Source organism: Hypomesus transpacificus, chromosome 14 (assembly GCF_021917145.1).
Source record: "Hypomesus transpacificus isolate Combined female chromosome 14, fHypTra1, whole genome shotgun sequence".
Classification (NCBI taxonomy): Eukaryota; Metazoa; Chordata; class Actinopteri; order Osmeriformes; family Osmeridae; genus Hypomesus; species Hypomesus transpacificus.
This window is the reverse complement of record NC_061073.1, coordinates 11966720-12037648: the sequence shown is the minus strand read 5'-3', so window position 1 is coordinate 12037648 and position 70929 is coordinate 11966720. Positions and strand designations below refer to the sequence as shown.

Sequence of the window (70929 nt, the reverse complement as noted above, 5' to 3'; positions counted from 1 at the left end):
ATCATGTTTATCAAATCCGCGGACCGCGGCACACTGTCACTGTCCAAGACCAGGTTATGTTTGTGCTAAACGAAACTCTGAATAAAACGTTTACTTAATACATGCTTAATCATCAGTGGTAGTGGAGTCCACTAAACCCAGGATCGATCTCTCTTCCCTTTGCTCATGATGATACCGTGAAATAAACTGAGTTGACCGTCAAATAATGTATGAATCTGATTAGCACCCTCTAGTGGCAAAAAAAAGTAAAATAGCTGACGTAAAGCTGCTGTGTGACAGTGAGCATTATGCTTCATTACGTTGTTGCATGGTACTACATCAGAGAGGATGGAGTGGTTAATTGCTAAATAATGAAAGTAAAAGTGGGATTTATATGTATATCAGATATCATTGTATTATTTAATGTATAAGAATTCTGTAATGTGACTACTGTAAAGATGGCTTGTTTATGTGTGTGTGTGTGTGTGTGTGTGTGTGTGTGTGCTCTTCACAGAAAGACTTGATCCACACCATTGGGGAGAGTGCTGCTTTAGGTGCTGCTGGATTTGTGATCTGGGGAGACCTCAACCTCACCTCATCCAGAGTATGTTTCAAACCTCCACACAGCATCACTCCAAACGCTCTGTTTCCCAACTCCAGGTGTACTTTAGGTACACACCATACAGAGTAGGGTGCCTACCTCCGTACAGCATTCATGTTAATGTATACATCTAGCGGGGCACCCGTGTGGCTCACCAGACCACTGTGTGCGCCATGTAGGCTGGGGCTTCACTGCGGAGACATGGGTTCGAATCCAGCCAAGGCCGTTCACCGCATGTCCTCCCCTTTCTCCTCTCCAAACACCCTCTTTGTCAGAAATAAATAATAACGAGGTTCAACCCTGAAACCTCTAGATCTCCAATCAAATCCTCTACCACTGAGTTCTACCCATCATCACTTTACAGTATTATAGTGCCTTTCTGTTTCCTGATTCCTAACAATAACACACTGTCATTTTGTGTTATTTAGGATTGAATAATTCAACATTTGCACAGTAGGTTTAAAGTATGAGACTGTAATGCTTGGGTTGTCAAATGAAGTGTCCCCTTGAGGTCGTGTGGCTGAACATCTGCAACACAGCCATTTGTTTTGACACACTCACAATGTCAACACAGCTTTCAGCACCATAATACAAACAGAGCACATCTGTCAGTAAACGGGATGAAGATGGGATTCCTCAGATTCCGACACGCATTCCAAACATAGTGGATATCCGTCTCGTCTAATTGGGACAAGACAAACCCCACCTATTGATAGAACCAGTCAGACAACAGAGCACATCATGTGGTCAGAACGCTGGATATGCCCCCCTGAGATTTGACCTTGTCTGAACCCTTAACTGATGTCTGGCCTTTAGCTCTGCGAGTCTTGTGCTCTACAACCCCATTCACTCAAATCTGAACCAACTTCGAACTTGTCACAGATAGTTCATAAGCTGCCTCGTCCATGCCTCAATACCAGCCATCAACACTTTATTGGAAAGATAACGATTTGGATTTTCATCGATGCCACTGTCTTCTGCCCCCCCCCCCCCCCTCCCCCTCCCTCCAGCACAACTGCACCAAGGTGAAATCCTTCCTGAGCCATCGTCTGGGCCAGTACATCACCAACGTGACGCGCGCCGCAGAGCTCTGCAGCAACTTTCTGTGCCAGAGCAACGGGCGCTGCGTCAGGAGGGACCCCTACGCCCCCCACTACCTCCACCTGAGCGCCGACAGCTACCGCATCCAGCCCTCCGGAGACGGCGACTTCCTGGTTACGGGTTGGCACTCGCAGCGCGAGCTGCAGCTATTGGCCGAGAGGTTCCGCTGCCACTGCTACGAGGGCCACACCGGGGAGAGGTGTGACAGTCTGAACGAAGTGGTGGTGGAGGAAGGGGGGGCAGACCAGGAGGAGGAGGAGGAGGAGTGGAGAAAGGAGGAGGAGGAGGAGAACAAATGGACGGATGAAGAGGAAGGAAATGAGATCGGGGGAGAAGAGAAAGACAGAAAAATGGAGAGCTCGGCTCCACAAACTGATAATGCGTACGGACTGATGATGTTACTGCTCATGTTGAACTTCTCTATTCTGGGATTAGTGGTATTATGATGATGATGATGATGATGATGGCACTTTAGGTAGCATGCGGGGGGGTTGGTTTTGGATGAGGAAGGAGAGAAGTCCCTCTCCTTGTTATTACTGTCCCATGAGGGCCCTACATTGAACTATGAAGCTTGATAACGGTGCTTGGCACACATATGACATACACGCCAAATGGTTGTGTCAACACCAACGTTGTATACTGTACTATGAATGCATTCTGCATTTCTGATGAATGTGGCGATTAGTTCCTTTCGGGGTTCTCATGCTTGAGAAACACTTGAATACCACGTCTTGTAGCTTACTTTATACATCCACTTGTCTGACATAACTGACACTATAACTGATGTACGACCATATAGAAACTGTTGACACGATGACGAACAGGATGACATTTTGGCTTTTAGGTGAGAATCGACCCCTTAAACCAGAACCAGCATCTGCAACATAGCCAATATACCATAATCAACCAGAATGCTGTCTCTAGACTACTGGATTGAGGGGATGCATCAGACTCCAACAGGCACAGCCTACTCCAAGGTCTATGCAAGCCACTCGTGTAGAACAAAGTACTTGCCCAGCCAGTATGACACTGTACTCTCCATTTAACAACCACAAACAACCACATAGACTAACAATGAACAATAAGATGAAAGATGTATTTAAATCGTCCGGTCGGTGAGAAACTTCCTCTGGGTGGGACCTTTAGGAACGCTGTCACAGCCTAGTGGTTTGTTTTTCAAGAAACTTGCAGAGAGGAGGACAAGTAGGGGTGACGAGTCATTCTGTCACAGACAGGAGTTTGTTCATCAGGCCTTTAGTCAGAATGGCCTGATTTGACTTAGGGTGTTTCCTTCACCCCATTAAAATAGTAACTTTATCTATCGATTGTAAAAGTACTATCACTTTGATAGCACTTTAAGCACTGACAAAGAAGTGGTATACCACCCTCCAGTCTACCCTTAATTCTATGCAGTAAACAATTTTAGCAATATGTCTGTTTTTATAAGATGTTTACAAAACGGTGTACTCTTATGCTATGTATAAACTATAACTTTAAAACATATGACTAGTTTATGAGCCAATGGACCAATGTGAACATAGTATAACGTAGAGCCATTTGCTCCTTTCTCACAACCTTCAGCAACCTATTCCAACCCACCTGATTCAAACAAATGGTGTCGTCAGGCATCTGCTCAGCTTGGTAACGACCCATTCATTGGAACCAGGTGCATTGGAAAAAGGAAACATCTCAAACATGCAGGGTAGGAGGGTCCCAAGCACCAGGGTTGAGAAAGGCTGTTTAAAAAAGGTGTGATTGGTTGATGAAAAACAATTGAGAGCCAGTAAGGTGTGGACATTCAGTGGAAATGAAATGAGCTGCATGACTATATGAGACTGACAGCGCTGTGATCGTTTGTGTGATCACCTTGCTGATGGAAGGCTGCAATGGACCCTGTCAATTCTGCACCAGTGTTGCATTTTTCAGGTGCCAAATTTACCTTAGGGCTGTGATCTCTTTCATTTCAGCCATCATATTGTAATTGTGTTTGATGGGAGACGTGAGCGTATCTCGAATGAGATTGACGCACAATCCAATGTGTAGCGTTTCATTAGCTGACTTGTCATTCAGCGTTTGGAGAAGATTGCAAATAGGGGAACTACCTCTGTCGTTTGGCAATTTTCTCCTCTCCTTCAGACACTCTCTACAAACTCTCTTAAAGGCGAAGATGCTTTGTGAAGAACTTAAATCTTTACCAGGATCACGTCTTTACTTTAAGGGGAAATTATTAGGAAACTAAATTCTTCATAGAATATTGAAAACTGAATTTGTGAGTAATTCGATGAATTCTTGAAAGTTTCGATTAATGGTGACTTATTGGTCAAGGAAGCTTTAAATATAACCCCATCTGATCTCGTGCTGATTTCACTGTGCCTCACTCAATTCCCTGAAGTTGTTCTATACACATATATATATATATATGTTGACGTGGCAATTTTGTAGCAGAACCTTCTATCAAAGCCAAAGTGTATCTTCAAGCCAGGTAACCTTTCAAAATATTTTTGCATTTAAGACCATTAGGTTTCAGGGAGAGTATGTGAGCATAATTTAGGGCCATTTAAAGTTGGCAAATGACAATTTTGCGTCATTGCAAGATAAGAAAATAAATATTGACTGCACACCAAAGACATGCAAGATAACATATCGGAAAAACTTATTGGACATAGTGTGTTGAGTTTAATCTTATATTTTATTTTCCTACACATCTGTACCATGACCTATACTGACTGGGGAGATTGTAATAAGAACGGTTTTATTTGGTTTTGTACTTATGCAAGTGTGGAGCTGACATTCATAACCAATATACAAATATGACACTTGAACACTGTCTACCAAGGACATATCCTGGTTCATATGTCTTCAATAATGTGTTCCATTTCATCTCACTTCTGATTAGGCAGGTACTGGAACGTTTAAGATGGCAATAGTTTTGTCAAGATTGGGCACTTATGTTTAAGTGTATCAAAATTGTAAACCAAATACACAATTCCAATTCAGCATGTGAAAAGTGTTGCCTGGATGTAGTATGCACTGCTAATAAAGGTTGGAATCATTTTCAGTGCCGCAGGGTTACATTAATTTTTACATTTCTCAAAGCAATTAAGGTCAAATGTGTATTCAAAGTAGCTGTAGGTTTTAAGCGTTGCCTATATTTGTACTACACACACACACAGTCACACAAGCAAAAAATACTGATAGAGCCTCAGGTGTTAAGAAGGGCATTAGTTTTTCAGGGTACAGAAAATAGATAAGTAGACAACCTGTCACCTGAGTGCAGTACCTGCTGTACTGTTGCACATAGTGACAGCACAATGAAAGACCTAACTGTTCTCTCACCAAACTTTGTTTTACAGTTTCTCAGTCGTTTTGGTAAATTTCTGGAATCATCCTTAACATTTGCAAAACAGTAAGTGCATTTTCTCAAAACAATTAAAGTCTGTAAAGATAGCTCAAAATCCTTCTTTGTCTCTCAGTAAGTTCTTTTTTTAATCACAAACAAGGTAGTAGTCAAAATGCTTTGCCATGTTGTCAGTATTCTGTAAGTTGTTTTTGATCAACTATGGCCAAAGTTTGGATAATGATGACTGAAAATGCCCAGGGATGCACTTTTTCTACGTGGCATATAAAAAAATGTTATAGAGCAAAGTTACACATTGTTGTATGTGGGAGCTTGATTGCAAGAGATTATACATGATTCACGCTTGGGGCATGCTTTACTGCTTGTGCTGTAGTTTGTTCACAGACCATGTTACAATTTTACAGCACTGCATAGTACAAAGGAAACAATTAAAATGTTCTACCAAAAAATTGGTAGAAATGTTAGGAAGCACCCATGCAACATTGTACTGAAAGGGAAATTACAATTATGATAACTGGTTCAACCATTTTGCATGTAATGATGTATGCACTGGAATATTGGACTAATGCCTAGATGATTTTTTGGGGGTAAGACATGAGACATTGATAATGTAGAAAAAAGACCATTGTGCATAATCATTTGCATGAATGTACCAAAACTATTGCAATTTCTTCAAAACAATCAGTAATTGCTTTTGTGACGTGCACAAGTAATTAGATGTGGATGGTGAAGAAGTCGTTTTGAGAATTTCAATGGCAATCTGAGAAAGTGACTGAAATAAACTGTAAATGCTAGGTGTCCAGAAGTACTTTTTGCATAAGGCTCTGTCAATAATGCTTGTTCATGCACATTTTTCAACTTAAAAAATGTTCTACCTTTCACCTGCATGTCAAACATTAAATCACATCTCAGACAATAAGATACCTAGCGTAACGTTAAACGAAAAGTATTTTTCAGTGTTCTCCTTTCTTCCCGGACATGTATGCACATAATAACAGGTTTAGCTCCAAGGTCCCATAACACATGTCAAAAATTCAAACATAGACCAGACTTTGTGAAATAGCTCCACAATTACAGGTATGATCTATCGCTATACCTGCAATTTTCAGGTACCACAGACCACTATATGGGAGGACTTTATGTTGGCAGCCAGACAAAACAGAACCAAATGAGCCTTAATCGTCCTTGTTCTGCCTTTACTCTATCTGACAAGGGTTTTAAAACTGCCCAGTACCAGACATTCATGATACCACAAGGGAAAAAGCACTTGAGTGATATCACAGGGCATTACAAACATTTCCACGTTCAAGAAGTTCTTGAAACAACATTACATAAAAGTATTAGATTGCTGTAGCCAGGTACTTATAAAGCCATGCAAATAGCATGGAAATGCATTCCTACGACATTTTGCACAGGTAAGAACCAACCAGTCAGTCTTTCAGTGGTGTTTCTTTGTGAAGTGTGAAGTTTCCATCAACAGCTTTGGGAACATATTTATTCCGCAGCATTTTTTTCCAATGTGAAGATGGAGAGGTCTATCATTACGACACTCAAAGAATTTCCTTCCGTTTCTCTGTGCAATTGAGAGAATCCTTCAAACGATGAACTCTGCAATGAATGGTGACCTAGCTTTCCACTCTCGTATGTAATCCATATGTTTATTTGATCCATAGAAAAGTCAACATGGACCAGAACATAAAGGTGAGGAGATGTTCCAGGCAGCTGATCCCCACTCTCACAATTTATCTTCTGGGCTGCCTTGTTCCTGCCTTAACCTTGCTTACAACGGAACCTCCACTAATGGATGGCCACCCGTTTGTGGTCCTATGGAATGCTCCTACCAATGTGTGCAAGCAGCTGGAGATCCATCTGGACACCTCGGTCTTCCATGCAGTGACCACTCCGGCTGCCGTTCCTAGTCAGTTCCTCACCCTCTTCTATAAAGACCGGTTGGGACTCTATCCCCACGTTGACCCAGTCACCAAACAAGAGTACAACGGTGGAATTCCTCAAAAGGGCGACTTGACAGCCAGCCTGATGAAGGCCAGTGATGACATCGCCCACTTCATGCCCTCAGACTCCATCCCTGGCCTGGCCGTCATCGACTGGGAAGACTGGCGCCCGAAATGGGAGAGAAACTGGGGATCCAAGGATATCTACCGGCAGCTCTCCATCTCTTACGCTGAAGAGAAAGATCCCACTTTGCCTCAAAACCAAGTCATCCCAACTGCCAAGAAGCAGTTCCAAACCGCTGCTAGGAACTACATGCAGGAAACCATGATGCTTGGGAAAAATATCCGGCCTAGCCAGCTGTGGGGCTTCTACCTGTTCCCCGACTGCTACAACTACGGCTGGGAGAAGCCGGGTTACACAGGAACATGTCCGGTAAACACCCAGAAACTCAACGATCAACTGCTGTGGTTGTGGGAATCCAGCACAGCGCTCTACCCTTCCATCTACCTGCCCCTGTCGCTGAGCGACAGCCCCAACGCGGCATACTTTGTGCAGAATCGCATTCAGGAGGCGGTGAGGGTGGCGGCCCTGCCCCAGCGCCCGTACACTGTGCCCATCTATGTGTACTCACGCCCGCTCTACCGCGACCAGAACAAACAGTTCCTCAGTCAGGTGAAGGCTCACTTCAGATCGATTCAATTCGACTGCTCACGGTTACAGAACTAGTCACTGGGATTCATAAGCGGGATTAATACTTGCAACTGAATAAAATGCTTGTTGCTGGCAATTAGAGGGTATATTTGATACTGATACACAACTGCTTTGAAACACTGTTCAGAATCATCCTACAGTACTACAATTGTCTCAGTAGATTCATTCATTCCGTTTGCTCTCATTCAGCACATTGAACCTCTGCATGGCGTTAACTCTATAAGCGAAACCACTTGCATTTCCATCTCTCAGGAGGACTTGGTCAGAAGTGTAGGAGAAAGTGCAGCCCTTGGAGCCTCAGGAACAGTGATGTGGGGTGCCAGTGCAGACTACAATGGCAAGGTAAGCTCTAACATAAAATACACCTAATTAACCTTTCATCCTAGTTTTTCAATCTGTCTCTCTTTTGCTTCCATACAGAACACAATTCTCATGTTGAGTTCCTCAAGTTATATTTAGGACATCCTCTGGAATTACTTTCACGTTACAGTAGACAAGATTCCAGTAAAGACTGCAACACCCACAAATGCATGAGGATACAGTGTCACAATGATTATTGTTATGCTGATCATTTAACCGTTGACGCATGCTGCATCTATTTGTGGCTACTGTGTGTACACCCATCATAGCAATGTCCCTTCACTGTTCCACTGTTCAGGATACACTTAGTGTTAGGTATACACTAATTCTTATACAGGGATTCTTACTTTTCTAATACATAATAAGATCACTGCCAGGTCGAGCAAATAATTATGTGGAGAGATGGCCCTAACTATTCCATTGTTTTCCCTGTCAACTTCCCCCCTTCTACCCCACTGACGGCTTGTCTTATCTGTTTCTCATTTCAGGCAGAATGTGACACTCTTTCTACATACTTGACAAGCACCCTGAACCCCTACATCGCTAACGTGACTGCCGCCGCCAAGCTCTGCAGTGACGTCCTGTGCCAGGGCAATGGCCGCTGTGTCCGAAAGAACTATGATTCCACAGACTACCTTCACTTAAACCCTGACAACTTCCATATCCTGAAGTTGAAAGAGAAGTACATGGTTGTTGGCTTGCCCTCCTCTGCAGACCTCAATTTCTTGGCCGATAAATTCACCTGTCAATGCTACACTGGTCACACCTGCTCAGACAGACTATCTTATCCAAGCAAGCCTATAGCCATTCAGGTTTAGCGTACTGTACAGTATGTACACTACATCACCACAGCGATTGATTTGTAGAGTCAAGACATGTCCATGTGGTGTGAGAATGTACTGTATGTATACCTAAATTCAGAGTATAATTCCATGTAATTCACAATAAGATTATACATGATTTTTCTGGAATTCAGGACTTGAATATTTGAAATTATTATTTATATGTATATCATCAATCAAATCAGTTTGATTAAGAAGCAAACATTATTTTTGTGCAAAATAAAAATCCACATCAGTGTTATTTAATGGGTACTTCTAAGAATGTATACAGAAACACCTCACTCTCAGCACATTTAAATATGATCACATTGTTCAGAAGGAAACCATGTTAAGAAATGTATACAGGCAAAGCTGATTGAGGTGAGAGAACATTCCTTGTATGTAATAGTCAGCCAAGTTCTTAGTAATAGGCACCACCCAAAATACATTGTCATGAGTGTCCTCTTTCCTCACCTCCCCCATACATTTACAACCTGTGGAAATCCTAATGAAAGTACGCAGGGTGATTTATGCCGATCAAGACAAGTTTCCACAGGTGTTTGTGATCTAGAACTTGAGCTTGGCTCCGAGCTATTGCAGATCTTATTTAAAGGACAAGCTATTTCAACTGTCAGACGGGATGCAGTCCAGAGGGAGGGTTATGGCGAAGAGTTAACCATCTAAGGACAGAATTGACAGAACTTGTCGCGTGGACATTGAGGAATTTGGAATCTGCAAATCCAGTTGGTACAACAATTCTATCCTTTTTAAATGATAACTTGGTTATGTCTAGATTGTACATGAAGTGTTGTGATTGCTGCGATATTTCCATACACCTGTTTTGGCTGCAAACAAAAAAGCCAAGTACTGTATAACTGTATTAGTCTTATTTTATCAATCTTGGTGGGGATTGATAATGAGATGGTGCTGTTGGATGACGATGATGTCACAATACATGCTGTATTTACATTTGTCAATATCATATCAAAACAAAAACAAATAATGCTTTTTCAAAAAGAGACCAAAATGCTATCAGTCTAGCTAATTAAGTCAGATCTCCCTTGCTTGTGTTGCCATTCAGTTATTATCACCATCTAGACTTAATGGAGGATTATCTTAAAATATTCAATCAATACTATTATTGATTAAACTTTGCTTTGCTTTCCTCAAGGAACAAAGCACCGTGCTAAAATGAATCTGACTGGTGTTACAGTAGGTGGAATTCACTTCCTAAACTTACTCCTCCTAACAACTGTACTGCACACCACCAAGGCCCTTCCTAAAACAGACACACCTGTGGTTTCCGACTATCCCTTTCTATTCATGTGGAACGCCCCAACAGAACTCTGCGAGACCAGATTTAGCATGGGCCTCGACTTGTCCTACTTCCAGTTAGTGAGCAGTACTTTGAAGACTGCAACTAACCAAAGTATCTCCATATTCTACACTGACCGTTTTGGTATCTTCCCCCACATGGACGAAGACACCGGAGAAATGTATGACGAAGGACTTCCCCAACTCATCGATTTCAAGGAACACCGCAAGCTAGCTGAAGATGACATTGAATATTACATCCCTAAAGACCAACCAGGCCTTGCCATTCTGGACTTTGAGGATTGGCGGCCTCAATGGATTCGCAACTGGGGGAGCAAGGACATCTATCGGCAAATGTCAATCGAGGTTGTAAAAAAAAAGAATCCAATGGTGTCTGATGATGAAGCGGAAGACAGAGCCAAGATGGTGTTTGAGAAAGCAGCGAAGATATACTTCATCCAATCTCTCCGTCTCGGGATCAGACTCAGGCCTAACAGGCTTTGGGGGTACTTTCTGTACCCGGACTGCTACAACTACGACTACAAACAAGATATGGAACATTATTCCGGAAGGTGTCCCGATATTGAGAAGCAAAGGAACGACAAACTGATGTGGCTTTGGAAAGAGTCCACCGCTCTCTTTCCATCCATCTATCTAGAGCTGATACTCAGAGATTCCTATCAAGCACGTCTGTACGTTCGCCACCGCATCCAGGAAGCAATGAGGGTGTCCATGCTGCCCAACCAAAACTACTCCATCCCAGTCTACGCCTACATCCGTCCAGTCTACAAGGACAGTATCCATGACTACATGTCTGAGGTTGGTTAATACACATTTCCCGTTCTCAACTGGCCTGACAGACGTTTTGGCCATCGGTGAAAACAAAACACAGGCAGAGAGGCGTTGCTCCGTGTAATCTTACCTTCAGGTGTGGTAGCACTTTGTCCAGTAACAATTTGGTTTCCAGTACGACCTGGTGAAAACGGTTGGGGAGGCGGCTGCCCTCGGAGCTGCTGGCGTCGTCTCCTGGGGAGACATGAACGTCACAGAGTCAGAGGTAGCTCTCACTTGCCTGTAGTGTGACATGTACACACACACACACACACACACACACACACACAATCTCTGGATGGATCAATCTCTGGATGGATGAAAAAATATGATTCAATAGAAGATAAAATGACATAACTAATAAATGAATCTGTGATCCTATTTCCCCAAAGGTCTCCTGCCTAAACGCCAGGCGACACCTGGATACAATCATGAACCCCTACATCCTCAACATCTCCATGGCAACCCGACTGTGCAGTGAGGCTTTATGCCAGGCCAAGGGCCGTTGTGTGAGGAAGATTTGGGACAGAGATGATTACCTCCATCTTGACCCGCAGCGCTACCAGATCAAGAGGTACAAGAACGGTGAACTGGCTGTGAAGGGTGAAATGTCCCAAGAGGACGTTGACTGGTTTGCTGAGAAATTTGACTGTATGTGCTACTCTGAGGAACCTTGCCAGTTCCCAGTTACCTTGAATACAATCCCGAAGTTTAAGAACACACAGCCGAACCACAGTGTCAACTCCCACCTCTCAAATGTTCTCTTACTAGCCATGATTGGGTTATCCATGTGTTTTGCAGCAATGTAAAAATATATTTCCGACAAACACAATTTACATTTGATTTGCAGCGCACTGTGCTATATTGTCAATTGATGTTTGGGAAGCTTGGGATTTTTAGTTTTGTTGTAAGCTCATATTACCAAAATGCGGTACACAGGGATGTCATACTGGGAGACAACAAATATTTATTCTCAAGTTGAATAATATAAAAAACTGTCAAAATCCTCAGAATAGATTGATCTGGCTTGTATGGGTATTACAAATCTACAACACAAAAGGTACTGCTGGCGTTTACATGTCACATAATTGACAGTGTGGTAATATTCAGTCTGTCTGAGATAACAGCCTCTCAACTTGGCGAACAAATAAACGGGTATATAAGTGTACCCATAGGTAGAGTGAGATCTGATTCTGACAAAAAATTTGACTACTTTAAAAAGGTAGAATTGTGATGCAGTACACACATTTCACCTGTAGATGGGGCCAGCACTCCATCGCCCTGAACCATTTTACTCGATGGAGAATCACATGTGCCACACTTGAGTTGCAGTGCAGTGCATATATAAACCTTTAATATGGCACACTTTAAATAAGTTATATTTGTGCTCTTAGTGATATTTCAATGCACAACTGCAACAGCAAACATGTATTTTGGGTCATAGTTACTGTAGTCACCTAATGACATATTCAGAAAGATTTTCACTATGGTGTATAGAGTTAATCAGTGTTGTCAGAGGGATGTAACTTTAGAGTGAACCAATATCAAACCCACAAATATCTTTATTTCTCAGAATCTTTGATGTTCTGGTAATTTCTCTGAAAATACTCTGCTGAATAAACATGAACGACACACTGAGAAGTGAACTGTGGGAAACTGGAAGACTGATATGATGGGGGCTGACTGCCTGTGATTTGAGTGGGGTTACAGTACACTCCTCTCAAGGGGAGGTTGTCTTTCCAACCACAGAGTGACGTAAGGGACCCAGACTCTGGAGAGGAATACAAAAGACATCTGTAGCCAGATAGATAGTCTGCACAAACCATCCAACAATGACTCAGTGAAAACACATTCAAACATGCAGACAGCACTCTGTGTCCCTAGTAAGGCTAATGTTAGCATTCTTCATGCATGCATCTGCATGAATCTGACATTGAACTTCTTGCAGACTAAACAATTGTATTATTTATTTATCAGGGTTAGGGTTAACCCTACCAGGACACTTGAACATGTACTGCTATTAAACTGGGACTTACATTTCTATTTACTTATTATTCTAACCACTTTGCTCTTTGCACTGTAAAATTGACTTCAGATACAACTATATTTTAATAAAAGAGATTATGTACATGTTGTGTAATTTAGGTATTGTTGAACGCACCATATTTCAAATTACGGTCGTTACTTTGTCAAGTTCTAGGTTTGTTCAGAAATGTTATTTCCATCAACACGTCACACTTCAAAGGTTAAACTTTTCTTGTTTGGACACCCATTCTGTTATAGAGATTATTCTAAAGACCTTATTTAGAAGAGGTCTTGTGTGAAATGGCACTGGAATGTCAGGCTGACACCAGTAACTGGAGTGACACACACCTCTCCAGAGTGGGCTGGCATATTAAAGAGAGACAAGGGGAGAGAGACAGATGGATTACACTCAAACAAGCTGAAGAGCCACACTGTCAAGCCACTGTACTGCAGAAACACCCTTGTGCTTGTACATACGGCATATAGATAGAAATACACTATATTGCCAAAAGTATTCGCTCGTCTGCATTCACACGCATATGAAGGTGAGTGACATCCCATTCTTAAACCATAGGATTTAATATGGTGTTGGCCCACCCTTTGCAGCTAGAACAGCTTCAACTCTTCTAGGAAGGCTTTCCACAAGGTTTAGGAGTATGTTTATGGGAATTTTTCACCATTCTTCCAGAAGTGCATTTGTGAGGTCAGACAGATGTTGGACAAGAAGGCCTGGCTGGCTGTCTCCACTCTAATCCATCCCAAAGGTGTTCTATCGGGTTGAGGTCAGGGCTCTGTGCAGGCCAGTCAAGTTCTTCCACACCAAACTCGCTCCATGTCTTTTTGGCCCTTGTTTTGTGCACCCTAAATCAATGATTTGGATAGCTGAGTGACTACAGTAATATAGTGTATCTTGAAGTCTAAAAGCTAAATAATTCACCCGATTGATCCATTTTGTCTCTGAAGAGATGGACAAAAGCGAAATGTATTCGATCGCTTCAAATGATGGTGATTTGTTGATGTTGTGAAGTATCTGTGGCGTGGATCTGTAGGGACAGATGTGCCTCAAGTATGCATTCGTGTTAGTGTGTGTGTGTGTGTGAGAGAGAGCATATCCTTGAATTCTCCTTCTCAAGTGGTTGAATATGGAGGCACGCTTAATACTTTAGTGTGAGTATCTTCATGTCTGCGCCATCCTTGATGTGAAAGATCTTAGAGGACAGAATGTTTTTTTTCTCCTTTCCCTGCAGCACAAAGCTTCACTTTGATTTCGTCTTCTCCTTGGTCCCAGACAGTCTGAGGCACTGACTCAACCCTGCATCCTTCTTACTCTTGCCCCTCTGAAGACAAAACACTCTGTAGCACTGAGACCACGGATCTCAAATAAAGGCAGGACACATTTAAACAGTGATATCTAAAAGGAAGATGAAGGGAATGATGCATTGTGAGAATGTTGGAGCAGGGCCCTAAAGATCGAACAAGTAGACCAAAAATCAGGACGGGATCCCCAGAGCAGGAAGAAAGAAATCACAAATGATCTTCATTCCAAGCAGAGAACCCTCCCTTCTCCCAGACTTTTAAACTTCCGCGCTTAAAAACGTCAGAGCTAATCTTAATATTGAGTACCTTGACGGACTAATGGCAACTATAATCCATTCCAAGTCATCCGAAGAAAGCTAGCTTTAAAAGAGGACCAAGGATTTACAAAAGGATCTATTACCGGTATCTGTTGCGGACAGAATTCTTGATTTACAAAATAAAAATGGCCTTCTTGGCATCACACAATTCAGGGCAAAACTAGATGTTTCATTATAATGGATACTACAATAAAGCACAGTCAAACTGAAATGGAGAAAATACATGCAACACTTGAGGGAGGAAACATTCTAGTGTGTACATCTGCGTCATAAGGAAGAATTTGGAGGGAAGGGGTTTGGGCGAGGGGGAGGTGGGGGTTAGGGAGGTTTGTCAGCCTCTGGAATCAGATCCCCAGGGATATGATGGGTGTGGGGGGCAGGAGGGAGGTTAGCTGACCTAATAACGTACTTCCTGAACCCCCCCTTTCCTCTCCACCCATCTGTTGGGGAGTCTCAGAGACCGTATAGTGCCAACATACAATGCATACTGTGACTGACACGCACACGTGAAAGGATCAGATGGGCCCTTGTCATTTCCTATTCCTCACAACCTCCATTTCAACAGCCGGTTTACTCTAAGAAAGTATCATATCAAATAAGGATATCTTAGACTACAATAACATTTAACTAACCCAGCATATACATCAAGTTGGGACCATTTTGTATCTGGTATATAAAGCTTGACATAAAATAATCCATAAGTGTATGGTTCTTATTCCATGGTTTGTTCAACTTCTAATAGCAGAGATAAGGGTAAGCAGAGATAAGAGATTTACTTGCTTAATGCCAGCTCCAGGCTACTGATTACTTGAGCCATTTGTGTTGAATCAAGATGTGTCCCTTCAGCGCTTCCAACTGTTCCTATATAACACACTGTCAAGGCAGCACACAACTGAACATAAACTTGGCCTATTGTTGACTGAACTTCCGAACTGGGCAGGTGTATTTGTGGAAAGTCTAACAAACTGAGTTGAGCTGATCTGATCGTGACTGAAAGAAAAGAGTTTAGTTAAACTGAACTGCATGAAAATATTTGTCATTGAAACATTGACTATTGACCTACTTTCAGTGTGAGTCAATCTCAGCCAGTCATGCTCTCATAGGTCTCCAATGGAACTGATGTTCCATGTGTTTGTAAAGAGTACAACCGTTTCATAAAGGAACAGGAACTCAAACGGCAAAAAATCTAAAGTCACCTACAGGAACACCTAGGAGACCCATCATGTCACATAAAGACACTGTTGTTGGGGTTCGGCCTGTGGGCCTTACTCATTCTTCATTCATTCCAGCTGCAAGGGAACATGGGTAATTGTATTTCCACAAGGTCACCCCATGTTTCCAGTGCTCAAGAGAACACTGTCCAGCTAATATAATCAAGGGGCCATATGGAAGGAGATTACACTTCCATCAACAACAACACTGAGTGCAGTGCGGTCCGTGCAGCCCAACATGGGTGATGTAAAGCCGGTTGTTGTTTGAGTGTGTGTGTGTGTTTCAGTGTGTGTGTTTGAGTGTGTGTGTGTGTTTGAGTGTGTGTGTGTGTTTGAGTGTATGTGGGTTTGAGTGTAAGGTGTGTAATCACACAGTGAAGTCCAACCAATGAACGTCCTCAAATGTCGCCAAAGGGCTTTGCTGTTTTACCCCCAAAATAGAATGTATTTGATTTTAATTGTCATTTCCTTAGGGTTCCCAGTTTCCACCCTGGGTTATATAAGTCATGATGGTACTCCACTTCCACCTGACTTAATGGTCTGGATGTATTTACACAAAAATACATAGTAGAACAAATGAGTTTCTAATGAAAACTATTCAACTGCCTAAAAAGCCATCATAGTATTTGCAGAATTCGGACACCGTGCATACTAGCTGTTTACCACTCTGACTACTAGTGACTGCTGTGATTTGCAGGACAATACTTTTTTTTTGCTAGAAATTGTCTCAGATTCCCCTTTAATTGGACGTGAAGGTAAAAGGATGTTGGACTTTGTGGGGCATAAAAGGGCAAAAGCTAACAGCTTTTGTAAAGTGCAGTGGAGCATGTAAGCCCCCCCTCCCCTCCCCCCCCCCCCCTCGAGTGTGAGGATCTTTGCTAGCTTTTTCTTAACCCTTGTGCTGCCTTCAGGTCACATGACCCGAAGGTTCATAACGAACCATCATTCTTTTAACCTTCGCAATGTGGGGGGTCTGAGACAGCCCGACGGTTAAAGAAAATGCTTGACTTTGTTTTTGTATGCGGTAAAGTTGTCGCAATATGACGGTGGGTCACAATGATGGATGGGTCCGAATGATCCGAAGATAACACAAGGGCGAATCACGGCCTCAGTTGGACGATGAAGCCAATGGAGCAGGTCAGTTTCAGAGACAGCTCCGGTTCCCTGGTGACTCACCAGATGTTTAAGAGCATCCTCCCTGACTGTGGCCCCCTCCCGGTGAGGAGGGTGGAGGGGGTGGGGGCAGCGAAGCATTGTGTTCAAGTGCACCTTCTCCCCTGAGAATTCTTCCCTTCAATTTTCGATTGAAGTGGAGGCACCAGCTGGACTAGTGAAGCAGATATAACATCAGGTGCAGGCTCCTGGGCTCTGAACATGCTGAACCACTGAGGGAGACTCTTCAGATGCTGTTTTTAAACATGGTCATATTTCAAATGTGGACAAGGGTCAGAATTTTGAATCAATGCAGTGTTTGCTGAGGTTTGAACTGAAAAGCAAGATGAAGGAATATTACAGTGCTATTTATTTATTTTCAAGAAAATTATTCCTCAAAATGGACAAAGTGTAAAGAAAGCTTTGCCAACAAAGATATTAAGTAATTTATGAACAGAAATGCCTTTCACTGTGGTCTGGACACCGATGCCTTAAACTATAGAACAATTCATGGCAGGTTGCCATGGAAATGGATGAGATTTCAAATCTGCTCATGAGCATTTATACAACTAGACTAGCTTTGGGAATTGTTTACGCTGAAAGCTAGCTACTTCACAACACTTCACCTTCTCTCAGAGTGAAGGTCTCCATTAGTGACCATGCAGACACATCAGTAACAGATGACCTGGGATCCCCCGCGTTGGGGATAAGCTGTTAAAACCAGCATGGCAAAATGCCAAGTGGCTGCCTGTCTGCCGCTACATGGCTTTCTAATGAACTTACATGAGGATATATAGAACAACTGTTGCATTTATTTCCCAAAGAGCCAAATACTCTAGGGAGATGACTTTGGGCAGTGTGAGTGTGTGTGTTTGTCAGAGACAGAGTCTGTATATTGTCACAGAGCAGGAAATCCTATCAGGGGTCTTATACTGTAGCCTACATGGTATTATTACTTAATAATAAAGGTTATGAATACCAATGCCTACAGTACAAAGACTATTTGTACCATTAGCCACAACAGCATGATAATTATGACAATTACCACAACGTTAATTCTCACATGAGAATGAATGGTAATTGGGTTGAATGTTTTCTCCCTTTTCAGTCAATAATAAGCCTTGTCGACGAACTAGAATAATTTGAATCTGTCATGCATAGAACAAAGTTAGCTCAGGGCTAGGAGGGTGGGGGTGGGTGGTTACGAAGCAAGTGATGTGAGTTCACATTATGACTTCATTAATCATCTGACGCCACATTGGCTATAACACAGTGCCAAGTTCTCTGTCTCTTCAATAAACCAAATATTCATAGTTATATTTGAAGCCATAAAGCATTACTACTACCATCCAGATTACATTTTCCATGTTGCTTTGGTAGTCTTAAATCAATAAATCAGCAAGTCAGAAGACTGGACACGATCACTCAAATGGACCATCAGCTGACAAAACTGAACTGTTTGTGATATTTTTCTACATTCAATACTTCAATATATCAACCCAGAAACCAAATATGCCAAAGCAACTATGCTGACAGCTAGACAGAAACCCAGACACACACAATTGATACATTCCCGATCTCAACATTACAAAACATTGGTATCAAAGCATGACTTCCTAAAAGTAACTGGGAGCTGTATCAAAGAACTGTCTGGTGGAGAAGCTTTTAATCACAGCAACTGGAACAAAAATACTTTGAAATGTAGAGAGGACTATGATTGGTTGCATTAAACATCAAACAATGAAGAACTGTCTCATTCAGTTTCATTCACATTATGACAGGAATGACTTTCAGATCAAAGAAAGAGGAGCCTTACTTGTGATGGTGTATACATATGTTCTTGAAACTGGTATCATGTGAATCCATTCTGATACAATCCTTCTCACATTCTCCCAAATATCAACAACAAACTCCATGTTTCAGTGAGCATTTCCTGGTCTTGATTGCTACTTGATTGTGATTGGATGAGATTTACCTCAGACTTAACACAAGTGAGGCTTATTAAGCTAATTAAACCATGGCCTATGAAGTTTGTAATTTGTTTTAAAGAGATACCATTTAGATGTGCAAAACAGCAAGTAATTGTATCATTCAAAGCATTGTATACACTGTATATGACACATGCCCATGCACTCTCAAGTCAAGTTTGAATGAGTATAAAATGGACAGTTGGCTTTTTTTTACCCCTTGACAGATCACAAACCACTGAGCTGTGTGTGCACTCTCAATGGATCTGCGACGCCCATGGCTGCCCCTCTTTGTGGCGCTGAGTTACTGACCAGCGGTGACCGCCCTCGCCTTGGCCAAACACAGGCCCACGATTGTTCGACCACTAACTTGCAGAGTGATGCAGACGCCCTCATTGTTGTTTCTGTAAATTCAGCACAAAGTTGTCCTCCTCCCTTAAATTAGTTTAAGTCAGCACAAGGGGTGTTTCAATTCCAAATCGTTGAGTTGTCAAATATCCCTTAGGTGGCCGTGGGCTTTAAAAGAAATGCATGCCTATCTGCTTGCCAGCTGTGTCAAAGACAGAGGGTCTGAATCTGAGAACGCAACGAGATTGGACGAAACACACCGATACATGATACTATTCTTGCTCCAACCAAGGTCTAGTTAAGTATGACCACTGTGATGGTTTTTACATATACAACATGACAATAATGGAATGATTAAATAAGGATCAGGCCGGTTCTGCATTGGTATCCTGTCAGGCTGTGGTGACAGCTGGCTTAGCATGAATTTAGCATCCCAAAAAATGGAAATCTTCCCCTCACATTATCTTTCCTTCTTCCCCTGCAGTCTAACAATTTCCCTCTCTCTTTAGCTCTTATACTGGTGCCAGCACTTATACAGAATGACACAAGGTAAAGTTAATAACCACCGGTCTGTGTCGTCTCACCCTTCCTCAGCCCTCAGGAACTGAGTCCGACTGGTGGGGGTGGGCAGAACAGCAACAGCGAGATGGTTCAAGAGTTTTGCTTCAACATGCCCTTTCTTTCAAAATCTGAAGGTTTTTCATGAGAATGTTGCTTATCTGGAAAACCTTTGATAAGGTCATGGAACTGAGTCTTCCATTGATTTCAGTCTCCTGTCCCCTCATCTGTAAACCCCAGAGGGGTGGGGGTTAGGTAGGATGGAAAGGAAGTCATGAAGCCTGGCCCACATACGAGTTAATGATTGTTATCTTTGAGGCAAGTGTTGGGCAAAGTGGCTCTCGCTCTCCATGACTCACATCCTTTATTGTGGCCTTGGGGGGAAGGTGCTTATAATAGACCTTAGCACCAACGTGAACTGATGAGCTTTGAAGGTGTGCGGTCAGAAGAACTCTATTTTCTCCCCAGTCTTTTCACTTTGGATTCTCGTCTCAACCTGTGAGCAACATACCACAGGGAATTGTGGGAAGGGAAGTACTTGGGTGTGCAGCAGTGGCCAACTTAGTGTGGCCTCCCCTCATGCTTGGTTGAGTATATTAAAGTCAGAGAATGCAACAATATCGCTTTTTACTGTAATATTACTATTAGTACTTTATTTCATTCTGTAAAGTAAATCAGTATTTCACAAAGGGGAATTGAAACAGTTATGGAGGAAAAAAAAACATGTTGTTGGTTGACACGGTAACAGCCTTTCCTTTGGTGCAGTAACAGGTGTGTAATAGGTGTGACTGATTGATTGTCCAGTAAGTGCTGTGTGCTGGCACAGGGAATTGAGGGCTTTACTGACTCCTTTTCCCACTGCTCTTTGGAAAGAAACCAACCAGCTACTGAACTCAAAACTGCTGGTATCAATGCCTAATCAAGAACAAGACTTATTATTTCTCCTCAATTAATTTCACCCTCTAACTGATCAAAACATTATTCACCACGATAACTTTAACAGCAATGAAATGTGTAATGAGAGCACTGCCAATAATGAATTAAGACGAAGCATTATTAACTATGAGTAAGTGACCAAGCCTACCATAAAGATAAAATACTGGAAGTATTCTGTCTAGTTTGTGCCTTTAAAAGTTTGTATTGTCAATATAAACAGTGATGTTTGAGAAAAAGAAATTGGATTTTTTTTTTCGAGAGTATCCAATGGGGATATCTGAAAAAGTCCCCAAAAACAGAGAGAAAACATTTAAGCTAGAGAAGACATTCACGCTGTTAGTGCCTACACTGAAGCTACATGGACTAAGGTACTGGATTGGTTTAACAGTGCAAGTTTCTTTACTGTAGTATGGATAACTGTAATTTAAAGGCGTTTGTCACAGATTACTGTATGAACCATTGTTTTTAATCCGGAGTAGAGCCTCCCTTCCTGCCATGTAAAATAATGCTTAATTTTCACAAAGGCAGCTATTAGCTTCAGGGATGGTTAAGAAACCAGCCATAGACTGTTAAACCATGGCACTAATATGCGCTTAACCCCACTACCACAGGATATCAAGGTCAAAGGACAGAGATAATGATGTCGAGAGCGGTTTAGGAAGCAAATAAGGAGAAGAGAAAAGGGAGTTGAAGAGAGGAGGTGAAGCTGTAAGAGAGTAGAAGTGAATGGAAGAGAAGAAAGAAGGAGGTGGAGGAGAGGGCGATGAGAGATCCAAAGACCCGACAGTTCCATGAATGAGCCTTTGAGAGAAAAAACGTCGAGCAAACATCAACAAGGCTTTTTTGTTAGTTTTTTGATTGCGCCGAGAGAAAGAATGAAAAAAGGGGGGAAAGTGAAAGCAATCATTTGGCTGCCTTATAGCCATGTCATTTGTGTTCCCATTCCAGTTTGAAGGAGAGGTGAGGGGGTGAGTTGAGGGGGTTGCTTATTGTAATGTCTACTGGCACCCAGGCAGCCCCCTCTGCTAGTTTACCACGTTCACTTAGGGGTAAAAGGGGGGAGAGGGGGTCTAGGGGAAAAATTCTCCGCGTCTAAACCCCCCCCCTCTCATTTAAGCATCCAAGCGTTCAATCACAGGCGGTGACCTAGAAATGAAGAAACAATCCTTAACAAAGGGAGGGGGGGGGGGGGGTGTGGACAACGACGAGACAATAAAGCCCTTATCCTCCCTGGATGGCATCCGTTCTCACCAGATTATACAACCCAGCACCGGGGCCTGGGAGAGTGGACCCGCCGGCCCCATCTGTGCCCGAGGGTCCAGAGTTGTCGTGGCCGCGGGGTGTGGTGTGACCTGGCATGTACCGTACCAGCCTGTGGCACTGCACTGCCCAGAGGAAGCCCAGGGTGGCGTGAGAAGAAGAGGAGGGGAGTGCGGGTAAATGCATAGCGTTCTCTTTGCCGTAGCGGTGTACAATGTGTGTCCAATGAGATGAGTGTGATTTGACACTGTGAGAATTGTGGGAGGCCATTTTGCTTCACCATATCAGTGAGTAGGTACATGTGCAAACTGAGGCATCAGACTCTCTTGAGTTCATTTTGGTTAACGACAAGTCCAACATACACAGGTGTGTCATTGGCCGGTCATCTGGGATAAAGCTGGTGAAGAGTATGGCACTGTTAATACCGAGGTCACCGTCTTGGTCACTGTGTAGAAAGCCCCCGTCCAAAAACGTATCTTCCAGAGACACAAATGCATTGGAGGGGCTATCAAGACTACCAGACTGACAATTTAGAACATGCAACCCAATCTAAAGTGCATGGTTATTTTGGCTACCGTTTAAAGAGCTCTCCATATAAAGACCTTTTACCAGACTTGTTGTTGAGTCCCATCAACATTGCTGTAAGGTGTCAGGTCGTATCAGAAACAATGCGAGTTCAAGAGCATGAAATATTCATGAGGCACATGCCTTCCGAACACGCCTGTTCATTGGAGAGGCTGCATTGTTACTCCACAGATATGTGGGTTTAAACATGTGAACATCTTTGACTTGGTAGCCTCATTACAATTCATAAGTGTCCTCAAACAATACCACACATATTATAACGATGAAATTATGTTGGAGCTGTGGAATCCTGTAAATAGCACACCCAAATAGGCTAACGCTAACCCAAACATGACAACGTTAGAATTAGAATGTGCTTTTCCACCAATGACTGCTTGACAAAACAGGAAATGTGAAAATGAAACATTGACGACTGAAGAAGTCACGCAAGAACACTCACTTGCTTAGGGTTTACCCTCAGCATCACTCCCAATCTGTTGCTACCTCATAACATAGGCCTACATGTCGTCGACCTATTCTAACTGAGGGTTTGGTCGTCATGGCACCCTGGCAGCATGCCCGGGATGAGAGGTTCACCTCTTTCAGAGCCTGTACAGAATGTCCTGCCTCTCTCGTAAACCTTAATGGAGTTAGCCTTAGGTCACTGAGCAACTTGTTTCGCAGCAATGCATCACTGTACCCATCTTCTTTATTGTTGTCAAATGAATAGAGGTGAATCTAATTGCTGGAGGAACATAGATGCCGAGCCCAGCTTCTTGCAGATTGTCTATGGGGAAAATGAGAGTCATTATTCATAGTTTTGGGCCAATGGGAAATCTTTGGGATTTAATGATCATAATGAGAATGGAGCTGTATGTGTCAGAACTGCGAGACCACACACACATAGAGATAGAGAGAGGGGGGGGGGGGGGAGAGAGGGGGATACAAAGAAGGCAGAGGCCAACAGCCCATAAACACATCCAGTTAGCTTTTAGACAACACACAGCTGCCATCCTCAGCAACAGTAAAACGCCTGAGGTATCACGTAGAATCGAACAAATGTTGAGATTTTGGAGGGATATAAATACATTGTAGCCTTGCACAGTGAAGATTTTTTCCAAATTCAAATTCAAAACACTTCCCTTTCTTACCCTTTAGAAAATCATACATTGATTTCTTCAACCATCCTCCTTCTATAAATAAAGACTAACCTTCTCTATTTTCTTAACTGTAGTGTAGCTGCTTGACCCAATACAAACAGAGTCCATGGTGAGCACGGTGGTATGGACGAAGTGAGCAGAGTGCAGAGCTGGAAGAAAAGCCATCTTTGTTTGTCTACAGCAGAACAGAATGGCAGCCTCTGTGCCACAACACTCATTTCATACACCAGGGAGCCTGAACACATGGGTCTCACAGTGGGCTGAAAACATATGAATATACATATATGTTCATATAGGCCATATTGTAGTGCTGCCAGTATTACAACATCACAATGGGGAGTGCCTGCATTGCTCATTGTTACAGCAATGACTGTAACCTGCTGTACATGTAAACACCAGTTAGTAATACTGCACTGTTAGTTCTATATTTTTATGAGAAAATGTTTGATGAGAAATGAGTTTCCTGTATATGATGCTGGTTTTATCATTGCAAATGGAAGTAGGGGGGCCTAGCTCTGTCGTTTTGGATCAAGAAGTCACAGGTTCAAATCCCTCCCATACCGGGTGTCGCTTTGGATAAAAGCATCCGCTAAATGAATACATTACAGTCCGCCACATACTCAGTTCAGCGAGTTGAGCTTGGGAAGGCAGAGCATTCATGGGAAGATACTTTTAAGGCCTTTGTTGGAATTCGGATGCTGCTGGACGGGCCCCATGCTGCTCCTTTGAAACCCAGCAGCTTCATCTCAAGCCTACCTTCAGCAGCTACAGCCACATAATACCCGCCAGAATGCTTTCCCATTCCTGCTGAGCTTCAAATGGGAGATTTCTTTTCTCCTCTACTCCTTTCAACTCCTCAGTCATAGACGGAGCTGTGTCTCATATTCAAATACAAATTGTGTGAATAAAACACGATAACAAAATTTGGCGTATGTACGGTACCCATCGCCACACCTGTGCATAAAGTTTTCATGTGTCTTCATGAAGTGTCACTTCTGGTGAGGAGAGAAAGACAAGAAGAAAGCAGGTGACTGAAAATGTAAGACAGGCTCAAAATAAGTGGGATGACAGCGTTATACAGAGAATGACATGCCAAACCTCAATCCCATCCGTAACATAACCACAAAAATAAAGCGAATCTGACAGCTGAATGGTAGGTTATATTTGGAAGGAAATGTATTTCTTATCCCTTCTTCACAGATGCAAAAATGGCAGCAGAGTGTATTTGATGTCATCATCCAATGGCCAAAGACTTGATGTACTTGAAAGGATATTCAGAAACCCTGCTTAAGTGCTGTCAATACTTGGATTGTGGGAAAATGTTTTTTAAAGCTGTAGTTTTGAGGAGGGCGTACAGAAGCTTGAGATAAGGATTTTAATTTTATCAAGCGACAGAAATAATGAATCACAATCTGGAAAGACAATCTGATTGTAGTTGAAATATCACTGCGTCCATAGTACACTACACATTCTAAAATGTTCAACAAACATGATGCTTACATGTTAACTATCTCAATCTCACCTCAATCCCATAGAACTGATGAACCACACAATATTGTAGGAGTTACTGTACATCCAACTTCCCCTCTCTCAAGCCATGAGCCGCTACCAATCTGGCCCTCCACCCCGCCCCTCGCCCTCGCCAGACCATCGACGTCAGGAAGACAGCTGAGAAGCAGATTCCTGCTGTTGCCTTGGTGACCAGCAGAGAAAACAATGGCGGCTATGTCCTGTTGGGGAGTGAGAGGTGATGATGTCACAGTGGCCAGATGACCAGCTTGTTCTGGCTGAGAGAGTGGTCTCTGCTATCAGGAAACAACTCGGCTGGTTGTCATCTGGAGAGAGAAAAAACTAGACATCACACACCAGCTCATTATATAGCTGAGGTGCTGAGAGCTTTCGTACCATGTTAACATAGCAGTGCCAGTATTACCATGGCATTTCAGTGTGACAAGCATTAAAAGTAATAATTAGAGTACAGTTTAAGTAAAGGGGAAAGTAGAGGTAGTAGGGGGGGATGGTTTCAAGGCGTACTGTGTCTGGCTAAAATTACACCTTCATGTTATGAACGTCCAATCACGTTCAGCAATGCCAACAGAAGTGTCTGTTTCAAAGAAGGAGAAAGTCACCACCCATCTGACAACCTCATCTGTCATCGCTCCAGAGTGACGAGCGTCTCACTATGAGCAAGTCTTTCCTCTGTTGAGGGCTCCACCTCTCCAGCCTTCATTTTCACTCTGTCTTTGCTCAACTCTGTCAGGTCTTTGCTGTCAGGTCAGCTCTCAGCCTGAAGCTGATGTGTCTTCAACAATGGCTTTCTCAGGCAGAGAGCTGTTACGAATTAGAACCACACTGTATCTCCAAAGATGAAGCGTCCATGTCAAGCAAAGGTTTCAAACTAATACCCGAGTCTTCATGACTGAGATATCTAATTGACAATGGGACGGTGCAGAATTCACAATTTACCGAGGCTGTATCATCAAGCGAGATTCACGTTTGGACCCCCTCAGCGCACAGCCTACACACAGAAGTGATCGGATCAAAGAATCAACCTCTAAGAAGCCGGAGAAGCCTCTTTATATCTTGTTTTTTTATTAAAGTGACAATTCCTGGCTACAAAAACACCACACCAGTGACTGTACAGACCAACTGGAGTGTATCATACAGTTTTCTGCTATCAAATACAGTGGATAATAAAGTACTTACATAGCAAGGGAGCTAAGCATACCTTGGAACCGATTCACAAGAATCACCATCATCAGCAAAACACAACACACTACGAGCAGCCATTTACAATATATTACTTTCCTTCTGACTCTGACATACTGTACTCTGGGTAGAAAAGAAAATGGAAAAATACAACACAAACGCAATATTACGGCAAGAATTGAGTGCAAAATTGTAAAAAATAAAAATGTGATACGTGAGTTAATAGAAAATTGCTATCATTTCTAGATTTCAAGTTGTACTATACAGTATACAATGTGACAATGTGTGTATTTGTGTGTGTTTTATGTAAACATATAGAGGATCGAGCATGGCAACAGCTCTGCTCTTTAGTGAACCCAAACTTGAAAAGGTACTTCCACCTCCAAGTACATTTGAGAATTCAATGTGCCTAAAAGCAGTGTGTCCCCACAGCCGTGTAAGGAGACGTCTCCCTCCGAATGGTGCTGAAGGGAGACAGCTCCAGGTCGGTGGTGGTGCACTCATGCTCGTTCTCGTTGTCGCTGGTCGTCGCGGTCGTCGAAGTCCTGGGCGGCCCACACTCATCACAGCAGCAGCAGCAGCAGTCCAGGAAGGCCCGGCTGAACGGCTGGCACAAGAAGAACAGCAGAACCGGCGTGCCGGCCGACTTGCAGAACAGCAACAGCTGGCTGACCAGGTGGAGAATATCCAGGGTTCTCCTGGGAACCCCGGTAGCCATGTAGACGCTGACGATGTTGCAGATGTTCTCGGGGATGATGCAGAAGCCATACAGAATGGCCAGCGCCACCACCGTGCAGTTCATCTGGCTCTCCAGCTGGATCTGCTTCTTGTTGCCGCGCACGACCGCCCGCTCAGCCTGGCGGATCTTCCGAGCTGTCGCCAGGGAGCTCCCGATGGTGAACAGCGTTGGCAGGCAGAAGTAGCAGCCAAAGTACCACCAGAGGCGCGCGCCGTCGTAGGTCAGGCCCAGCACGTAGAGCGTGTCGGGGAGCTGGGTGGAGATGCGCACCACGCAGCGCTCGCAGGGCTGCATGCTGGGAGGGTCGCCGTCCTCCGTGACCAGCTGGCGGATCAGCAGTTCGGGCAGCGCCAGGAGGAGAGCGCCGATCCAGATGACGGCCAGCTTGGCGCCGGTGGAGGCGCAGTTCTCAATCATCTCGTAGTACATCTGGACGTTGGACGCGGCGCGGAATCGGTCGATGCACAAGGCGCACAGGGTGAAGGTTGTGACCCCCAGGGACGCCACCTGGGAGGGTGCAGGCAGGAGGAGGGGAGGAATATAAGTGAATACAGTATGTATGCACAAGACTTTATTCAACACTTGCTATGGTAACGCCTGAGTAGATGGACTACTATCTCTAAGTGATGGAGACAGAGCTTTGACTATGCCTGAAAGGGTTTAACGCAAGTACAGATACTTGAGTTTGTCCAGTCACCGAACTCAACATACACTGGCAAACCCTGACAGTTTTATGGAACCCTCAATGGGCAAGTCTGGATGATGGAATCCCAGACGTCCATGGATTCTCCTTTATAGACCAAAATAATGTGTTGTTGACTGTAACCCATCTCAACCCCAGCTGGGAACAATTCTCATGTCACAGTACTGTTTGTGAGATTTCAACAAAATTAGGTCACTAAGGGTCTGTTCAGTGGAGAAAATGACCAATAGATGTTACAGCACACCATTCGCTACTAAAATGGGATTTACTGTGGTGCTTGTAAAAGAAGCCGTGAGTTGAACCAACAGTTAAACATCATCCTGACAAAAAATTATATTATCGACACTGTCTAGAAGCTTACATAATTACAAAATTACCCTAATTTCAACTGGATGAAATATTGATACAGTTCTAAATGTCTTGCTGGAATAAAAGAGAACCGATATTGGTCTACACTTTTTGAAGTGCCTCTGCATTCAGATCCATCAACTTTCACCTAAATTCTGTATTTGTTCGAATCTACAGTCAAGGTCGCACCCTCTACTGTCCAGTCATTGATCAACTTAGACAAAACTGAAAACACAGCCATGAGTCTCCTCACATGCTTCCACTGGATGGGATCTAACTAGTTCATCAGATGACAGGGACATAATCAGAGCTTGTGAGGTCAGTATCAGTGCAGGAACTGCTGTGAAGCCCTCTACTTTGATCTGACTATTTCTGTTCCTCCTCACAACAGTGCACACGATATACTGTGATCAGATGCTTCCTTTTACTTTGAACTGTTTAACGTGGCAAAGACATTGTTACTAATATACACATTGTTAAAATCACAGAACTTTCATTGCGTTTTCAAGGAGGTTTGAAGCTATGCCATGTCTTCCACAATCATCAATGTTATAAAATGTCCCCTCATTGTCAGACAGGCAGACAGACACACTAACGTTACTCAGACCGCCAGCGCATGTTCACAAAAGCAGCCAAACTAAATTCAGCGTGAGGGCGACAAAGTATTTTCCACATGGTGTGGCTCCAAGCCTGCTCTTCCAACATGCATCAGAGGAGCTCCCTCTCTAAAAGGGCTGGCAGAAGAAGGTGTAAACATTTCACGTTTCCCCGGCGCACCACTGGCCAGAGCAGCCCTGAGTACTGCCAGATGTCCTGGCCCTGGCTTTCTTCACGCTAACATCTATAGCTTCCATTTAGAACAGAGAGAGAGGGACAGTGAAAGAGAAGGGGAGGGAGGAGGACAGAGAAAGAGGGGGGACTAGAGGTGAAAGCTGTGAAATGATACATGTGTGGAGTACAGAGACAGAAGACAGTGGTTCCTCTGTCAGTTTATTTTTCAGAGGAGTCTTGGTCCATATGGTGGTTCTTTACTGTGGTCATTTTACTTTTTCGTTTCCCTTTCTCTCTACACGCCAGTCATGTCCATCATTGTCAAAATGACAGCTAGCTCCTCAACAGGGGGCTGAGTATAACACTGGAGGGCAGGTTTTGTGTATGTAACCTCTGTCACATCATGGCCATTTATGACAGACTGTCATGGACTGCACTCGGGTTGCCAGGGCAGCCATTAGAACTAATGTTCCCAGTGTTTGTGTAATTACGCTCCATTAATCTCTTGATTACCGAGCCGATTAGCATAATGAGGATGTGCTTCGCTGTCTTTTCACAGCATTACTGTATCACATAAGGCAGAGGGAACTGTATCAACATTTAAGTCAAACACCTACAGGTTTAAATTCAGGGCGAAGACACAAATAGGCCTTTTAGCCCAGTTTTGTTGAATTAGTCAAACTGGCCATGACAACAAACGGTAGCAAAATAGAAAATCTGGCATTTAATAAAGCTTTGTTCTTTCGGTTTTTGCTCTGGGCTTTTTGGATGATTATGCAGTCCTGTGTTTAGTCTGCTTTATGAAATATTTAATTGCATTGTTTTCTGACAGCACATAAATCAAAGGAGTTCTATATTTGATTTTAGGACACTTAATGGATAGAAAGTACGGAAATATGACAGATAAGTGGCAAACCTGAATACCTTGTGTTGATGATAACCACATTTTGTTGTGGGGTAAATCACATTTCCGTGTTGAGAAGCTACACTAATAACAGTCTACTGCTGCAAGAAAGAAAACTGATTTCAAAGAGCTCTACTAATGAGCCCATGCACTCGAGGGAGGGTTTCACAGATAAAACGTAGTTGTGAAAAAAGAAAAGGTAAAGCTCTGTTGGATAAGCTCAGAAGGGATTCGATTCAACATGACTGGAACCCACCGTTCGAAGCATTTGCTAAGTAGAGCATAATGTGATCCATGATGTTGAGGAGCATCATGTCATTCTGTCTGGGTGCAAACCCTGCCTGCCTCATGCCCTGCCAGCCTCATACCCAGCCTTCTGACCCTCTATGCCGCCTCCTCCCCTCCCCTCCCCTGCTCGCCTCCTGCCCTGCCCTCCCCTGCCCGCCTCCTGCCCTGCCTGCTTGTGTCACATTAAGTGATGTGGATCGGCTCAGCGCCGTGTCAGTAAACTGGGATTTCCTGTGAGAGAAGCGGCTCAGGTCCATCACTGCAGCTTTGAGAATATGGGATTAGGACCATCCTCCCAGACAGTCGCACCATCACCATTTGCAGCACTGACACATCGTGTCGCAGTGAATACTAACCGCATTAACCCCTATGTCTCTGACTAGGGAGGGCCTTGGTAAGAAATAAAGGTCTTGAATTCATTTTCAAATTGATGTTGTTGTTTCCATGCCCTCAGAACATGATCGAGATTGGGCTTTTTCTTTTTCATTCCAATTAGCAAATAGTCCCATTGACTTCTGGAAGTTTCTCAAGCTAGGCTATGATCTTCAAAAACACAACCTCCAAGATCATCACGTTAGCCTTTGTTATGGATCTTATGTAAGAGCTGAACGCCCACAGATGACATCATAACAGATATCTCTCGTTACACAGTGCCGTGACGATCACCTGCCTCCTTCCGTGTGACCTTATCACTTACTGTATCATTGCAATGTTGCAAATAGTTTGTTGACAGAGTAGACTCACTGCCTTGCATCTGGGCAGATCACGCAGCGGTGGGCGTGAACCTACTTGCTATCATTACCTTTATAAGCCCTGAGGGGAGGCTTGCGAACTAACACCGCAGGTACTGGTTGAGAACTAGACACCAGCTTGAGGGAGATAAAGTGGGACTGTAACAGCATCTCTGACATCAGAGCAGGCTGCCCTGGGCCTGTTTCCTGCTCCAGATAGTTCCCTGAGCTGGAACGCCAGGTCGAGGTGACACCGGAGAACCAGGGATTTAGACCCTGTATACCTTAGGCCTACCATTGTCTGATGTACTGCAGACACTAGCCAGAGCAAAAAGCACCATGGCAGGGTGTGGCCGTGTGGTGTATGTATCTTTTGTGTATATGCCACAATTTCTGCAGGGTAGCAAGTCAAGTCATCATATTACATGTATATAATCATTTACAATAAAAACAAACAAACAGACCCACTACGTAAGAAACCAATGAGCGAGCCAAGTCCACGTATTCCTACTTAATACATCAATGATAGAATACACCCCTAGAGTTAAAGGAAGCCCTTGGCTGCAACTCTCTTAAAATGACACAAAACAATTTCCTACAGATAGCAGCTATTACCTCAATGTAGGGGATGATTTTACAGGAGAATTCCCCCAAGAGCCAGTCCTTGGTCAATTCATGGAATATCACCAGGGGCAAGCAGAAGAAGATGACGACAAAATCCCACAGGGCTAGATTGGCCAGGAGGGAATTCGAGATACTTCTCATATAATAGTTGTGACACACTATGCACATGATTGCAATATTCCCGATGATTCCCACTGTGAAAATTATGGCTGATATGATCATAATGGCATATGCGCCGTATGCTTCGGCTGTTACAGGGTAGAACGGGTTTTTGACTACTTTCCGTCTTATTTTAGTATTCATAGGAACAAACGGTGTGCTGTCTCCTACGTCTGGTAATGTAAACTGCTCATAGTCATCAATTGGGAAGTCTATTGACTGATTTTGGGCCATTGGTTTGGGTAGTGTTTCCCACGTGGTTGGTGGTTCATCCACAGAGGTGTTGGACGGCTGACTTATTTTCTTCTCCTTTATCTTGTCATCCTTCTCGTTTCGTTTAAAACGGTAAATGGCCCATCTTTTGTTTCTGCAAATGCGTTTCTTGTTCCGGTGACCTCCCCCTCTCTTATGCCTCGCTAAAAACTTTAAATCACCATGCCCACCGCCGTGCGTTTTCATGACAGTTAGCTTGTTGGTGTTCAACTTTTCCTCCGTGCGCCACCGGTCATTGCCATCCTTGGGCAAGCGGACGAGTGCCATTTCATTGGACGTCTTTCGTTCGTCCACAACTCTTTTAAAACCATAAGATGCATTCATGTAATTCATCCATGTCCGCATTGAATTCCAAGATGATGCACTTGTAGCATGCGCCCGTCTATTGTTCTTTTCGTTGATACGCTCGTAAGCTTCATACCATCTCCGGCCACCACTGGTAGTGTTGTGCAAATTCCTGTTTTTGCCAGCTGTATCATAATTTCGAGGAGTTATCGTTGTCTTTGTGTTCGCTCCGTAAATGTGAGCTATCACATCCTCGCTCCAAAGCGAGAAGCACAGTAACCTAAATAATGGTACCAGCATTGTTTATCCTAAAGCCTTCGACAAAAGTGAATTGTATTCCAAAATGATTTATCCATTGATTCTGTCTTTGGAGCCACAATTGAAAAACGATTCATAGCTCAAGAAATGTTTTCTTTTTCGAAACAAACTTATATCATTTTGGGATACCGAGTTGCACGTTAAAAGTCAGGTGCAGTGAAGACTAGCACCAAACAAGTTCTACAACGACTTTGTAACCACCAAAAGTATCCTATAGTGTTTCGCTTTAGTACGCTGTCTTTCAACGACGGAACAGTTTCTTAAAAAAAAATCTATTCAAATAGTACGCGAGTCTAAAGTTTGCAGTTTGTTGCATTAAGAAAGGTTTTAAGAGCGCCCCGGAACGGTGTGGTTCCCTAGATCCGGGTCGCTCACTCTACTGTAGAATGATATTGTCGGGGGGTGCCAAGCTCCGTCTGGAGTTGCGCATCGCCTGCTAGAAGAGTGGTTCACCGGAGAAGGGACATGGGCTCCCCTTGCGGTTAACAATGATCTGTCACACCGCATCCCTGCAAAACCTCATGACAACCCTTGCTGACTTCTGTTGTCATTCGGATAACCAAAGGAACTGATAGTTTTGTTTCATTTTCTGTTTCATTGTTCCTAGCCTACTTGTATCCACGGACAAATACATTATTTGACAATTTTTGACAATTTTCACAATTTTCAATAGTCTGTTGAATACCACTTCATTTTGCCATCTATATATGTTTCAATGTGCATTTATTAACTACATGAAGTTCAACCAGCCACTTGAGTGTTTTTCAAAACAAATTAAAGCGCTTGGGCGCCTCCTATAGGATAAACTAAGGAGACAAAGCCGTTGGCCGTTTCAATAATACATTGTCTGTACAGTAGTATAACAATAGTAGCCCCATACCATTTAGCCTTGTGATCCAGAACGTTTTACAGTGGAAGAAATATCTAAGTCAAGGGACACAAAGATCAACTGCCTGAGGCCAAAACAACTCCAAAAGTAGATATGGAAGAAACAGTTTCAAGGATTAGCAACCAAGTCAACTACTGATGAATGTATGAACAACCATATACATAACCACACCGTATACAGCCTTTCAGAGCTGTCCGCCTACTTTCTGTTGTAGCTATTGTTTTATAGCACAGGCCAGTGAAATCCTACCTCCACCAAGGGAAATTTTTTCTCCTGATTCCACAGAAACAGTTGGAGAGAAATAACTGCTTCTCACAAACATGTTATTTTGGCCTTACAATGGGACGGATACAATCCGAGTAGGTCGATTTGACCCTTGGTCTTGGTGTCAGGCCATGTGGATGATTAACCGATCGTTGAATCTGCACCAAGCTTAACTGTGCCGATGTCTGTCTGAGGGAATTCTCCTCTCTCCCTGTAGCAACCCAGCTCTCCCTCTCTCCAAGCTCAGAGGATCCTGTTTCCACACACGGCACCACTGATGCATCACTCTGCAAGCTCTCCAAATGTTATTCTTTTATTTAAGAAATACTTTTCACACAAGTGTAGAGTTTTCAACATGACAAGCCTTCAGGCCAAGTCTTTCACAGGCCGCTAGTTACCCAGCCGACAGCAGCTCGCCTTGGCTCATGGCGAAGGCCAACGTAACCCCGGGACCAAACTTCCAGGCATTGTCCTCATTAAACAGGGCATGATCGACTTGGACGGTTTTGGTTCTCTCATATTATGGGATGCCACATTAGATGGATATCACATAATCATCCGCTCATAGTTCTTGCACTGGTTGTCCCTCAGAGAAGAAGGTTGGCGTGACCACACATCAGGGCTGTGCATGGTGAAGTAACTCAAACATAGTGGTTTTATGACACTGTCATACACCCTTATTCTAAACCAAATCATATATATTATTCCCTAAAAGTACCATGTTATTAAACCATATATTCCAACAATGCTCAATTAGCACAACACGTTTACGTTGCATTTCACATTGGTCAAGGCATTGGTTAAGGTTGTGGGTTATTGGCTTTGGTTTCTATCACAATACAATGTCAACAAAATACAGTGTACTGTAGATGCAAAGTAAAAATAATTTGAAGGGACCAACCACGTGTGGGAATTCTGATATCCACAAAATTCCTAAAGTGATAGGTTGGAAGAGTGACATTTTTTACCAGCTAGCCAGAAGACCAATAAATGCTCCAGTAGAATTTTCACCATAGGCCTACTATACATTTCCTTCATTCTCTGCCAGCCTGCGAAGTCACGTCCTGAAAATCTACGACACCACCAAGAACCCTTCACAGTTGTTGAAAAGGCTTATTTTGAAGTCTGCCAAGGCGGAAAAGCAAACCTTGAGGGGTTTGGTAAAATGGCGCTCCACTATCACACAAGTCATTGAAGTTGGAGAATAGGTGCTTGAAAGATTATCAGAGAGAAAATGCAAGTGGCCTAACATCCAAGTATGACAGGCACCAAAATAAAGAACAATACTCAGCTCAAAACATCAAACTTGGACTGCAACATCAAAAGCCCTCAACTGAATTTTCACAGTCCCGAAAGACAGTCACGATCTGCATAGCACTAGAATCCACATTGTGATGCGTCTTGACACTTGTTTAGCGAATACAAAAGCCAAAACCATTATATGAATCCCAGAATCCTCTTCTCCAACGTGATGAGTTTAATCAATAAGGTGTGATCAATATGTTGATTCAACAGTCTTCATAGTTAAAACAACTAAATGCCAACAGCTATAACAAATTGAGCAACATTGATTTGAATATGTAATAACAGACTAAATCTGTTAAATAATAGATCAATTCAAATATAGTAGAGTAATCATGGGGTTGGTTGTAATGAAATCCTTCATACATCACAGGAAGCAATTAAAAAAGAATAAAGCAGGAACATTGTACTGATGCACCACCAGATGGCACAACCACAACAGAGTTTACCGCTAGGTTTGTTCTCCAACAGAATCAATCTAGGGAATATAATCAATTTCAGGAATATTTTCGGGGGCTATAAAACCATCATAAAAACCTCTATTACAAACTGCTGAACTCTCAATGCAGGATTCTGTTCAACAAATTTAGTGCAGTGAGAGAAGTCGGAAGGGGCTTACTTTCCTTATCACTTTTACCTCCCAAGCAATCTTTAGGCACCAGACAATTGAAAGCAGATCTGTTGGTAGGCTCTGGCCATCTTGGATGCAACTGGCCTAGTGGGCTATGCATCTTGTTTTCATTTGTCCCACCTGAGAATGAAAGTGAGTAGATGAGGGAAAGAAGAGGATCTCAGAGTATTGAGATGTAACCTACATCAAGGAACAGTCGGTAGTTGTCTGGACATCCCAAGGTTTCATCTCAGGGTTGCCTGGCTTGGTAAAGGCTGCTCTGGAACAAAATGTACGTATACTTTATAGTTAAAAAGAGACACATTAAGTAACATTGCAAAAAAGAAAAATGGGTTTGACCCCACAGCAAGCAGAGCTAATTTCATCTAACGTGTAGGCAGCTGTAATTTGGAGGGAACAAATGATCACGACTCCATTTATCACCTTTCATCTATCCGCTTTGATATTTATTTCCAAGAAGGCATTAGGAGTTTAAACAAACATTCATTAAAAAAAATAAACACATTCACCATTTCACATCGACGAGAATAGGACAAAATAAAAACGACATTTGAACAGCAGTGATAATAGGTTAAACAATAACGCATTTACACATGTCATAATATATTATAATCATTTCCCCCAGACTGTATAGCTCTCAGAGGAGCCACCTATCTTGATACATGGTATGTGTGTGCGGATCAAGATTCAGGATTTCTGCAGTGTGTATGGCAGATCTGGTAGCAGGCTCTTGTCTGACCGTTCTCCTCCACTGCATACGCACTGAGACATAGATCCAACCAGGGATGTTCAGCTGGGAAGAAGAAGAAAGATGCAGCACTTGTAAGGGGGGGAGGGGGGGGTGATCTGGTTTACCTTTCATAAGTAGTCTTGCCTGAGATGTTGGGGCTAAAGACATGGGTAAAAACTAGGATTAAAGTCAGTGGGTTTATGGTTTACAGTGTCACTTTGTAAAAGGACAACCCAAGTGTTAGTTTGACATACTATATATGGCGGAAGAACACCATTGGAAACACGGGTCAAGCTTGGGTTGGATTTATGCAGTTTCTAGATATCCTTTGTCAAAGAGTCAGGTTATAAATGTTTATGATGCAATCACAGCTTGGCATATCCATAGGCTATCATTTGTTCTGAAACTACTCTCGAATGGCTTCCTTCCTTCCTTCCTCCTAGCCTAGCACTACAGTGTATGGAGCACTCTGAAAGTACATGATTTTTATCGAGGCCTCATGGGTCTCCACGACAACCTTTCCTCTGGCAAGTTAATTGTGCTCTTCCATCACTTTTTCCTTTCGCTGCCGTGGCTTCATGCTCCGAAAGGCTCATCAAGGCCAGTTTCTGTCTAATGGGAGCTCTCTGGCTGTTGTTTCTCAATGCTTCATTAGTGACATCGTTTATGTGAAGTTAAATGCTCTGCCTTTAAAAACTGACTGAAGGTGTGCCTGACTTTCCTGATGTCTACCAAGGTGATGTTATGACAGGGATGTGTACCAGAGGTAACCTACAGCAAGGCCATTCCAAAGCATTTGAAGAACTAAAAGTCTTCAAGGTTCAAGCTCATGTAAACTATGATTAGACATTTTGATTTGGTTATCATTTCACTGCAGCATATCCGAAGAGACTGATAACCTCAGTCTATGTTTGAAGGTCCAGCTGTCAATGTTGGAAGACTTCATACACGTACCCATACTCCTCCCTGATGGACATAGCTTGTCCATGGTTTCCTGGACCCTGCCCTGGGCCTCCGTATTGGCTGCCAAGCCATCAGGTGACACGTGGAAGAATTGTTCCTGCCACAGGAGACTCTGATTAGCGAACAACGGTTTTGCGAGCAGGAATAGGCCAAAATGAAAACAGATCGACTGCTCTTTCTAGATACACAAGGGAGAACCTTGGAGAAATGTACAGATATTACTACAGGCAATGTTCAACTGAAATGAAGTGCAGATAGAAACTGGAATGTCTTTGAATCACATTCACACACACAAACACCCCTACAGCACACACAACTCTCATTACCACCCCATAACCAACAGACAGATCTACTGCTGCAGCTCTACATACAACCACACAGTATTTTTCCAGTATGTCCTCTGGCGTGTGGACCTACAGCGTCTCTCCAGAGCAGGGCCTCCAGAGAGCCAGTCCCATCCTGCAGCTCCAGCAACATCAGCAGGCCGTACGACAGCAGCTGAACCCCGAGACCTGGGCAGGGGAAACACAGCCCGGAGGCCCCATCACACTGGCATCTGGATTTACTTCGCACACTTTGCTTTTATCCAAAATGACATAAAGGTGGACATAGAAAGTACCGCTGACGAAGAATGTAAGGGGGGGGGGGGGGGGGGGGGGGGGGGGGGTAGAATATTCTATATTCTACCACTGAGCTACACCACTCGCACTAGAATATAGAATATTCTATATTCTACCACTGAGCTACACCACTCGCACTAATCAAGGATCAGAAGCACTGTTCTAACGGGATTTTGGTGGTTCGAGCCAAAGAGCCACAACAAACCCCCCAACGGTGTTGACAAGGGACACATATTCTGCCACAACTCGCTGAGGCGGAGAAGAGTTGGAGAACAACTCCGGGAGCTGAATCCACGGGGACAGACATCAAATAGAACCAGGGACAACAGAGATGGCATGAGAGACAGAGACACACAGAGAGATGCAGTAGGAAAGGGTGCGACACATCAAACCTACAAGGGTTCGGTGAACGGGTAAGATGTTCGAAGTGCAACAACAAAAACACAGAGCATAACTTATCCTTTTCTTTTATCCTTCTCGGTTCTGATTGGTCCCAGACTGGTCCCAGTTGTCATACAGCCTCAAAAGTTGAGCGTTTCTCAGTTCAAACGCACTCATGCATAGGGATTGCATTGAAAGGCAACAATGACAATCCAGCGTTACTCCTGTTGAGGAACGAGGGCTTGAAAGGAAGCCAAGCCGAATATCTGTGATGTAGTGTTGGGACAGAGAGGAGGAGGGATAGACAGCCTAGCATGTGGATTTCAAAGGAGACAATGGAATGATGAGACTGTGTCAGTAAGTGTTTCGTCTGGTAGATCGAAGCAACAGGACCTAAAAATGACCGTGATGGTAACCCGACTCAGATGAGAGTGAGATGGAAGACACTGTAGCCTGAGGGTGAGCATGAGAAGGGCTTCGGGGAGAGTGAGAGCGAACGAGAGACAACGATTGAGAGTGTGCGCGAGAGGGGGGGGGGGCGAGAGATCGAGAGAGATTGAAAGATTGAGAGAGAGATTGAAAGATGGAGAGAGATTGAGAGAGAGATTGAAAGATTGAGAGAGAGATTGAAAGAGATTGAAAGAGAGATTGCAAGGAACGACACAAACGTCAACAATGAACCCTAAACTAGGTCACAGAGGGAAGAAAAAGGATCAATAAATGGTTACTTTACAAGTGGAAGTGTCTGTAATAACAAAACCTTCAAAAGGGCTACTTTCCGACCAATGAATAGACATTGGTCCGTTTTTAAAGTGAGGTTAAAGACTTTTTTTTATTTTATGTGTCCTATAGGGATGAGTGTTGATGCAGTTGTTTGTCTGTATGTATCTGTTGTCATATCATGTCTGTTTGTATCTGTTGTCATGTTGATTTTAGCACTCTGTATAGCACATTGGTCAACGAAAGTTGTGTTTAGTTGTGCTTTATAAATAAAGATTGATTGATTGAGCTCACCTGATACGATACTGACCGAATATAATATAATAATCGTCTAAACCCAACCGTCAAGCTAGTGAAGGGGTACGTTCTCAAAATGTTACCTTCTGCCACAGCTTTCTCATCCAGCACATCTGTGTTCTGACCAAAAGGCTGTGTCAGGTCGACGTGGGAACACTGCTTGCATCTGCAACACAGAAGTCAAACCAAAGTGGTGTTCAGTACGGCGAATCCAGCGGTGAGCTCAGAGATTTGCCAGAGAGGGGCGACCGGCTGAGTGCTTGTGAAAGGGCTGGGGTCTGACCCGTAGTATTGCTGCTTTCCACGGAACAGGAAGGGGGCGGAGAGATCGAGCAAGGACATGCTTCCTTGCGATGACCTCACAGGGATCACGTTTTTAAACCCTGGTGTGATGCAGCACGTCTCCTCAAAGGTTGCTCCTGAAGATGAGACGAAGACATGCTGACCAACGTTCTGCTTTGCTGGTCAACTTGAACAGGGGAGACTCAAAGACACCATTTCTTAGGAAGCGAGTTAACCGTTTTCGTACAGTGCTTTTCAGAACGTTACAAAGTGCTTCAAAGTATTTTTTCAAAGTACAAGAACACAATAAAGCAGTAACTGTATAAAAGGTAGCCATAGATGAACTATTTTATAGGACTTTTATATGATCAACTTTTAACTTACGAAGTTGAACCCTTACATTGTTGGGTGAGCACAAACAGACACATTCACACTTCTGTGAACCAAACCTGTGATTTACCAGGCTTTTGCATCGGCGGATAAGGCTGGAATCATTTGAGTACAGCAAATGCATTTTACTTGGGACCCGATGCAAGTCCTGCAGTCTTGAAAAGGCATTCACCACCACTGCAACGTAACCTCACCACATCTGGCACCCACCAAAGCCATCATCGTTTTACCCTTAATAAAGACGAGTTCGTTGATCTCGGCACCGCGTCGCTCGCTGTGCGTGGGCAGGTGAAGGGTCAGCGTCCTGTGGGGAAAGGCTGGACAGTCTCCAGGGCGATCCACATCGGTTGCGACAGTCCAGTCTTCTCTACAAGGTCCAGCCTCCCTTTGGGCTTCCAGGAACAGACTCCCTATTGTGATGTCATCTGGGACTTCCCGTCTGAGTGAAACAGCAAGATAGAGGAATGATGGGACATGGTGTTTTCTTCCGTGTGTGGTTAGGGATTTATTTAAAAAAAGGAATTAGAGAACATTTTGAAATCAGAGTAGTTGATTTAAAATGCATTATAGCTGTTTATGTTAAACAGGCCATAATCCACCTTTATGAGAACAGACTTTTTGTTTTAAAGCTGAATCCATCTCATAATAACTGGTCTGCAAGTGTCAGACTGTAGATACTGTGGTAACTTACATGGTTTTACACTTGTGGCAGTAAAGTTTGAGTGACTGGAAAAGTCTCTGAGGTTGGTAGGACTTGAGTTGGGCCTTCACGTGGAACCCACCAGGTGGACCTTCTCCCTTGGCCTCAGCCAGAGTCACACACGCCAGACTGTGACTGCAGCTTCTCTCTACAAACACCAGCAAACACCATCTTTAGGAATATAAAGATTACAAGCAGGTATGGTGTAATAAAAAAATACAAAATCTTGGTTCCTTTGAGTCAATTGAACATCAAGCATGAGTGTTTATTTAGCAGTAAACAGCACGTTTCCTATTCAAGGGTTCGAGCACAGTCTTCCTTTCGTACAATACCTGTTGCACTTCTCTCTCCAGTTGAATCTATAGTGACAACATAGAATGAGACAGATTTTTAGAAAGAGGTTTCAGAATAAAAACACCCCCTCCTCTTCCCATCTCCCAAACACACCTTTCCCACAGACACCCCCTCTCCCCTTTGTAATACAAAGTGATAAGTCGGTCCCTTACCAAAGGATTCTGGTGGTGTACTCCAGACATCCAGGAAGTCCTCAAAGTCAGACATCTCATTGCTGTCTGACTCGGGGGAAGACCCTATGACCCTGGGGTGGACGACAAATAATGTTGGAAAACCCTCAAAGAGCGTTGTGCCCGTACCAATATATTCCTATTCTACAGGAGGAGAGATTGCTAATATGTAACCTATTCCCTGAACGGTGTTGCTCATGATGGGCTACGAAATCCTTAATTCAATAAAAATCGCAAAAATCACTCATTAGTCGGGGGTCATTAGTCGGGGGGGGGGGGGGGGTCATTAGTCGGGGGAGGGGGGGGGTCCTTAGTAGGGGGTCAGACGGCTGAGCGGTTAGGGAATCAGGCTATTAATCAGAAGGTCGGCGGTTTGAATCCCGGCCGTGCGAAACGACTGCTAAATGACTAAATGTAACTGTAAATGTAGTCGTAAGTGTAGAGCAAGCTACAGACAGTGTGAGTGGATTCTCACAGCGGGCAAGGGTGAAAGTATCCGATATGAATTCCCTTGAATCAATCACGTTTTAAAGTACACGCCACTCGCTCGATATCTCATTAAAAAGGTATGCAAGATCATCATAATACAGCGCAAAACAAACTAAAGATGGTGTGAGTGGATGAACACCTGGCAGGGTGAAGCTACAGTGAACTGCCCTGGATGTGCCTTGAGGTGACACTTTGAACTGTTGACCCAAAAAGGCCGCCAGGCCCGCCTCACCTCTTCAGCTCCTGGATCTCCACGCTGTCGTCGGGAAGCACTTGTATACCCCTGCCGTACGAGTTGCCTCCGTGCAGGTGGAAGGCCAGGTGGTCCGCCTGACCCGATTGGCCGGCATGGTTGCCAGGCACCTTGCTGGCCCCGGGAACTGGGTGTATGTTGTATATCCGAAGATAAGCCCCTGGCTGCAAGGACGTTTATTCATTTTAGCAGACGCTTTTATCCAAAGCGACTTCCAGAGACAGAGAAAGACAGAGAACAATGGACGACAGATAAACGTCAGGGAACTTTGTTGAAGTGTTGCCTGATGGCAGTAATACAGCTTACATTCACAAGCAGGTTTTCTTCCCGTGTACGAGGGCTTCAACACTGTTTCTCCTCCACCTCTATCAATCACTACATTTTAAAGTTTCCACAAAGCACAGCCCGAAATGACGGTTGGAAGCTAACAGGTGCATATGAACTTTTGAATGTAAGCATTTTGTTCACCCATGGATCAATTACCACACATTTCCAATTACAGCTATCTCCCACGCAGCATGCATCCAAAAGATAGCCTAACCTAATCTTGGATGAGTCAGACCTGCACACATTTCCAACCAGTAGATGGTGGTGTGGTCCCAAAGCTCTCACCAAAACCCTCAGTGCGACTACATGCTAGCAATCTTCATTATGGGAAAGCAGAAAACGCCCCCCCCCCCCCCCAAAACTATTAAGACAACTGCCTCAGTCGTTTCGTCACGTCCAGCTTAGGGCTGACGACGTCCCGAATTTCCTCTCTCTCTACCCTCCCAGCTGTGTTGGGGCCCGGTGTGACAGTGGTGGGGGATGGCTCAGAGTTTCACCGTTCGTCCGCACATCGTCAGGGGAAGGTTGTTCCTATTGAGTTTCAGCTCTTTTAGAGACACAATGGCCTATTTAGTACATCCGTGGAATTCATACGTCACAGCATACAGTATTCCATGGACGCAGGGGTTTAAATGTAGACACTTCTAAAAAGCACATTACAAGCTATTTACTGGCAAAGTTATGTACATGGGTAGTCATTCCAAACATATTTCCAATCGATACGTTTAAAGGAGTAGGGATCTGATCGATAATCAGAACAAAACAGCCAGAATCCACTGGTGGAGGTATCCCCAACTAGGAAGTCCAGAGCCCCATATATTTCCCCCATCTAATCCAGATGAGCTCCCTGGCTCTCTCCTCCAGAGTGTGCTGCTCGGGGTACAAAAGAAGGATGAGCTCTAAAAAGGATTGGACCCCCAGCTAGGCTAACGGGGACCACTTAGGCAGGGGATTCCATCCTCTCAGACCTATAGAGATTTTCCTGCTCTTCCAGTAGCTCAGATCATGCTTTCAGGTCACGAAGGAGATCCATCACCCTCTAATGATCCCCCCCCCCCCCCCCCCCCCCCCCCCCCCCCCCCGAGAAGCGTTGGACAAATTATGAATCCAAAGAATGATCCAATGAGAAGTTCTCTGGGGACGTTTGTGACGTCCTTCCTGTTCAGCTGCAGCTGACCAAGTTCTCTGGCACTTTTGTTTGGTTAGAAACAGGTTTTGGAATGTGCAGGGTAAATGATTAATGCCCAGTGACGTGGGGAGGAACCGTCGAGGACAGCGAGACTGCACTGAAGCAAGGGGATGCGGCAGCCCTCTGGTTCAAAGCCAGCCAAGCCACGACGCTAACCTCAAAAGCTGTTCCTGGCTTGCCACGGCTAGCGAGTCTGCCGTATTCCTTGCCCAAAGTGACCAGGTGTGTTTGTAATGAGAATGCATTCCGAGCCAAGATCCTGTGCTGACTTTTGGCCAATGTCACCCCCTATTTGGGATGTGAGATTATGGACGTCGCCTTGCTGTTACTGGGTTGACTTTTGAAACTAACTTTGATAAGATGGCTTTTGACATTTACAGTCATTGAGCACAAAACTGAAAAGTTCGATCCACAAAGGATTCTTTTGAATATATAAGCAGGGTTTATTTGGAAAGGCATTTGATTGTTGATGCAGTCTTAGCACCAAATGAATGGCTAAGATTAAAAACAAGTTTTAGATTTATGATAATTAAGTGAACTGATTTTATAAATTGGCTTGTTTTGGTATATTTGATGCACTCTTAATAGATCTCAGGACACCTGCCCATGTACAGAAGGCTTCATCTTTCACAATGTGCCAAATCTCTTTCCTTCTCGACAGACTGGATTGTTCTGTGGTTGTGTGTGTAAATACTTGATCTGGATGTTGTATAAAAGCTAGTCACCCACAAACAGACAGACTTGACATTTGAGATGCTTAACAGTCCCCTGCTAGGAAAGCAGCCAGATTCCCCAGTAAAAGGATTCTCCGAACTCAGACGATTGCTTAAGGCTTTACAGTTTCTCATTGAGTCAGGCTCAATAAAGTAGCACAAGGTTGCCCTCTCATCCCTTGGGTAAAGGGAGAAAAAAACACCTCATTTCACACCAGCCATTTCTTTCTATTATATCAGGAAATAGGTTTGTGAGAAAGAGCCAGTTTTGGCATTGCTCAGGCTGTGGGTCTTTGGGCAGAGAAAAACAAATTCGAAGAGGAAGGGCAAATAGGAGACACAATAAGCGTGGCTCATTGAGATTAAGGACCTCGATTACAGTTCAATGTTTAGGGCGCTTAGTGGTAATTTGTAAACAATTTTCTCAATGGAGACACTACACGAACGACAATATGTTTATGTGTGTAATCTATGGACGTGCTGAGAACAATACCAAATGGCCCGCCGAGTGCTGAAATCATTCAGTTCGCTAACAGAACAGTAGGACAATACCAGAATGAAAACATGTCAATGAAAACACACGTGCGTACACTGTACACTCAGCCTCTAGCTGCTATGAGGACAGTCATTTGAGGAGCAGTATGTTCAGTCAGAGCAGGTGCAGTGCAACCCTCTCCTTCTCCCATCCCTCGCTCTGCCTCTCACATGTTGGTCTTGTCAACTTCTCCTCATGAATAATTGATGGGAGAGTGTGGTGCTGGCCAAGAGGCCAGAGTGGTGCTGCACAGATGAGGGTCCCTGGCCATCCCTGGATACTGATCTCACGGACCAACTTGCACACAAACACACACACACAACTAAACACAAACACAGTTATGAATTCAGCTGCTAACTCAAAAAAGCAACAGAGCATTTGGGAATTTGCAGCAAGGTACACCGTGTTCCAAATAACAAGCTGGACAAGTGTTGTCTATGTCTTTTGTTTTTACACTTGCATTTCACAGAAAAGATTCTCGGTTGGAATTTTCTTAGACCCAGGAAAAACACCTTTGACTCACTCAGTCTAAAAATATCTGGGTTGAAAGTGGCACTTTGAGCCATCTTGGAAAACAGACGAAGAGAAGATCATGGCATTTTCACAAGCGATAGAGAGAAGCGTTGAAGCAGAGGTGTGAACGTCTGTCTAGGAGCATTTCTCACCATGCGTAATGAGAAACGGCATCTAACGCAATTGTTTCAAAATAAGTTAATTCTGTCTCTCTGTGTGTGGATTGAATTTTAATTGTCAGAATGTTTTACTATCAATAAACAAGAGCAGCATAGGAATTTAAAGTAGCATTGGAGCACCCGGCGGAGTATTGGGAGTATTTCAAGAGCATCTCTACACTGAATTCAGTGTGGAGATGTACAGGTTTTTGTGGCCAGATTTGTCATAGACATAACAAGGACGTATCTAGGATCAGAGCTGTACAGTATCTAGGTTTGGTCTGTGGCAGGTGGAGGAATTGGACCGGGACATTACATTTACATTACATTTAGTCATTTAGCAGACGCTCTTATCCAGAGCGACTTACAGTAAGTACAGGGACATTCCCCCGTGGCAAGTAGGGTGAAGTGCCTTGCCCAAGGACACAACGTCATGTGGCACAGCCGGGAATCGAACTGGCGACCTTCTGATTACTAGCCCGACTCCCTCACCGTTTAGCCACCTGACTCCCGGGGACAAAAGCTGCGTCAGCAAAAGGGAAGTTGTGGGAGGGGGGGGGGGGGGGTGTGGAGCGGGGAAACAGGGATTCAGGTAAACATCTGTGTTATAGTTAGCGCTGATGTAGAGAGCAGAGGACAGGGCGGAACAGAGAGATGAAAAAGACAAAAGCTAGTGAGAGAGAAGAGGAAAGGGAGGACAGAAGAGAGAGAAATAGGGGGAGAAAAAGAGAAAGAAGAGGGGGAGAAGAGAGAACGTGAGAAGAAGTGAAAAGGGGGGGATGAATTCTAACAAAGCGATGGAGAGGGAAAAGTGGATGAGACGAGAGGGAGGCCTTAGAAGTTAATGTATAGTGAAGGGGCTCTTTAAAGAAGACGGATAGAGGGAGGCAGCGACTGAGGTAGGGATAAAGACACGCAAACAGTCATATAAAAACAGACAAGCAGCAAGAGAGGTGGAATCCTTTCTTAGGTACAGTAGTATATCTACGCTACGGAATTACAAAACATAATTATGCCTTTGAATCCACAACGGAAACTTCTTGGATCAACATCGATTACAAGGGTGTAAAAACAAAGCGATTCCTTTTCGATTGAAGTCAAGCGGCGCATTTCCACTTGGAAATCATCCCAGTTTTCCACAGCTACTTCTACCAGACAAATCCCATGCTCATCCATATCCTTAACGACATGCTATGACCACAGTTCTCCACATGAATCATTCTTTTGGTCATGATTTGTATTGGCGACAAACAGTTTGTTTCACAGCAAAATGGGGCTAAAGACGACAGACTGAACACTTACCTTGCCCAAACAGTACGGTCTCCCTTACACAGCTGATAACTATGGGAGGGGGTGATGTACATCTTACATTTACATTTAGTCATTTAGCAGACGCTCTTATCCAGAGCGACTTACAGTAAGTACAGGGACATTCTCCCCGAGGCAAGTAGGGTGAAGTGCCTTGCCCAAAGACACAACGTCATTTGACACGGCTGGATAACCAGCAACCGCCTGATTATAAGTCTGATTCCCTAACCGCTTAGCCAACTGACCCCCCACCATCTTGTGTGGCAGACCAGTTTGTCAGTGTCTCAGGGGCTTGCGGGGAGGCGTGAGGATTGGGTTGGAGTGGGTTTGAACGCTCCGAGACCCCCTGCTGTGTCCGAGGTGGTGTGTTTGCTGGGGTGTGGGAGATAGCATGTGGTCAGCAGACTGCAACGGAGAAGATGGGGACACCCTGCTGCTGCGGACGTGGTGCTACCGTGAATGTGTGTGTGTGTGTGTGCATGATGTCTCGCAGAGTGCAGCAGAGCCAATACGGAGCTGATCATAATCCTTGTGGAATGTTGGGCTCGCTCGTCACATGACTGCGCACTCGTGTCTTTGAGTGTGTAAACCACGTAGACGAGCCCCACTGCTCTGAGAAGGGTTAAAGGATCTATGACAGAGGCGGATCGATGACGCACTTTTCTTTCCATTTCTTCTCTCTTTCTCCGCTCCCTTTCAACTAATCAGCTCTTTTCTTCTCTAACTAGCCCTTTTCACAATAGCCCCGCTCAGTCAATTTCACACTATTACGGCTTATTCGCCAGAGGAGATTGATAATAGAGGATATATTTCTATTCATACTAGTCTGCCTGGCAAAAGAACATTTATGAGGTTGAATCAATTGATGGGGGTTAAATGACTCCTGTCAAATAAATGCCTCTTAGAATATAAGTGCTACACTTAATTTCATCACATTAACTGGAAAACTGCTGTGAACATTTGTATTGAAATAGGTGTTTCATTGTTATTTTTAGATGTTTGTTATTGAAGTTTTTTTCAAACATCTTTGGAACTAAGATCCTGTAATCTTGAATTAGATGAACTATCTCACGATTCTATTGTTTGTGTTCTCTCTGACACACTCGGTATGCTTCTCTGATGGCCACCGAAAGGTCAAGTCACCTCTGTCATGTCACTGCCACAAAGACTAATTATGTTCAAGACACACACACACACACCAATTTCTAGCATTGTGGCCATGAAATGTAAGGCCAGTCACTTGGTAGTGTTTCTTTTTCTTTCTGCCTTTATTGTGATCTATAAGAGAGACGGTGTGTTTTTGAGGAGGACAGGACATGTGGGGAGAGAAAGAGAGGGGATGACATGTGGCAAAGGACCTGGGCCAAATCTGAATCTCAGCCTACATGGTGTGAGCATTGGTCCGGTGTGCCATCAGTGCAACCCACTTAGTCGTGTTTTAAGAAGTCACTAAGACTAACCATATCAACAGAACACCCACACATTTAGTCATTTTATAACAAGCCAAGAGCATTCGAACTTTCCCACCCGCATGTGGGTAGCCTATTCATGGAAGAAGCTTTGCGAACAGACGTAACAAAGCTTTCATGACATCCATTCAAGATGTCAGAGGGTAAAAGTATCTTTTCATCACACGACCAATGTGACAACCTGACATTAAGACTGAATCCAGGGCCAAGGAATAGAACTGAAGAAAGTATGACAGATTACAAGGGGTTGTGTGGAGGCTTTAGCCTTGCAAGATGGCAATTACTGTTAAGTAGTTACAGAAGTGTGACAGAGACTTACTTCCATGGTCTTCTATAAATTGTTTAACAAAGGCAAGCAATGAAACGTCTGCTTCCATCGAACATCCCGTGCGAACATTCTCACTGCAAGGAACAAGGAACCGTTTGGATAAAAGACCGAAAAATACTTTGCTTCTGTGGACGAAGATTAGCAAATGCCTGAATTTGCAGAACAAGAGGATCTTGATGTCACCAGATGTAGCTCAAACAGAGCACCGGTGATGATTAACAGGGCCAGTCTAGAACATACATGTCATACGACAGATCGCACCCGGAATTGATTTAGGCAGGGATACGGGGGATGACGTTGCGGGTGAACGTTGATGAGGTCGACCTCAATGTGTCTCGCGGATGGTGAGTGGGAACCAAGATAGCACGTAGGCTGTGTTGAAAAGACGTCGCTCGTCAGAGAAGGGTTAACAAATCACATAATTACGCAACCACTATGCTAATGTCGCATATCTCCGCAGATAAGGATGATGGGGCTGGAAGCGAGGAGGATCAAAGCTTTGGGCCGCTTCTGTCGAGCAGAAAGACAGAATTATACATTGAAAAGGGGGGGCGGGGGTGGGGGGGGTGGGGGTAGAGCGAGGGCGTAAAGGAAAGGATGGCAACGAGCAAAGAAAGATGACTGGAGAATGCCGCGGCTTTAAAAATGCACGGTTATTATTGTCATGCGGGTGAAATGAGAAGAGATTTGCCTGAGGCACTGCAGAGAAGCAAAAGCACTCAAGTGTTGGTGCGTTGAACGCAGGGGGGGTAACGGTAAACTATTAACTACTGAACTATGGGAAACAGAACCACGAACGAACAGGTGAACGCTGCTCGATTTATTTGGGGAACAACGCAACAAACACAGCCAAGGGGGGCGAAAAGCATGAAGGTGCCAGGACAAGCTGCCCATTCTCTCCCCCCCCTCTTTTGTACTGTCCTCTTGACTCATGTCTCTTTGTCGTCTTAAGTATGCCGCTTCACAAAATACCCCCTAAAGGGAAATGATTGTGGTCATGGTTACCTGGTTTGGTCGAAAAAACGAGAGATGACTGTCTAAAGAGGTTTGTCTCTTTAGGTGTACCTCAGCCAGTATTTGGGCTCACTGTGAACAGGACTGGAAAAAGCAATAGAGAGGTGTTCCTCTCCAGACAGTCAGAGGAGGTATTGCCAAATCCGCTTCGAAGTGTAGTTTTACTATTGAACCAACTAGTCTGTGTGAGTGTGTGTATATCTGTGAGTGCGTGTACGTGTGTGTGTGTGTGTGTGTGAGCGCCGACCTTGAGCTGCCGTGCTGCCTCTACGTGGTTGTCGTAGACCAGGACGTTTGCTGTGAGGTTCTCCATGTCCTTGGACAACGTGGAACGTCCCTCCAGGAGGTGAGGTTCCACAAACACATTGAGCAGAGGGTGAGAGCACTTGGTCCCGTCCCAAACCTGGAGACACAGAGCAGGGGAGAACGGGAGGACATGGGGTTAACGACGCACCGACCTGCTGTCCAGAATCGGACAACCTCTGAGGTGGATCATCTCAATCGTTTCATTTTGGGTTGCATTCTCTGAACAAGCCACCCAGAAAAATGGAGAACGTGTCAGGGCGGTAACGGAGAGGAAATAGGGAACAGCAGAAGACAGCAAGACTATTAGCAACTTCAAGCTGTCGATAAGGGTCGATCCAGCAGGAAAAAAAGAGATAGAAAAGCTGACAGAAAGACACGACAAAGAAGGTGATTGCACGGGAGCAATGGCCACCGCAGAAATGGCCCTGCCGGCACTTGAAATCTTTTACTGTGAATGTCACATTACCATTATAAAATGATGGATGGGGAGGGTAAGGCCCTTCCCCCCACCCCTCCGGTGATGTTTGTTTATGGACACGCATCATTACCCAGAGCTCAACACTTTAGTAAACATACATGACCAAGACACGTGACAACCAAGGGCAGGGAGATTCGGACTAGGACACTCATCCCTGAGGCTGGAGAGACGACTCGGTTAATGAGACGTGTTATGCCAGGATAAGGGTCTGGAGCAACGACAATGTTCTAGAACTTGAATGAACTTCTTCTTTGTCTTGTCCTCGGGTATCTTATTAACTGTGCGAGAAGCCAGACATATGATTTTGCTCAGAAAAAGCTAAGTTTCTACAAGTTCAGCTCGCTCTAAAAAGAATACCTTAAGCTATGTTTGAATATTTGGTGATTTATTTAATTTATGCACGGTAAAGTATATGCAACATATGTAAAATGTACAACACAAATAGTCCAACCCGTGAATTTCCGTGACTCGACCTGTTCCTGAACTGAACCTGTTACTAGACCTATAACTGAACAAATTACTACATATGTAACGGACCTATTACTTGACCAGTTCCTGAACAAAATAATAATTCTGTGCATTAAGACAAGGCGCACACGTAACCCGTTACTTTCGTGGACTTTAACAGACCAAAACATCTTTGGTCCATTTAAGTACAACTATTTACTGAAGCAATTCAACAAATGACTCCACAAAGCAACCCCCCCTTCCCCCCCACCTTCAGCAAGGTGCAACTGCTGTCCATCGGGGCTTTGGCGAGCAGCTGGCAGGTCAGGTCGAAGAACACCTTGGGCTGCACGGCTGCCAGGGTGACGCCGGCCTGGGCGGGCAGCGCCAGCTGAGCGGCGGCCCAGGCACGCAGCGACTCCACGGCGCGCCGGTCGTCCTCGTCAAAGTGGGAGGAGAGGCTGGAGGTGCGGGGCGTCACGGCGCTGCCCACCGCCCCGTCGAAGGTGACCACGGAGAACCCGTGGCTGGTCACCAGGGTTTTGGAGCCGTTGAAAAGCTGCGTCTGGAGGACGGAGGAGGAGGGCACGGGGACGACAGCAGGGAGGGAGGAAGAGCGAGGAAGAGAGGCAGGGGAGTGGCAGAGGCAGGGGAGTTCGAGACAGACGGCAGGGAGCGAGGAAGAGAAACAGAGGCGGGGAGGAGAGAGAGGAAGACAGGGGAGAGCCACAGAGAGAAAGAAAGGGAGAGACATTTGTAACGGCAGACCTTTAACTCAGCAAAAAAACATAATCTTTGCGATAACACATCTGTCACTTAACACACCAGAGTCAAACCAGGAAGCCCTATTATTTATAATACAGGATGACCGGACACACTTTGCGTACCTTGACTCTGTGGAGGCGTACAATGTCTCCCGTTTTGAAGACTTTGGGGTGACTGTCCAGTTTGCTGCTGAAGATGCTACAACACACCTTCTCATTTGATTGGTCGATAATCTTCAACGTAGAGCAGTAATCTACCACAGATGGAGAGAGGGTTAACAACGACTGACCAAGGCCTGTCTGTATGATATTGCCGTAATCGTTAGCATTAACATCACATTTACATTTATTCATTTCATTGAAGGCCTATCTTTTACGGCCCTTCGATACTGTATGCATTAACTTTGTGCTTGTATCTATTTAGAGCATGTATATTTGGCAAAAGTCGGTTTTCAAACAAAGTTGGTCTGCGTAGGAACACTGGCTATTTAAGAGAACGCTTCTGCCCAGTCATGAGGACACAGTTAATTCAGTGTGTTGTTATTTTGGGGAAATGTTAACTTAAGCAAAAATAATGCAGTACATGATGTCCAGACGATCGGGGATGTGGGGTTCCTCGGCCGAGCACTGATGTGTGTGTGTTTGTGTTTATGTGTGTAAGTGTGTGGATGAGTGCATGTGAGTGTGTCAACTGCATCTCATCTGATAGATTTCCATCATAGCTACATTACAGCTGCCGCATCTTTGAACCTGTCACGGCCATAATTTACAGGCACAATGAGCGGTCCAGTTAACGCTGTGACACAAATAAAACCAGAATTTCCACGGCAATCTCCACGGCTCAGTCTCATCCGCTTCCAGTTCGCATCTTTTCATGAGTCAGGATCCTGCACATTGGCTACAGGCAGAAAGAGAATGAATGGGACTGCCACAGGCTTATAACAGCAACTCCCATTAAGAGTTATTTTGTCCCATCGCTTTGCCTGTACAAGCCCCTGACGATCTCTCAGGGCATCTGGGTAGGGTGGCGTTGGCCATTTTATGCACCTCTGAGGAGATGATGTAATAGCCCAGCTAGAGTACGAGGGGAAAGATGTGTGTGTGGAGAAGGGGGGGGGGGGGGATTCTGAGTCCTCCAAAGTCAAGCTATTTAATGAGAGAATCTGCTTTGACAAGTGTGGACAGTCATGGAGAAATGTGCAAAAATCACACCCCCCCCTCCCCCTGGAGCAGTTCAGCTCTTTTACAGACACGGAGCCCGATATAATATGCCGTTTGGTCATTTGTGTCGCAGTCACTTCCTGCATTGCAGAGATTGATCTCTCATGCAGACTGGTGCCTCCCGGACACAAGAAGAGAGGAAACCTCATTTCTGGCCCACTGACCATGTTAGAGGAGGCACTCTGCTGAGCAGTACCATCCACTCAAACATCAGCGTCATACAGAAACCTTTTTTTTGTTTTTTGGACCACTTATGTCAGCTTGCATGACAAGAGCTAATGCCTGATCAATGTTTGGGATGTATTGAAGCACAAGAGACTGTATAGGGTCGGGTGATTTGGTTGTTCTGCGGTGGTTATCTAGAAACAAAAGGTGTAGAAGGAGTTCATTTCATTCGATAGTGAGCTTTTCTAGGGCGTCGTGGTTTAAAGTGACACAACGTGCTGTTATGCTCAGCTATATCTGTGATGGAGGTCTATATCGCAGGGGATATTTTTGTTCGAGCCATTGAGATTAGGACTGAACCACAGGATCACTTCTCTGTCTTTTAAAATATTCCCGAACCTCTTTTACGGCTCCACATAAAGTAAAGAGGAGGCAGTAGTGAACACAGCCTGACTGAAAAGCTAAAAAAAAACATTTTAAATGTTGATCGTGGCTACGCGCCTTTGCGTCCTGAGGGAATAATCCAGCACAGCGTCACAGCGACAGAAACGGTCATCGGCCGAGCGAGCCACCACCCTGTCCCTGGTAGAGGGGAGTGGGGGGAGAGAGACTGACCTGTCCCCTGGTAGAGGGGGGTGGGGGGAGAGAGACTGACCTGTCCCCCTGGTAGAGGGGAGTGGGGGGAGAGAGACTGATCTGTCCCCTGGTAGAGGGGGGGTGGGGGGAGAGAGACTGACCTGTCCCCTGGTAGAGGGGGGTGGGGGGAGAGAGACTGACCTGTCCGCTGGTAGAGGGAGGGGGTGGGGGGAGAGAGACTGACCTGTCCCCTGGTAGAGGGGGGGTAGGGGGAGAGAGACTGACCTGTCCCCTGGTTGAGGGGGGTGGGGGAGAGAGACTGACCTGTCCCCTGATAGAGGGGGGTGGGGGGAGAGAGACTGACCTGTCCCCTGGTAGAGGGGGGTGGGGGGTGAGAGACTGACCTGTCCCCTGGTAGAGGGAGGGGGTGGGGGGAGAGAAACTGACTTGTCCCCTGGTAGAGGGGGGGTAGGGGGAGAGAGACTGACCTGTCCGCTGGTAGTGGGGTGGGGGAGAGAGACTGACCTGTACCCTGGTAGAGGGGGGGAGAGAGACTGACCTGTCCCCTGGTAGAGGGGGGGGGGGGGTGGGGGGAGAGAGACTGACCTGTCCCCCTGGTAGAGGGGGGGGGGTGGGGGGAGAGAGACTGACCTGTCCCCCTGGTAGAGGGGGGGGTGGGGGAGAGAGACTGACCTGTCCCCCTGGTAGAGGGGGGGGGGTGGGGGAGAGAGACTGACCTGTCCCCCTGGTAGAGGGGGGTGGGGGGAGAGAGACTGACCTGTCCCCTGGTAGAGGGGGGTGGGGGAGAGAGACTGACCTGTCCCCTGGTAGAGGGGGGTGGGGGAGAGAGACTGACCTGTCCCCCTGGTGCGGAACGGCTGCTTGAAGAAGGTCACCACAGCGTACACGTTCACCACCACGCCCGGCTGCAGCTGGCCCAGGCGGACGTAGCTGTACTTGGGGACCTTGGCAGACTTGGACACCTGAGCGCACACACACACACACATCAGCATAAATAACACAATCTATGAGACATCTAAGCCAAATGCACCGATGACAATATATCTATTTCTAGATAAGAAATTTGAGTAAGAATAACGTATCTCTGAGAGTCTAGGTTAGATAGTGGTGTCGGTGAGATCAAATGAGATTTGACTTGATGTAGTCAGTATGTACCCATTATTAGGGAGTCAGGTGGCAGAGCGGTTAGGGAATCAGCCTAATAATCTGGAGGTTGCCAGTTCGAGTGTCAAATTACATTGTGTCCTTGGGCAAGGCACTTCACCTTACTTGCCTCAGGGAAAATGTCCGTCTTTACTGTAAGTCGCTCTGAATTAGAGCCTCTGCTAAATGACTAAATGTAAATGTAATGTACTAATTATTAGTGATTCCACTCCACATTGCTAGCTACAGTCTCCTGGTCGATACTTAAACCTCATTAACATGGCTGGCACGTCTACCGCCCCCCAAACAAATTCCTAGACCACCCTTCTCTGTCTCTCCTCATATCAAGCAGAGAGCTTGTCAAGAGTCACAGAGGGCCAGCGTAGCATGACACTCCGGGGTGAGGTCACTTCGGGAAAATTATTTGATGACATGAAGGCTTGTGACAGGAGCAAGACGGCCTCTGACTGGCTCTGAAAAGACAGCAGCCTCCTAGCTAATGAGGTTGCAGACTCTGACCTCGGCGCCGGAGAGAGGCGCCCTCTTGTTGCCTACGGAGGCCCGGGGGTCCACGGCAGATGACGGGAACACCTGGGAGAGACAAACGGAGGAGGAATAGAAAGAAGAAAAAAAAAAGGAATAACCCAACAGACAGTTCCTTTTCAGGAGCACAGTTGTGACACGTCATTAACTCATGTCTAGGAGATCTGCGCACGTGAAAGATGTCACATTAAAAATAAACAAGAGATGAACCCCTTCTCTAAATGCGGCCCCGTCTTTACATCAACTGACTTGAGAAGTTGGGGAGATAGGCCTGTATGGTAATGTGTCCCTTCTGTAAGCACTTCCCAAGCCTGCAGCTCCTCAAATACTCACATAAACCCTGGCTTCATCTCCAGCCAGGTGCAGGTTACAGGGATGCAGCTTATCTTTGAGAGCCGTGGGAGACTTGCCCACGCTGAAACCAGACACCGCCATCACGTCCTGGGGGCGTGGCAGAGAAGTGACATCACAGAGTCAGAGACATGGAGGGAATCAGCAAAATGGGGGTTTTGGGGAGGGGGGGGATACAAAAAAAACCTTTCCTTGAGGGGGCGAGCGATTTGAATACTAGATCTAGCTGTGTAGTATAAGTGAGATGCTGTAATTATGTACAGCAGTGCTGAGCGTGTTAGAGGCTTGGAGATGTGAAGTTTTATTTGGGTGGCAGTGTGTGATCGAGCCCTGAAACGGCTTCTAAACAAGGTGCTGTGACACGGCTCCAGCCGCAGACAAATGGGACTGCAGATAGTCATGGTAATCATGTTCCAGCGGCTTACACAAAGCGCTGTTTGATGGAGTGTTAAAGTGTATCGCCGTGATAGAAAAACGACCCCCCCCCCCACCCCCCTCTTCCTTTATCTCCCCAGACTGAGACGTCGCTTTTTCCCTCTTCTCCATTCTCTGCTCATCACACACTCTATTCCACAGGGACGGAACAGTTTGGCGGAAATAAGTGAGGCATGTCTGACAGTGGCTTACAGGAGATTTTTTTTTTTGGAGGGGGTTTGTTGTGTTGCTTGGATCTCCATCCGGGAAAAAAGGTGTTTCTCCGAGATCGTGGTTGTTCCACTGTCGGGCTCCGGGCGAGTCATCAGAAGATTTGTTTGCACAGCAGAGACGTGCTGATATTGTTCCTGAATTAACATGTGAGCCGACACTGTTACCCTGTGAAGACATGCTTACCCCCTTGGATCAGGTGCAAGACATGTAGCCTTGGGATGCAGGGCAAATTGGTGACCATACTGGTGTTGAGATGAAATAATATGGTGGAAAAGTCTCAAAGTGAAATCACAAACATCTCTACCAGAATGCGACACAGAAGGCCCATTGTCAAACGGCTTGTCGCTGCGCATTGTGTGCACTTGCGAGCAGGTCTGATCGACCGATTCTGGCAGTTTGATGGGTCTCGAAAGCTGGATGTGCCATATGCACCTCGGCCATTTCATGTTCTTGTTCATTTCTCCGGGACTTGCAACTTTCCCCCCCACCAGAGTGATTGTATTCTTTCATAGGGAGCGTTGGAAGCTAACAATGACTGACGCTGTGATCCGCCTTCTGCAGAAGCTGCAGACGCCCAAAGCATCTCTTTGAGGATTAGCCCCCTCCCTCCACCCCCACCCCTTCTAAAAAAGCAAAGAAATACCATCTAGTGACTCGCTTTATGCTTATGGAAATGCACTGCAGCTTTTTTGACGAATGGTGCCATGGTGATGAGCTAGAGCAGAAAACCAGAGATGAAAGCTAGTTTTTGGGTTAAAAGGAACAGAATGCTGTTGTTTTTTTCCTCTGACACAAAGATGGTTGGAAATCCGTGGAGGAAAACCAGCCAAACTGACAAATTCGGTTTGGTTCTTTCTTCGAGCAATCTTGGTCGTACCCAAATGGAACAAAATACATGTTTTCAGTCACGTTTTAATCATCCTTTTGGATGCTTGTTAGACGTAAAAACATGTTATCAGATACAGGTACATCACATTTGCATTCAAGTTATCTCAGTTCAAACAGTGATAAACATATCAAGAACCCATTCATGTTCCGTTTCATAGTAGTTACCTATAGAGCACCACACGTCTAAAGTAAGCAATATTGATTGCACATACTGTAGCTGTAAATGGATGCAAACTAGGTGTTGACACAGATCACTGTGGAAATGATTGGAGGCCTACCCCTTGATTGACAGATTCAGAGAATTCCTTAGCCAGCGCTCCAACCAGGATGACATTGATGGATGTGTTCTCTGATGACAAGCTGTGCCGGGAGTCCTCTTCTGAAAGAGACGCAGAGAGTGGTTTCTTTAAGTGGGCTCTTACCTTGGGTTGCACAGGATGCAGATGAGGCACATGGTACGTGGCTCATGCAAAGCTGTTTGTCTGAAATAGGCTTTTAAGAACAGAGTTGAGAGCCTTGCAGTGTTGAGGACCAAATCACTTCACTGAAAACGGTGGAATGGACAGAAGACACGCTGTCACCATTTTTAGACTTAACTGACAATTGTTTGCGAAATACAATTATTGGACACGACAAGGAAAACGAGGCATGTTTCCCACTGACAAGTCCGGAACAAGTGTCGTATTATAGTGGAATTTAAGTCTTAACAACTTAGATGACCCTCTGAGAATTGGCTGTAGCTCTGTATACATGTTAATCGTAAGGCAAAGAGATAAGTGTAGCATGGACGAGATCACAAAGAGGGAGCTGGCCTTACTCGACAATCCGATTTTGAGTCAGCTTCCCAGCTGAATGGATCACAGTTGGAGAGAATAGAAATCCAAGCCGACAAAGACACAAAGCGTCCAGAAACACGTTATAAAACTCCTCCATAACTTCACAATAGTGTTCTATGGGGCCTTTTCACTAGGCAGGGTACTTGTTCACAACGTTACCTTGAATGACGCTCTTCAGGACAAAGTCTTCTGTTCCCACAGTTACCAAAGGTCCCTTGTGAACCACTTTACCCTGGAAGAATCATAAGATTGTATGATTTACTGGACGGACAAACTTTTCAGACGCGCACCCACCCAGCTAGGCTATTCATCAGACCTAACATCATAACTTCTAAACACCGCAATGAGCACATGACCTCAGAGACAGTCAAAGAAGTTGGGGAGAGATTTGTCATTATAAGTGCTTTGGCAGCACAACTGCTTGCCCAGTCATTTGCCTGTCGTGGAAGAAAACACGAAAATGAACTGGGAAGCTTTGGATCAAATGTAAATGTGGGGGACTTGGGGATAGATAAACTAGAAGACGGGGGAGATGAGGGAGGATGGGAGGGAGCTGAGCTCAGGCTACCACCGTGTATTCAAGCCAACTTTTTAATGCGTTTCCTGTCGTCGAGAAACTGCCATCAAAACGCACCTTCACAATCTTGTCGTTGCAGTCCAGAGAGGTGCTGAGGAGTGGGACAGGTATCTTCTGCAGACGGCCAGGCACCTGGGACTCAGGATTCACCCCATCCTTGACCACATGGACAGGCATGGCTTAAGCTTCGGCTGAAGAAAGCAAAGTTGAAAGGCAGAAACGAAATGTTGTTGTCTGGATGTTAACAACAATTTCTTTTTTTTTTTTTTTTTTTTTTTTTTTTTTTTTTTTTTTTACAAAGCACAACCTAAAAAGACAGTTGATACAAAAGCCTTCAAGATCTGTGAAAAGTTGATGGCTGGGCTCCAAACAGCTACCATGTTGCTGCCTGTCAGTACGGGTTAGTCTGTTATCCAAGGGGGCTTTAACTGGCAGGTCCGCCTGTGCTACCTTGTACAGCAGGGGACGGCAGAGGCAGAACAGCCTCGGAGACAGCTAGTCAATTCCTCAGCCAGCTGCTTAGTAAGACAGAGGCCGATTGAAGGGATTTCCCCCACAATTTCAATTGGGAGGGGTTGAGCCAAAGGGTTTTCTGGCAAATTGGAATGGGCTATTTTTATGCGATGATGCAGATAAAGGTTCTATAATAACCATCCCATGAGGATGAGTCCCGTCTCACTCAAGAACACGTGTGTTGTTAGCTAAACGACATCAAAGCTTGTATGCCATGGTTTAACTCAGCGGGACACAAGGCATTTTCTAGTTAAATTTAAGGGCAGTGAAGGGAATCAAGAATAGCCACCACACACAATCTTTGTTTGATGTCTCCCCCTTCAACACAATTTTGCGAGACCTTCTCCTTCACAGCCCCAAAACCAAGTATTACACCATCGGCGGGGAGGATTCGGGGGGGTTGGGGAGGGGGGGCTGTGGCCTACCAGCTGAAAATATCATGCTGGACCTTAGAGGGCCCACGCCAGATTGTACCCAGTGAAATGTCAGACATACCAGACAAGGCCCTGCAGAGTCCAAACAGCTGGCTGGCTCTAGCACTCCCCAGGGCAACCCAGGCCCCCAGCCTGCCTCAGTTCCGTCAAAAGACCAAGCAGTAATTAATTAAGAGGCTAAGTGAAGTTCATCCACACAAATAATTCTGGGAGGAAGTCTGAATTTTTGGGAATTGTGCTGAAAGATGGATGGAAAATTGTCTGCTGAATGAATAAAATGGAAAACGTGGAAAATAGGTCTCTCGGTATGCCAGAGGGGTGTGTTCAAGAAGACCATTTGCCTATATCTTCAGTCCAACTAACACAAGATTACCATGTTGGTTACCCTTACACTGGCATATTGGGTTTAACCAGGACAATACTAAACAATAGGGGTGGGAATATTTTGGTAACTCACGATTGGCGAAGAATGCTGGTCCAAAAAAAAAGATTGGAACATGCACAAAAGTTCTCATGGAGACCAGGGTTCTTCAACGTTTGATTTTAAACGCTGGATAACGCTAAAGAACGTTTGTGGAACGTTTGACTAACGTTGCATACGTTTGGCTATCGTTAGTCAGTCGTTACTCTAGCGTTACTTGGTTATTTATCGTTTGCTTTCGTCACACGTCGTCACGCACCAGTGTCACATAATCACACGCTAATAGTTTTTAGGGGCGTCTTACTTGGTCGCTGTTACAAACTCCTCCTGCGTCAGTCCCACGCTAGTCATGCGTTATAGTCACACGTTAGTCACACGCCAGATGTGTCCACTTCGCCCTAAAATGCTCGAAATTGAACGATCAGAACGTTCAGAGAACGTTAACCAGATTGTTATGGTGTGCAGGGCCTTGCTGCTGGTGATGTATGTTACTGTGATCATTATGTATAACAAGTTTCATCTTTACACTAGTCTTTTACACTGAGAACATTTATACGAAAACTAGGTTAAAAAAACACACAATAGATACATTGATTCACAATAGAATACACAATTGTCTTGCTTGTTTCATGGTGGGGCTAACACAATTATTGGTGTGGCAGGGGCTGATCTAGAGATTTTAATTCGGGGTCGCAATGGGGTGGCAGAAGGAAGTTGTTGGGTGGACTCCTGGAGGCGAATCAAAACCCAAAGTAGGGGGTATAGTACTCCCTATGGTAAATGATTAGGCTATAAATTGTAGTTTAAATTAAACGGTAACATTAATATTATTTATTGAAATGTTCAGCAATGTACAAATAATATTTTTCCATGGGAAGATTGAGGTTCATGTTGTTTAATTGTAACTTGTAACTAAATGCTCTTATGGTTCTTCCCTTTGGGACTTATTTGATTTTTTCACAATGCATGCTTCATGTTTTGGCTACCCACAATGTTTGGGGCTATCTCGTTGTTATGATCAGTGACCAATGCCGTTTTGTAAAGCTCTTTCTTGGAAGTCGCTTTGGATAAAAGCGTCTGCTAAATTCATTAAAAAATAAAAAGATTGGGGTGGGTTGCAGTATTTTTTATTGGGGTGGCAGTATTTTTTATTGCCACCCCTTAGATCCGCCACTGAATGTTAGCTGGAAGCTAGCTGGTTTACACATGATGGACGGCCACAGTTTACGAAGCGCGACCGCGCACCGTGGAGCAACGTAACACATAGCAGTGCTTCTAATGTGAATACATTGTTCATACTTCATAGTTGAAGGAATTTTAAGCTGGAGCTAAATGTGATGGTATGTTTCACCCGTTTTGTGTTTAAATGTGTTGAACCACTGCATTTTATAATGGTATGGTCTATCGTCCCAAAGTCTGTGTTGAACTGTCCCAGACATCTTTTTTCATTGTCCCCGGGACGACGGGACAATGTTAATTTCGAGCCCTGCTATCAAGTATTTTCCTCTTCTTTGTTATTGGGTGGGAAACTGCCTGCAAGAGTGAGTGGTATGAGTTTGTGTAATTGTGCATGCGTGTATATGTACCCTGTCACCGTGTGTGTGCATATGTCTGTGTGTGTGCACTGTGTGTGTCTGCGCACTGTGTGTGTGCACTGTGTGTGTGTGTGTGTGTGTGTGTGTGCACTGTGTGTGTGTGTGCACTGTGTGTGTGTGCACATGTATTAACCTGTGTTTGTTTGTTTCTGTGTGTGTGTGCAGAAGCCTAGTTATGCACCAACAGGTCCCAGACTGCACCTCTCAAAGAGCCCAATTTATAAAGTCCCCCTCCCTCTCTCCTCCTGGTAAGACTCAACAGCAGAGTGGAGAGGACGGGATGACTAACTGCCTGCCTGACAGACCACGGCCTCAGACACTCGTCCTTGGTCTCGTTGTCTCTCCTCTCCGCTCGCCGGCCTGCAAGTCCTTGAGGGAGTAGAGGGGAGGGGGGGGCGGGGAGATAAAAGGAGGGCAGGACACATGAGCATGAGGGTGCCATGTCGCTCCAACCGACTTACCCCTACTTTTTGTGCGAGTAGACGGAGGCAGGGACGTGGCTGACGTCCTCGCTGACAGGACGGAGAGCATCGCAGGGGATGTCACGTGTCAGGCCTTGACTCGGAAAGCTGCGCTCAACTAATGCGTGGTGGGAGAGCTAGGGAACTTGACACTTCCTTAATAGTGCCTAAGCCATTACTCTAGTGTATTTGAGCGCGTTTCCAAAAGTCCTGAGCGATGACTTGGGAACTGACAGAGCTGGGGGCAGAACCGTTTTTAATGGCCTAGCATGCACAGCAGCTTTTCTTTTGGATAATGGCAGAAAACGTGCTTCTGCTCCACAGGTAAGGCGTAAGACCCATACTAATAACTAAGAAGTCTAGGCTGAGTCAGGGTTCCTTCAAGGTGTTTAGAATTGTGTTGAAGCGTTGAAGCCTGTCTGTCACAGAGGGACCCCTTCTCTGCCTCTGGTCATAATTCTTTTAAAGTTTGAGGAATATTGCTATGGGATCACATCGGACAACTGCATGTGTATGCAACTATGACAACAAATCAGGATTGACTGTTAAATCCCACAAAATGCCCTTCTAAGCAAAAGAGGTGATTGGCCACACATAACCCAATCCCAATAGGAGGGTGTTTCAAATTTACTAGGCCGACATGATGAACTATAGTTTCTTTGCTATTGAATTACAAAGTACAGTGCCGTGGTAATATCTAGCCTGTATAATGCAATTTCGACAAGATGGCACAACATAAAATATTTAATCATCAAGTGTGAAAAATGTAATTTGCTGGCACAGGCAAAGAGTGATATGTTCCCAGGACATAAAAACACCCCTGAAGGCTAGGCCTAATTCTTATTATTCAGCCGTCGAAAATTCCTCATTCCTCAACATTTGCGAGCGTGCCCAGTATGGTTTCCCTGGTTCCATTCTCTCACCCACTGAGGGCTTTGCAAATCAGCTTGATGTCCGGAATCATGCCAGCTAGGGGGTTTAGTGTGATCACAACAAGATGAACATGTAAATAATATGCTGTACCAAATTGCTCCACAACGATGCAGAGCGCAAACGTGGGAATGGGGACGAAGCAGAGAACACATTTATACGTCGGATAAAGAGCGATGCCTGTGTTTCACAGTTTCCTTGCGGCGGGCCAGACTGACAAAGACTATGCGTGCCAAGCACAAAGACTAGCCTAAACTGTCTCCTGTTCTATTCAACCTTTCACAAGAACCCTTCGTTTTATCCACATTTCCATAATCAATTTTTTGGGGTTCTGGGAAGAGTGAACCAAGTTGCACAAAGGGTCTCCTGAAATAGGTTTGGTTCAAATGTAACCACTGCCAGGGGGAGCTTTGCGTTTCTATCTCCACAGTGCATGCATAATTATGGCACTGACAGAAAAGCTGGTGCTGTTATAGCCTACTTATGAAAAAGCTGAACAGATCCAATGTTGTTCCAGGAAGTCTTTTTTCATCTCTCTGTTTGAGTGACTTATTCTCTTTATGTCTTTTTTTGTCATTTCAACAGGTTGTAAGGACATTTAGCCTGTTTAGATGTGTGAATTCTACTGGTAACTATCAAGACATACTCATAGCCTTTTGGATCATACCTATAGGGGGGGGCTATGCCACACTACGCGTTGTGCACTTGAAATGAGGGAAGCTCTGCATGATGAACAACATAATAGAATAGCCGGAAGCAGAAGAGTCCCCTCAGCAGCGGTTCCCACACTTAGAAATATTCCTATATCCTTTCGAACGGGCAAAATTGCATTGTGTCGAGAGCACACTGGAGAGAGTAGGCCTACATGTGGTGAATACATTTTATGGTGACGCGTGGATGGAAAACCAAAAGGAAAAATAGAAGCTTCCAATTAATCTCTATGGCACCTGTTAATATATTACATGATTATGTTTCCCTGGACCTCGACCATTTCTCTCCAAGATACATGCTGTGATTCCAGCAGACACATCCATGATACAAATCCGTTTTTGGAATCAGGACTATTTGCTCATAAAATTGATTTAGATCAAAAACAAATCTGGTGAGTGACGATAGGCATATTAAAGTTAACAAGAGCTTCAGAGAACAGTTGTTAAGATGAGTCAATTAGGCTAGGCAATAGGCAACAGTATGAGCATAAAAACATTAAAAGCTCCTTTTACTTTGACACAATGTATCACTACAGCATAATAAAGGTAAAACAACTGTTTTTAACACATAATGGCCAATGGAAATATAAATTTCTGCCTAAGATTTACAGTATGTGCTTGAAAGAGCACAGCATTTCCAAGTCAACTATGCCTATAATATTGTGGGTAATATAGTTTGACCTCCATTTTGGTCTGTAGTCTCAATCTTCCCATCCTCTTATGTACAGTGCCCTCCAAAAGTATTGGAACAGTGAGGCGAATTCCTTTATTTTTGCTGTAGACTGAAAACATTTGGGCTTGACATCAAATAATGAACGTGAGACCAGAGATCAACGTTTCAGCTTTTATTTCCAGGTATTTACATCAGGATCTGATGCACAACTAAGAAAATATCGCATTTTGTTTGAATCCACCCATTTGTCATGTGAGCAAAAGTATTGGAACAGATATACTTAAAACATATTTAAGTGAATAAGACTTAATATTTAGTTGCAAATCCTTTGCTTTCAATAACTGCAGCAAGTCTGTGACCCATTGACGTCACCAAACTTTTGCATTCTTCCTTTTTGATGCTTTCCCAGGCTTTCACTGCAGCCTCTTTCAGTTGTTGTTTGTTTTGTGGGGTTCCTCCCTTCAGTCTCCTCTTAAGCAGGTAAAATGCATGCTCTATAGGGTTTAAGTCTGGAGATTGACTTGGCCAGTCTAATACCTTCCATTTCTTGCCCCTGATGAACTCCTTTGTTGTTTTGGCAGTGTGTTTTGGGTCATTATCTTGCTGCATGATGAAGGCTCTGCCAATCAGTTTGGTTGCATCTTTCCTTAAATTGGCAGACAAAATGTTTCTGTAGACTTCCGAGGTCATTTTGCTGCTGCCATCATGTGTTACATCCTCAATGAAGATTAATGAGCCCGTCCCAGAAGAAGCCATGCAAGCCCAAGCCATGACATTACCTCCACCGTGTTTCACAGATGAGCTTGTGTGTTTGGGATCATGAGCAGTTCCTTTCTTTCTCCAAACTTTAGCCTTTCCATCACTTTGGTAAAAGTTAATCTTTGTCTCATCAGTCCATAAAACTTTGTCCCAGAATTTTTGAGGTTCATCTCTGTACTTTTTGGCAATTTCCAGCCTGGCCTTCCTATTCTTCTTGCTAATGAGTGGTTTGCATCTTCTGGTGTAGCCCTTGTACTTTTGTTCATGAAGTCTTCTGCGAACAGTAGATAGTGATACCTTCACTCCTGCCATCTGGAGGTTGTTGCTGATCTCACTAACAGTTGTTTTAGGGTCTTTCTTTACAGCTCTCACAATGTTTCTGTCATCAACTGCTGATGTTTTCCTTGGTCTACCTGTTCGACGTCTGTTACTTAGTACACCAGTAGTTTTCTTCTTCTTCAGGACATTCCAAATGGTTGTACTGGCTATGGCCAATGTTTCTGCAATGGCTCTGATTGATTTTCCATCTTCTCTAAGACTCACAATTGCTTGTTTTTCACCCAAAGACAGCGCTCTGGTTTTCATGTTGTTTTCACCTCTGAATACAGTCTGCATAGACAAAACCTATCTTACCCAATCTGAACCTGAGTGTAGACATTCAGTGGTATTTATTGATTGAATAATGTATGTAATAGGACACACCTGGGCAACAAAACACACCTGTCAGTCACATGTTCCAATACTTTTGCTCACGTGACAAATGGGTGGGTTCGAACAAAAAGGTGATATTTTCTAATTTGTGCATCAGATCCTGATGTAAATACCTGGAAATAAAAGCTGAAACGTTGATCTCTGGTTTCACATTCATCGTTTGATGTCAAGCCCAAATGTTTTCAGTCTACAGCAAAAATAAAGGAATTCGCCTCACTGTTCCAATACTTTTGGAGGGCACTGTATATGAAGGACTATGTGCCAAGCATACAGATCTGACCCAAGCGCCTATTGAGTGTGGATAAACAAACATTGTGTACTATTTTTCGCACACAAAGTCCATTTGAATGACAGGTATCCTGTTTTATATTTTAGTTCTGATTTGTGGAGATCATTTCTTATTTATCTTCACTGTTTGGCAATACGAACAAGGGTCTCTTGGGCTACTTGGATTCACTAAACTAAAATCTACTACCATGGTCTTTGGTCTTAGTAATGCACAGTCCAGGCACTGGCTATTCTTTGGGGCAGCTTTTGTTCTGAGGCTAGACTATGGCTAAGGCTAATAACCTGACCTTCTTGTGGAAGAAATTTAATGAGGAAAACTCAAACAAGATGTACTGTTGGAGTTACAAATTCAGACCGCAAACTATAATTACATTAATTTCTGATTATTAAATGCTCAAGCAAAATTTCAAAGTAGATTAAATTATTCTGTTAGAGTTGTCCTCTCGCCTCTCTAAATATTCTCAACATTTACGAATTTCCTCTGTCGCCACAGTACTATATTAGCCACACATTGGGGCTAATTGCACGGTGGAATTACACTGCCCTTCTAATCACCCTGGTCGTAATGGGACCCCAAACACTGGTCCTACATAGTAATTGTATGACTTTGCAATTTCATTGGGAAGTCACTTCATTCCTTTCATGGCAACTAATCTAGTTAGTGAACTCGCATAAAATGACTGAATGTATGGAGGGTGACGCTTGGCAAGGTGTTTTGAGGGAATACAGTTCAGAATTAGTATCAGATAAAGACAGTGGCATCACATTAGTAGCAACTACAGCACTCGCTCAAACTACTCTTCTACACATTTCCGAGCTTGAGTAGCATTTAATTATACACATGAATTTAGCACAACACATCTTGATAACGAGCTAGCGAAGTGGCTACTGTAACTAGTCTACCTTAAGTTGAATTCACTTCAGTGCAAACAACATCATTGGAACTGGTCGTAGACAAGCACTAGTAATACGCTGCTAGCAACGATGCATTAGCAACCTGACATTTGCCCGTGATGCTTGGCTAGCTAGCTGGCTCGAAGCAATTTATGGTTAATGTGGAATCGAGTTGTTGGATATAGTTAGCTAAACCCTGTCAGTGCAATTGGATATAACGTTTACTGGCTAGTCTTGATTATCTTCTTAGCATTGAGGCTACTACAGTAGTTAGACAACAACAAAACAGCTGCTATTTGTTGTTCATTAAATCAGATATTATAATATAAGCTAGCTACGAAACACTGTCACGTTTGTCAAATAGTAAATTGGGCTTTTTAGACAATTGGCTGATTCGGTGTTTAAATATCAGGATTTACATACCCATTGTATGGCAATAACGAAGAAACTTACTTTTTAGATGTTAAGCTTTCCCTCGCTTGGTTTTGAACATAGAGCTTTTTCCGGTTTGTCCTAGGAGCAGGCGCATTGCATGCTTCTGTCCTGAACTTGACGTGCCCGTTTTCGTGGAACCACACCACTGGTGACAACTCACTACATCGGAGGAGTAAGTGGCTGATATCAGTGGCTCATTTAAGTTTGTCAGTCACAATCAGATTCCCACTGTGGTTTAAAGCCACGTAATGTAGAGGTTTAAGTAACCTTACGGCCGACGGAACCATTTACAAATGTGCCTAATCAATCCTGTAGCCAAGTTGTAGTGGTAGCCTAACGATGTGGTCATAGCCTACAATGTTTCCCATTTTTTATTATTCAAATGTGTTGTGATGACTGCCTACTCGACTGGGCACGGGTAAGAATTATATATAGCTAAATAGGAATTGGAATAGCCTACTGTCTGCTGGTAGGCCTATAGGATTAAAAAATAAATCTCACTTAATGTAGCATTAAACGAGCTATCTGGGTGGACAGTTTCAGTGGAAGGCAGTAGGCTACAGAACTGAGTTGAGCTCAGTGCAGAAGTCATGCTGTGTAACCTGCCAGCCTGTCAAGTCGCCCACGATCACAAGTGACAGGGAAGAAGTGGGGACGTTGCAGTCGATGCCTCAACAGACTCCACAGTTGCCGCCTGCAAGTGTGTTCTCATTGCTGAAGTCGAAATGTCCCTCGTTGAACACTGGTTGCCCCTCAGCATCTAAAGCAAAACTGAACAACAAAATACATTAAAACAGCAATCGCAATTGAGTATAATGCATTTTCCTTAATGTAAAGTATCTGAATCCTGAAAAGCTGTTTCTTTAATTGGAAAAAAATACCATATAAAACACAATCTTTTTGTCAGAGAAACAAGTAGGCTATTAACCGCACTGACACCTGGCTGTTTTTTTATGTCATCCATGGATATTAGGCTGGGATTTTAACAGCCAGATTAGTGACTTTAATTAAATGTAACAAGTGTCAAACAATCACATATGTGTATATATAAAAATATAATGTTTATAACTGTAATTATCGTACTGTATTTCCCGCCCTCTCTTTATTAGTGAAGCATTCATTACTCAGCAGTAATGAGGGTTTCAGGCATCTTGGGGCCATGGTAATTTGCTGGAAGACTAAATAGCTACTGCCGGGAGAGACATGAGGCCAGTTATGTTTTTGTATGTCCAGTTTGTTTGTGTCTTGTTGACTACGTTATGCTACAGTCAGTGATGGACACAGTATAAAAAAATAGATATAGGCCATACTCTTGCATGGCTTATTGTCCTGTGGTCAAGCTTTCATTGCTTGCAGTGGAAAAAAGACCATACATATTGTGGGGAATATAGAGCAATAATGCACAGTCATTACCTTCAGACAACAGCCAAAATACAAAAAAATTCCTGTCCAAAAACGTTGAGAAGGAACATTTTGAATGAGGAACTGAATGGTTAAATTGAAAAGGCCACTGCAAGTTGAACCTTTCTGTTCCTTACTCAAAATGTTTCTTCTCAAAGTTATTAAAAAGGAAAGAAAAAGGTGCAGTGTTCAAACTTTTTCCAGAGCTGTATATCTGGACAAAAGGTCAACCACGGCCATTCATTTGATACTATATCTGGACTAAATGTCAGCCTTTTGGACACAGCCATTCATTTGATACTAAATCTGGACAAAATGTCAGCCTTCTGGACATGACCATTCATTTAATACTAAATCTGGACAAAATGTCAGCCTTCTGGACATGACCATTCATTTAATACTAAATCTGGACAAAATGTCAGCCTTCTGGACATGACCATTCATTTAATACTAAATCTGGACAAAATGTCAGCCTTCTGGACATGACCATTCATTTAATACTAAATCTGGACAAGAAATGTCAGTCGTCATGACAGTTTTTCTGGTAAGATGTTGAGCTGGTAAATGTAAGGTCAGAGGTTCAAATACACCCCCATTCATCGTTTTGTTGTTTATTGGATTTTGACAGAAATGCCAGTTTATGGTCTTCTGGTCAATCCTCCGTTTGTCAAACATAGCAATTTTTATATTCATGACATTATGTTAAGACACTCTGATTTTCTATTTAGCGACACTCTAAGCCACTGCAAAGCAAGACAGGTACACTTCGCTACCTATAGCTGAATAGCTCTAGTCACAACTGTAGCTAATGTTTCACTCTCAAGGTAAATACTACACGGAAAGTGCCAGAACTATTGTGTTTTGTAAATAAGATAATCTTACATCTTGCCGGCATATTTGATTTCTTGCAAAAGTTTAAAAGTTCGCTTTTTTTCAATATTGTAAGACTGCATTGGCAGTGTATTCCCATTCATGTTAGTCACTGAGTGCACTCACGCAAACAAACTTTTCAAAAATGGACATCCGTTAAAAACAACATGACAGGGTACCCAGGTAGCCATCAAACCACGCAAGACAGTGGACAAATCAGAAGAGGACACAGAGGGGGTTGGTTGTAATGCAAAACCAGGAAACCCTCCATCAATAAACAGTAAACAACCTCAAGCCAAAGAATAAGAGGGCAGGGTGACAGAGTGTGAGTCTCCTCCCGACTAAAATGAAACAAAGGCAATCGTAAATCCTGTAACGGGTGGTGGGGTGGGCAGGGTTGGCACTGGAGGGGCGCCAGCGTTGATTTACTCCCCCTTGCCCACCCCTTGGACCATCTTCCATCATCATCGGCATGAGAAATGACCCAGGACTGGGGAAGGAAGCAGAGGCAAAGACATGGATGGGGTCCCCCCCCCCATGCCCCTCTCCCTTCCTTTGACTGATGCCGTGTTTTCTCACTGAGCATCCGGGCTGTATATGATGGAGACTGGAAATTACCCAGTAATATTATCGCCTCTTTTCTAAGAGGCTGTGTGTTATTCTGACAAGTGGTTGGCTGGTTGGTTGGCAGCTGCTGGAACTCACCCGGTTGCATGGACTTATTTTGGAATGTCCACAGTGAGTGGGAACGAGATCAAAGTGGTGGAACAGCTACAAAAGATGACCTCTGAATGAACTCAGACAGAGGAGCCATGTTTATATGCACGCAAGTCAACTGAAGGAAGCTATGTGATTGTAACTGTCAGAGAGGAGGCGCCATTATCCCTCTGTGAAACAAAGTCCAGAATGTTCTGTTTTTAAAGTATTTATGCTGCTTCTGAATTGTAATTTATAACAGCGCTTTACAGTAATGTTCTTGATAAATGACAAAGTGAATATAAATATGATAATAGGTTTTAGAGGTTTTGGTATGAACGTGAGGGTAATTGGAAGCAATTTAATTTCTGTCGTAAAAAAGAAAAAAAAAGAAAACATTAATCCAATCAAGATGACAGCGATTACAGACACAACCACATTGATTCTGAAAGATTTTCTCCCATAACATTTAATTGGGGGCAACAACAT

The 70929-nt window shown here is 44.2% G+C and overlaps 5 protein-coding genes across 10 annotated transcripts in view; 3 read left to right on the top strand and 2 right to left on the bottom strand.

Moving 5' to 3' along the window:
• Window positions 1-5833, top strand: part of LOC124476710 (hyaluronidase-4) — a 12419-nt gene extending 6586 nt beyond the window's left edge. The window contains exons 3-4 of the mRNA XM_047034009.1: window positions 494-583; window positions 1591-5833. Of these exons, the coding sequence (XP_046889965.1) occupies window positions 494-583; window positions 1591-2127 (627 nt within the window). The 3' untranslated portion in view covers window positions 2128-5833. The remainder of the gene's footprint in view (window positions 1-493; window positions 584-1590) is intronic.
• A 546-nt stretch (window positions 5834-6379) lies between these two features.
• Window positions 6380-9094, top strand: LOC124476946 (hyaluronidase-5-like). The gene is made up of 4 exons (XM_047034410.1): window positions 6380-6454; window positions 6713-7664; window positions 7956-8045; window positions 8552-9094. Exons 1-4 carry the CDS (start codon window positions 6423-6425, stop codon window positions 8879-8881), a joined length of 1404 nt encoding a protein of 467 aa, XP_046890366.1. The 5' UTR covers window positions 6380-6422; the 3' UTR covers window positions 8882-9094.
• A 270-nt stretch (window positions 9095-9364) lies between these two features.
• LOC124477097 (hyaluronidase-5-like) lies at window positions 9365-12637 on the top strand. Of its 5 annotated transcripts, none has more exons than XM_047034652.1 (5): window positions 9365-9627; window positions 10056-10096; window positions 10368-11017; window positions 11166-11255; window positions 11422-12637. In XM_047034652.1, the coding sequence occupies exons 3-5, from the start codon at window positions 10379-10381 to the stop codon at window positions 11836-11838; spliced, it is 1146 nt and encodes a 381-aa protein (XP_046890608.1). In that variant the 5' UTR covers window positions 9365-9627; window positions 10056-10096; window positions 10368-10378; the 3' UTR covers window positions 11839-12637. The 5 variants fall into 5 exon arrangements, with proteins under 5 accessions (XP_046890608.1, XP_046890607.1, XP_046890604.1 ...); XM_047034651.1 differs by having other exon boundaries at window positions 9365-9631; XM_047034648.1 differs by having other exon boundaries at window positions 10056-11017.
• A 13809-nt stretch (window positions 12638-26446) lies between these two features.
• gpr37a (G protein-coupled receptor 37a) lies at window positions 26447-33085 on the bottom strand. Its single transcript, XM_047034213.1, has 2 exons — window positions 31653-33085; window positions 26447-27799 (listed from the first exon to the last, which is right to left on the bottom strand). The coding sequence occupies exons 1-2, from the start codon at window positions 32676-32678 to the stop codon at window positions 26963-26965; spliced, it is 1863 nt and encodes a 620-aa protein (XP_046890169.1). The 5' UTR covers window positions 32679-33085; the 3' UTR covers window positions 26447-26962.
• A 2960-nt stretch (window positions 33086-36045) lies between these two features.
• Window positions 36046-67561, bottom strand: pot1 (protection of telomeres 1 homolog). 2 transcript variants are annotated; one of them, XM_047034551.1, is made up of 20 exons: window positions 60322-60718; window positions 58707-58840; window positions 58232-58304; window positions 57515-57615; window positions 55683-55790; window positions 55326-55397; window positions 54499-54625; window positions 51804-51934; window positions 51188-51481; window positions 49933-50088; window positions 42111-42295; window positions 41372-41463; window positions 41198-41224; window positions 40857-41013; window positions 40396-40604; window positions 39777-39912; window positions 39577-39659; window positions 37893-37987; window positions 37467-37572; window positions 36046-36575 (listed from the first exon to the last, which is right to left on the bottom strand). In XM_047034551.1, the coding sequence occupies exons 2-20, from the start codon at window positions 58824-58826 to the stop codon at window positions 36463-36465; spliced, it is 2385 nt and encodes a 794-aa protein (XP_046890507.1). In that variant the 5' UTR covers window positions 58827-58840; window positions 60322-60718; the 3' UTR covers window positions 36046-36462. The 2 variants fall into 2 exon arrangements, with proteins under 2 accessions (XP_046890507.1, XP_046890506.1); XM_047034550.1 differs by lacking the exon at window positions 60322-60718 and adding an exon at window positions 67492-67561 and having other exon boundaries at window positions 36047-36575.
• Between the last annotated feature and the right edge of the window lie 3368 nt (window positions 67562-70929).

Bases quoted from the DNA above. Each gene is read 5' to 3' on its own strand.
- LOC124476946 (XM_047034410.1), top strand. From the start codon at position 6,423: ATGGAAATGCATTCCTACGACATTTTGCACAG. The intron at 6,455-6,712 runs GTAAGAACCAAC...TTTGATCCATAG, and splicing joins TCCTACGACATTTTGCACAG to AAAAGTCAACATGGACCAGA. The intron at 7,665-7,955 runs GTGAAGGCTCAC...TCCATCTCTCAG, and splicing joins ACAAACAGTTCCTCAGTCAG to GAGGACTTGGTCAGAAGTGT.
- LOC124477097 (XM_047034648.1), top strand. From the start codon at position 10,076: ATGAATCTGACTGGTGTTACAGTAGGTGGAATTCACTTCCTAAACTTA. The intron at 11,018-11,165 runs GTTGGTTAATAC...TTTGGTTTCCAG, and splicing joins TCCATGACTACATGTCTGAG to TACGACCTGGTGAAAACGGT. The intron at 11,256-11,421 runs GTAGCTCTCACT...ATTTCCCCAAAG, and splicing joins TGAACGTCACAGAGTCAGAG to GTCTCCTGCCTAAACGCCAG.
- gpr37a (XM_047034213.1), bottom strand. From the start codon at position 32,678: ATGCTGGTACCATTATTTAGGTTACTGTGCTTCTCGCTTTGGAGCGAG. The intron at 27,800-31,652 runs GTAATAGCTGCT...GCACCCTCCCAG, and splicing joins AAATCATCCCCTACATTGAG to GTGGCGTCCCTGGGGGTCAC.
- pot1 (XM_047034550.1), bottom strand. From the start codon at position 58,826: ATGCCTGTCCATGTGGTCAAGGATGGGGTGAATCCTGAGTCCCAGGTG. The intron at 39,913-40,395 runs GTAAAACGATGA...TCTCATCTTCAG, and splicing joins CGAACTCGTCTTTATTAAGG to GAGCAACCTTTGAGGAGACG. The intron at 37,573-37,892 runs GTAGGTCCACAC...CTCCTGTGGCAG, and splicing joins CCCTGCTCTGGAGAGACGCT to GAACAATTCTTCCACGTGTC.